Source organism: Nannobrachium achirus, assembly GCF_963921795.1.
Source record: "Nannobrachium achirus genome assembly, chromosome: 14".
In the NCBI taxonomy this organism is placed as follows: Eukaryota; Metazoa; Chordata; class Actinopteri; order Myctophiformes; family Myctophidae; genus Nannobrachium; species Nannobrachium achirus.
The window spans coordinates 3,545,657-3,617,745 of NC_137821.1; the positions used below are offsets into that span (position 1 = coordinate 3,545,657).

At 42.9% G+C, this 72,089-nt stretch overlaps 2 protein-coding genes across 3 annotated transcripts in view; both read left to right on the top strand.

The window, feature by feature from the left end:
- Positions 1 to 780: 780 nt before the first annotated feature.
- Positions 781 to 33,797, top strand: prox3 (prospero homeobox 3). Its single transcript, XM_080742303.1, is given in 14 exon segments — positions 781 to 930; positions 5,998 to 6,273; positions 9,364 to 9,727; positions 12,790 to 13,006; positions 13,945 to 14,163; positions 16,138 to 16,334; positions 16,337 to 16,376; positions 16,379 to 16,426; positions 16,429 to 16,553; positions 17,295 to 17,626; positions 17,976 to 18,472; positions 20,769 to 20,881; positions 30,201 to 30,291; positions 32,004 to 33,797. Coding segments are annotated over 13 exon segments (2,691 nt in total). The 5' UTR covers positions 781 to 930; positions 5,998 to 5,999; the 3' UTR covers positions 32,178 to 33,797.
- Positions 33,798 to 42,087: 8,290 nt separating this feature from the next.
- tmem179ba (transmembrane protein 179Ba) overlaps positions 42,088 to 72,089 on the top strand; it is a 124,042-nt gene continuing 94,040 nt past the window's right edge. For both annotated transcript variants that reach the window (XR_013962722.1, XM_080742088.1), the window contains exons 1-4: positions 42,088 to 42,200; positions 51,488 to 51,684; positions 58,198 to 58,335; positions 65,555 to 65,633. Coding sequence is in view for 1 of the 2 variants with exons in the window: in XM_080742088.1 (XP_080598214.1) it covers positions 42,090 to 42,200; positions 51,488 to 51,684; positions 58,198 to 58,335; positions 65,555 to 65,633 (525 nt within the window). In the remaining variant the exon portion in view is untranslated. The remainder of the gene's footprint in view (positions 42,201 to 51,487; positions 51,685 to 58,197; positions 58,336 to 65,554; positions 65,634 to 72,089) is intronic.

The following is a 72,089-nucleotide window of genomic DNA, read 5'->3' on the forward strand; positions in this document are numbered from 1 at the left end:
GGGCATTTGCATTTCTTTCACCAGAGTAAAAACTGCATTCATGGTCTGGAGAGGGCACTTTTTACTTTAACTTTGCCGTATCACTCTAGGCAGACTGTCATGCATGTCCTCATTGGAACAGGATGTGTGCGATCACACAGATTTGTACGGTGTGAACGATGCTTTACAGTTTGGGTCGTTTTGTTGTCGTTGGTTCAATCAAGACCAAGAGAGATACGACGGTTAATGAATGATTGACTCACTATACCTGTGCACGAACACATGCACGAACACATGCACGCACACACGCACGCACGCACGCACACACACACACACACACACACACACACACACACACACCCTCCAGTCTGTATCAAATGAAAACAATCCCCTGATGTGTGTGTGTGTGTGTGTGTGTGTGTGTGTGTGAGAGAGAGAGAGGGGGGGGGGGGGGGGGGGCATGGAAGGGACAATACCGGACCACACAAGCCCACCCCACCTGATACCTAGACCCCCACTGAGAGAGAGAGAGAGAGAGGGGGGGGGGGGGGGGGGAGGGGGGGAGAGAGAGAGAGAGAGAGAGAGAGAGAGAGAGAGAGAGAGAGAGAGAGAGGGTGGGGGGGTGGGGGGAGAGGGAGAAAGATAGGGGGATGGAAAGAGAGAGAGAGAGAAAGAGAAACATCATAGCATAATAAAATACTAGAGGAGATAGATAGGCAGAGAGAGAGAGAGAGAGAGACAGACAGACAGACAGACAGACAGACAGACAGACAGACAGCTACAGAGGAACAACAGGAAAGTGTGTGTCATCGCAGGTTCGCGACCTGCCCGCACACACGCACGCACGCACACACACACACACACACACACACACACACACACGACGGAGTGTGGGCACAGCACAGTCTCTCCTCTCCTCTCCGCTCCGCACCGCTGCCTGCTGTGATCACAGTGAGTTTTTAATATAATCATTGTATTTCTACACTAAACCGTCCTCGCAACTTCGCAAGCTTCATGCAATGTGTGTGTTTAATGTGTGTTAATTAGTGTTAATTAATGTCTGTCTGTCTGGTTGTGCTGCCTGCGACATTAAGTCCGTGCGTTGCATGGCCGCCGGCGTGCGGGTTTTATTCCGTTGGAAACTGACGAGCGCAGATCTACAAGCTATCAGCGGATGGCTTGTAGATCAGCGCTCTTGTGGTGAGGTTTTTACCGGCGCGTCACAGCGGCAGACAGTGGATTGCTGGCCACGGCGCTGTGGCCACATGTGTGACCCGAGGAAATGTGTGCCGCTATAGACTAGAGTGGCGTTTGTTGGCCGTTTCTTTTTTTTTTAGTGGAAATAATGCGTTATTCATGCGTTTGTGTTGGATATTTTTTGTATATATATTTTAGTTTTGGTGTTTTATGTTTCATTGTTGTTGTGAATCAACACATGGAGATAGGTCACCGATGTGGGTGCGACAGGTGCAGGCAACTGGCAGATATTGTTGCTTCAAGCTTCATTGAAGGCTAGAAATAATGTTTTTTTTTTGTTTTTTTTTACATTGTTATGTTACCTTTAGAGTTCACCACCAGATTAAAAGAGTCGCCAATAATAAAAACAACAACAAGTTATTTAGGTATCACTTCTACTTAAAGGAGTAGTTCACCCCCAAATGACATATTTTCTATTGATTACTCACGCCATGGAGTTGCCTAGCTGGCTCCAGCCAATAGACCCGCCCACTCTCTGAGTGGACTGCTTCTCTTGAGTTCAATAATATTTTTTTGTTTTAAGTTGCATTCCTAAGACCAAAAATGTATAGCCTAACAATAAATGTACCTTATTTGGGTCCCCATGTGGAATCAATGAGGGTAAATTTACTCCAATAAAATTGTTGTCTTAGGAATGCAACAAATACAAAACAAATATTATTGAACTCAAGTCTCCATCGTGTGAGTAATCAATAGAAAAAAGTCATTTGGGGGTGAACTACTCCTTTATTTGTTTCTCTATAATTCCTATAATAGTCCTATTATATTATATGATGTCACATGATGTGGCCTACCTTATATGGAGATGGTTTGTCAAACTGAGGTCCAGGCCAGGGAGTCAACCAGCTTAAAGGAGTAGTTCACACAAACTATGTCTTATGGGGCTGTCACCTTTATGACATTATTTATTTTTTGTGTTTTTGTCGTTGAAAACTACATTTTTGTTTGGCTTGTAGGCTTTGAAGTTGCACATGGCAGATATGACACGTAAGCTAAATATACCAGTAAGACGCCCTAAGGGCGACCTTAGGGAGAAGCGACCTCACTGTAAAGGGCGAGAAGGGAGAGGTTGCGTGTGATGTCAGAATAGGTCAGCTATATCCATATATGGAGTTTGTGAGTTTAGATGTAGAGGTAGAGGACCAAGACTGCTCCATATATGGACATATAGGTGATGATAGTCAGCTGTCTTGATTTGTAAATGAATTCTGTCTTAGCCATATGGAGCTTCCAAATGTGGGCATTGCCAAATATGGGTATTCCCAGATATACGCATATAGTATTGATGACATTGGGACAGCGAACTCCATATATGGGCATAAAAGAGACAAGGACGGAAATAATTTGCAAATGTGACTTGTGTCGCGTCAACCACACTGGTTAGACTGACACAATATATCCATATATGGGCATTCCCATATGGGCTTAATATTGATGGGCATGAAAGGGATTCTATTAGTGTGGTTGGCCTAACAGGGCATCATCTGGGAATCAGATGTAGAGGTCAGCTCCATATATGGAGATCTAGGTGATGATCCAGTTGTCTCCATGTATGGATATCCAGGGTTTGATGAGGTCAGTGTCGTGATCTTCATATATGGAGATCCAGGGCGATGATAGTCAGCAGTCTTGATTTGCAAATGAATTCTGTCTTGGCCATATATGGGCATTGCCAAATATTGATGACATCAGGGATATCCATATGACATTGAGGCGTTACCCATTGAAGGACAGGATGTGCCGGTTTTCATGGTAATCTGTGACCTACAGTCGCAACAAAGATTACTGACATGTTTGACAACTTTATAGTTAAAAAAGAACATTGATAGTGGAAATAGACGATCTGCAATACACAAATAGATTAGCCAAAAAGAGCAGGTCTAACGCAACGCATTGTGAGCTTGTAGATCGGCTGTTTTGGGGGGGGTCGTTTCCCCTCCAGAATGGAGATCTATTTTTATCTGATGGAATAACGTGTTCCTTCCACCCGCTACGTCCAACCAGGGAAATTCCCCCCCTGTCGGGTGAAAAGAAGCAACTTGGACTCCTCATGCATAAAAGGAAGCATGAGGTCAGTCTGTTGCTCTCCCCAGGTTGGCAGAGGGAGTGTAACGCCCAGGATCACATTAGATAATTGGCACCGGGTGAAAAATGGGTTACAAAATCGTGGGATAAAAATGTATAAGAAAGGGGGAAAAAAAATATCAGATACAAGCTCATAGCTATTTTTGAAAGATTTTGGAGATTTGTGCAAATCAAAGCGAACTTTTGTCACTCAAAGCTTCTGGAGGCGAACAACACATTTTGAGATGGGGCTCGGCAGCCAAATACATATTGACATTTTTTTCAGAAAACCACTCTGATTTGGGAGAAATGTTTTAGGTCTAAATGTTGTTGTTGTTTTCCAGAGAGGCTAATCTGTCCTGGTATCTGCTGGCCATCTGGGCTGCGTTAGGTTAGGCTGCACGGGGAACAGAGAACACAGCCATTTGAATAATTGATATTTAGCCTGTTTATCACCGGATTAATTCCTTTCATGTTGGAGCCATGCGGGGGACCAATGAACGCACGGCTTCATCTGTGGACTGACCTGTCTGTCTGTCTGTCTGTCTGTCTGTCTGTCTGTCTGTCTGTCTGTCTGTCTGTCTGTCTGTCTGTCTGTCTGTCTGTCTGTCTGTCTGGCTCTCTGTCTGTCTGTCTGTCTGTCTGTCTGTCTGTCTGTCTGTCTGTCTGTCTGTCTGTCTGTCTGGCTGTCTGTGTCGATCTATTGGTCTGTCTATCTGTCCATTGGTGTGTGGTTATAAGTGGTAGTGTTTCCAACTGAAGTGGATTATTGTGTTATCAGCGCTAAGTAGGACTACACACAAACGCGCGCACGCACGCACACGCACGTACGCGCACACAACACAGATCTCTCTCCCTTTCTCTCCCCAAGGACCATTGACCGGTGTAATCCCTCTCTCTCTCTCGTTCAGCCTCTCTCCCTGTGTGTGCACGTGCGTGTGCATGCATGCGTGCGTGTGCGTGTGCGTGAGAGAGAGGGTAAACAGTGTGATCAAACAGTGCTTAACAGGCTGTGTGAACTGATAACACAGAGACTAGGAAGTGGGAACAGGGGGATGAGAGGGCGAGGGAGAGGGAGAGGGAGAGAGAGAGAGAGAGAGAGAGAGAGAGAGAGAGAGAGAGGGGAAGGAAGTGAAGTGTACAGTAGGAAGTGAGATGTCAGGTGTACAAACAAACGTTCAAAGGTTATTTTTTATTATCATTGTATTAATAATGACATAGGCTCCCAGTGGCGTCAGTCCAGTAAAAGCTAGGGTATGGCAAAGATGGGAGTCCTTGGGTTTTGACCGTTTCCCCCCCCCCCCCCCCCCCCCCCCAGGGTTTCTACGGTTTCTTTGGCTGGATATGGCAGCCTGGAACGGTTGTTCAAGTGCAGTTAAACAGTTAACAATAATGCATTGTACCTGTGCAGCTGACCTGCAGAACCTGGGAATATACCATGCTGTCAAGATGGGGAGAATACAAGTGTGGAGAATATAATTATAAAACCTTTTTAAAGTGACCTTTTTGTTACATTTTGCATTTGTAGTTATGTTACTGTAATTTAACAACATAACCAGCACAGACAGACAAAGAGACATTCATGGATTTATATTTAAAAGTAACTTTTATTTTCCCACCTGGACGCAGGGTATGGCAGCTGCATACCCCTGCCATACCCAATTGACGCCCCTGTAGGCTCCATGCACTTCTTGGGATAACATACCATTCTGTGCTTATCGATTAACTTAATGTGCAACATTGTTTTCTCACTCAACAGTAAACAAACCAAAGTGTATGGTGGGTATCTGCACATTTCTAAAGTGACAATTTAAGGACTTTAAAGATGGGGTGCCATGATTTTTTCCCCCTCTAAAACATAATTATCTACTATTAGGATTATACTAGGAAGAAGATTTTTTTCCAAAAAAGTATCCACAATTTTCCCCAGGGGTTTACTGGAGACTATCAGGACCAAACTTCCGGGTTTAACAGCAGACATACAAGCTCACGTCGCGTCGCAGATGCAACCCGTTGTGAGCTTGTAAATCGGCGGCGGAAGATAGGTGCAAACGTCTGCGCAATGCACTATGGGGCGTAGGAAAATCGTGGATACAGAGTTAAAATGATGTTTTTATGTGGCCACACCCACCAGTTCATTGGTATGCGTGGTTGTCATGGTGGGTGGTGACCCAGCTGAAGTTAGCCACACCCACGCGTGTTTGGTGAATGGTAATTAGGGGAGGGGTTGATTCTATGATGTAATAAGTATCTGTGTTTTTGGACCGGCACGTTTGACCCCAAAGGGTGGCAGCCTCCAGGAAAAAAAACAAATAATACTAATACTAAGAGAATACATAATTGCTCATAACAACCACACCAGGGGGTCTAATGAAGTACTGTCAACCTCCTAGACACATGAAAACCAGAAAAAGTACAAAACTATGGCACCGCCTCTTTAACACCTCTAATGACAAATTAAACCTTGGCCAAATTGTCAAATATTAGAGGAAGAAATTGTGTAAATAGCCGATCTACATGCTCACGTGTGCTCACAGGTCTGCAATTAAAATATGATTATTTTGGGGGTTTGCGGCCTGAAAAGGTTGAGAACCACTGAGCTTTATAACTATTACGCCAAGATTGCTTTACTTTTATAACTCTCTCTCTCTCTCTCTCTCTCTCTCTCTCTCTCTCTCTCTCTCTCTCTCTCCTCAGCGATGGAGTCTCCCTCTGACATCTTGGATGACTCCGCCCCACAGATGCGTGCGTTCGGCCCCGCCCACTTCCCCGGACAGAGGAGACCCGCCCCCGGCTTCCCCCTCATCCACCACCTCCTGCAGCCTGGCGGAGGCGGTGGTGGTGGTGGAGCCCCCAGGAGGTTGGGAGGGCAACTGCATGCCAACGCGCAGCAGCAGCATCCCGCTCTGGGGGTTTCCTCGCACCGATATCTGAAAAACACCCTGGAGGAGGACAGAGACCAGAGGACTGACGGTATGGTAGATGTGGGGGGCTGACTGACTTCTATGTAAATCATACCATATAATCATACACCGTTTATCAGGGACGTGCTGGCCATTGGGAAAAGCGGGACAAATCCCGAAAGGCCGGTTCATTACCGGCCGGTCCAGGCCGGCCATTAGGAAAAGATTTAACTGTTTGGCACAAAAGTAAAAATTAAACTGTTTGCACAAAAGTAGTGAAAACAGCAGATCTACAAGTGCGAGGCGTTGTGTGCTTGTAGATCGGCTGTTTTCACTAGTTTAAATCATTTTTAAAATGATAAATACAAAACAAACGGTTTTGGACGTAAGGTTTCCACCCGACAACGACAAAATATAACTCATGTACGGTAATTGGCCCACTGGCTTGTCACTTGTCATGATCTGAAATGACAAATCTTTGAGTAGCAGCAGCGCTATAGAGAGAGATCTCTCTCTATATGGCCACACTTTATAGTGTGGCCATAAAGCCACACTAGCTGGAGCGTGGAACGTGCAGTGTGCTGCGCTGATGGGCTGTGCCTCCACCTGGGGATGATCCGTTGATTCTGAATGTGTTCACTCACTATTCAGTCAGTGCTCTGTGTCTCGTGACTAAAGAGTGACTATATGTACTGCATGCAGCTGGGGCTCCAAGACACAATTCCCCTTAAGCCCCTATCATAGTAGGCACCGCAGTGATAAGCTATCCACCGTGGTGTAGTCTTTTTAAGACATAAAACTACAACATTACGTCATTACTCGCGGTGAAGAGCTATCCACCGCGAGTCCCCGCGAGTTCAGACAGATCGGCCCATCACCCCGTTCACTGATTGGTCGATCTAGACTAGAGATGGACATCGGTATCGGCCGGTATCGAAAATCGGCCGGTATTATATAAAATCGGCCTCAATCGGTGACCGGCCGGTCCTAACGTAATTTCCGGTTTTCCGCCGATCAAAAATGACACGCATTCGCAGTACGCAACATGTGGCTCAACGCGCGCTGACCAAAACAAAGCAGCAGCGAAGCTAACGCTAACAGACTCATGAAGAAAACATGTCGCAGATTTGGACTTTTCACTGTGTGCCAGGATGATCCAAAACTCGCTCTTTGCATTGATATTACCTGTTCGCTCAAATAAATAACTCCATCTCATTACAGTACATCTGAACAAAAGCAACGATGCGAGCTGAACGGGGCTATAGTGTTCCGTCTATCTCTCTCGCTCTCTCTCCCCGTCCCTCCCTCCCTCCACACACACTCTGACTCTCACACCCACAACGAACAGCAGAGCAGTGGTGGCTGGCTGCGTGAGTTTAGTTGAAAACAGCTGATCTACAAGGCATACAAACTCACATCATGCTAAAGAATGGCCAGATTAATGCACACGCTTTATGTGCTGAAGCACAGGGGACCATGCTATTCCCGAAAAAGTGCTGAAATCTATAGCAAAGGCTGCCGAAGAAGCGCTAAAAATGTCCGTGAAGCGTCTATTTTATTTTCCGTGCGAATCGTCTATTTTACGTGCTATCAACAGTGATTTTCCAATGTTTCCTCCCTGTTGGTAGCCAGCCACACATATCCCAAATATTGCGCTACATAAATGCATGTAATCATGAGCAGCATGAGTGTCCACTGTAGCCTGCTTGTTTAGCGTCCTGTGCTAAGATAAACACTTCTCTGGGTCTGATCACCCAATGTTGCCAGGTTTTGTTTTTGAGAGAGAAACAAGCAACCAGGGGGGTTGCTTGTTGATACTAATGACAGTATAAAAACAGAAAGGATTGCCAAGCCAATTTCACCAGCATATTAATAACAATGATAATAATAATAGTTAAATAGCACCAGCTTTCATTTTTCAAGTACAAACATTGCACTAGATTGAGTTCAAGTTTTATTTTCTTAAGTTAACTCAGTGCTGCTTAAAAAATTGTTGATTGTGACATTGAAAGTCAACTATTCCAGTGTTTAACTGGGGTACTACGAGTACCCCTGGTGATACCCAGAGGTACTGCATGGGATACTGAAGAAATTACATGGTAGAATACCAGCCAACTGAGATGTGTTTTTGAATTTTGTTGATCAGTTGATGATTGGTTGTTGATTACTAGTTATTGACATGAAAACTGACTGAATCTTATTGTCAGTGTTGAAAATAAATCTGCTCAGGATGCACTGTTTGAAACTCACTCCATTTCTTATTTGTGATGTTATATTGTTGAACAGGGGTGTTATGCATATAGCCTACCATAGTTGTGGTTTTAATTGCAGTTATATAAGCAAAATGTTGTCTGGGAAAGGGAGTACTTGGATAAAAAAATCATGGAAAGGGTACTCAAGCCAAAAAATATATGGTGTATTGTATAATTATTGTTCTTTCTTAGATAGAAAATCGGTATCGGAAAAATCGGTATCGGCAGATCAGAATTTAATAAAACCGGAAATCGGAATCGGCCAAGAATTTTGCAATCGGTCCATCTCTAATCTAGACCAGTCAGTCACAGTGATAGGACTTCACCGTGACTGACTATGATGGCCTCCACTTGTTTTCTCACTTTAGGTGTATAGCTGATCACCTAACATTTGCGGTGATAGGCTCTTCACCACAGACTCTGATAGAGGCTTAAGAACCGGATCCCATCATTCATTTAAAAGAGCCGATTCTTTCGCGCACGTCCCATCGCTGCACTGCCTGACTCCGGCTCCCGAGTCCCGTTGAACACAAGTTTGCTACTTTACAACATTTGAGAAAAAAAAAAAAAAAAAATGTAATCCTCAAAATAATCAGAGGGGCCAGAAATTCTTTCAGGGAGGGGGGGGGGTGGCAGTTTTGGCCCGCGGGCCACCTATTGCCGACCCCTGCCCTATGTGATCACCTACAGTAATCAGATTTGGAGCTAGCATCTGCCAATGATCTGATCTGTCCAGTTATCAATACCCTAAGCCAGAGAATCAGACTGAGATGAAAGAATTGTGCCATGTTATCATGAACAATAGTGAGGGCCAATTATATGAAGACAGGTTGAACAGTGGTGCAGTCGTGAGTCGTCCTTTATGTGTTCTATCAAAAAAAGGTGACATTTCGTGTCCGCGTCCACAGAGCGAAACGGGTTCGGCGAAGGAGGGCCCGAGGAGGAGGGGGACGAATACCACCCCCTGGTGGACGAGTGGAGCGGCGGCGGCAGCGACGACGCCACGAGAGCCAAGAGGATGAAGATGGAGACGGAGGGAGGGGGAGGGGGAGGAGGGGGGAGGAAGGGGAGGGAGAGGGGGAGGAGGGGGAGAGAGAGGGAGGAGCTGAAGGAGCAGCTGGAGGAGGCACGTGAGAGGCTGCGCGCCCTGCGTGAGAAGGTGTGGCGCGCCTTCGGAGACAAGATGGCCGCCGAGGAGGAGGAGGAGGAGGAAGAGGAAGAGCGCCTCGGCCGAGAGAGGAGGAAGAAGAGGCGGCGCGGTGGGGAATACGGGTAGGCCTTTCAACATTACCTTGTTTAGTCCCCCCAGGAATCCGCAGAGAAAAAGTCTTGATTCCGCGGAGAACGATCCTGATTCTGCGGAATTCTGCGGAGAACATTTATTGATTCCGTGGACATTAAAAAACAACCTAAAATGACCAGTTATCAAGCTAAGAATTATATAGTTAAACAACCAAGTAAGACCCTTCATGAAATAGCTACAATTAATTGTAATTAGTGGTTTGTATAATCATTTTTGAGAATACAAATCCAATATTAAATCTATTATTTTTTAAATTGCTATTGTTTTTAATAATTACTTTCTGTTGCAAAGACTATATTGTCATCCATGCCCATTGTAGGCCTAACCACATTTTAGAGGATAGCCTACCTACTACCTAGTATGGGTGTAATATTTATTTATTCTCTTCTGCATTAGCATTGTTATTGCCAGGACCATATAGAGGCATAGACAGAAAAGTCCGCGAATGGCCGAGAAATCCGCGGGTGGTCGCGAGTTCCGCGATAAATTCCTTGATTGCGGAATCGCGGATTCCTTGGGGGACTACTTGTTGTTGTTACTCACCGTGGGCAGCATTCATGTCAAACTAGCAATAAAACACATTAAAACGGAGACCAAGGGATTGCAGATAGTACAGATAAAAAGATAATAAAATAAAAAGGTGAACTAAAGCCCCTTTTCCACTGACATGGCCCAACACCACACCACTCCGCACCGCCCACTTGTGCCAGGTTTTCCACTACAAGGACCTGGGTAGAGAGGTGTGAAAGTGGTACTAAAAAGTATCCACTCCAGAGTACGGTAGGTCTGAGCTAGGCCAAACAGGGCCATACACTTCATAATGACTGATCACTCACTGACTTTTCATTGCGACCGTAGGTCGCACTTACTACAGAAAGCTCCACCAGGTGTCCGTGCGTCAGTCAGTCCGTCCGTCACACGTCAGACGTCACACTTTTGCCCTGCTCATATCTCCGCAACCGTTGCCCCGATCCATGCCAGATTTTGCACACACACTCCTTACCTGCCAAACTACAACCTCCAAGGACCGGAGCTCCAGGGACCCCCAGCTCCCTCGGGGACCCCCAAGTGTAAAAAATGAGCACATGTGCAAAAATTACCAAATGACCACCCCAACGGGGCTGCTCACGGGGAATTCCTGGGGACCACCCACTCCTGGTGCTCCAGAACGGATGCAAAAGTGGTGACGCCCCCAGTGGAGGACCCCCTCCACTGCAGCTCACATAAAATGCCGTAACTCGGCCTAGGAGCGTCCGGGAGAGCCGGGGCCGGTACCTATTCGTCCGCCAAGGCAACGCGGAGACCCCACCCCTCATTTCTCACATGGCCCTCTTCTAGCGCCACCTTCAGGCCGATTTTTACAACACATTTTTGCCCACTACTCCTACAGTGTTGGCCCTAAAATCACGCAAATTGCTACACAATATGTCTACACTCATCCCATCAACATGAATCTGTCCCATATAGCGCCACCTTCAGGCCCATTTTTAAAAACACATTTCTGGACACTGCTCCTACAGATGTTGCCCTAAAATCACGAAAATCACTACACAGTATGTCTACACTCATGTCATCAACATGGCTCAGGCAGATTTTGGAAAAACACATTTTTGCCCTATTTGTGGAGATAAGTGACCTACGGTCGCTTATCTCCCGATTAGGGAGTCTTACTGGTTTAGACTAATACTTTTGTGTAATGGAAAATGCAGATATTTTGATGTGGTGTGGTGTGGTGTAGTGTAGTGTAGTGTGGTTCTAAAGCTGCAGTTGAAAAGGGGCTTAAGAGGAGGCTTTCCTGAATAAATGTGTTTTCAGAAGTGACAGGGAATTTGCTTTTCTAATATCCACAGGTAGGGCGTTCCGTAGCCTCTGTGCCCGTGCGGCAAAAGCCTGGTCACCTTTTGTGACCAGGTGAGTTTTGCAGGCTTCTAAGAGGGCCTCATCGGCTCATCCCAGGATCTTAAACTACGGGGTTGGGCTATATAGAGAGGCACCAGGTCCGTAATATTAAAAAGCTAATAAAAGTTTCTTATAATAAATTCTAAATCCGGTCCCCGGCCAGGATCATAGAAAGCATATTTACAGAAGGCTTTAGGGGCTGAAATTAATGGAGTTGGGCTCCTTAAACTTTAGCGATTTAATAGTTAGGACAATTTTAAGATTAGTTTTATTGGGAAAATTACATAGTATGGCGTAGAGACCACCATTATTGTTGTAGGACATGGCATCATATCTACAAGCTCACTGTGCTGAAAAGTCGTGAAAATGTGTGCAAATCTTTGAATATATGTATTTTTTTTTGTAACTCAAATCTTGGGGGGGGGGGGGTCCGTGGCGTCCGTGGCCAAATACATATCATTTTGAGGGTCCTTCAAAATTGCAGATCTACAAGCTGAGCTTGTATCTGCTTTTCAATGGATGGGTTAAGGGCTTTGCACACCGGCCCGTTGCGGTTTTTCCGTTTGCTGCATGATTAAAACGCATCCACACTGTGGCTCCGGAAAGGAGGCATAAAAGGAGACAAGGAGTTTTTTATCGCATGTGAAAAGACGCACGAATGGAACTGGGTTTGATCGGGGGAAAAAACGCGCTGCCGCAGATGTCTTCTTGTAATGTTCGTATTCGTATGTTTGTATGTTCGTATCTTCCAATGGTCAATGCCAAAAATGTATCACAATTATTTGCCTGACAATCATTGGTCTACTTAAAGGGGAAGACCACCCATTTTCAATATTGAACTATGTCATTAATATACCTTAGAGGAGTTGTGTGGAAATGGAAAAAAAAGTTCCCCCCCTTCTGTGTTGCTTACAACTGGAGGATTGATTTTGGGGTTTGTATTGCAAATCACAACTTGATGACATCACACATTGTACTTTACAATAAAAAAACCCAAATCAATCCTCCAGTTCTAGGCAACACAGAAGGGGGGGAACTTTTTTTTAAATTTCCACACAACTCCTCTAAGTTATATTAATGACATAGTTCAATATTGAAAATGGGTGGCCTTCCCCTTTAAATGTGCTGACAGCCCGAGAGACAACCAGGATGAGGAGGGGGATTTCTTGGCAGACGGGACGACGACCAGGACGACGATGATGATGGCGTATGACGATGACGACGTCGCGGAGGAGGAAGATCGTGAACGGAGTGTCGGCGTCTCTCTCTCGCTGGTGGAGGAGGGGGAGGGGCCCATGACGGCGGAGCGAGCGGTGGGGGTGTGGCTGGGAGAGCGGCACGGCCAGGAGGTAGAGGTGTATTTAACACGCACGTTTACGATCAGGCACGTGCACACATAGACATCAAAGGGGGCTTGAGCCCCTGCCCTTTTATCCGCCTGTAAAAAGTGTCCTCTCCAGACCATGAATGCAGTTTTCACCATGGGGAAAGAAATGTAAACGCCCCCTCTTTCCTTGCCATACCTGAAGGCAGCATTCAAGAGAATTGTCTTGTCCAAACAGGGACGTGCTGGCCATTGGGAAAAGCGGGACAACTCCCGAACGGCCAGTTCATTCCCGGCCGGTCCAGGCCAGCCATAAAAAATAATAACAGCTGATCTACAAGCTCACAATGAGACGCGTTGTGAGCTTGTAGTTCGGCTATTTTCATTTTACTTTTGGTACTTTAAATACATTTTGATGCCAACACTTTCATACTTTTACTCAAGTTCATTTTGAAATCCGGACATTAACTTACAGATTACATATTTCTATATTGCATTATTGATACTTTTACTTAAGTGAAATAAATAAGAGGGTCGGAAACACTCGGCTGTCGCCTCGTGTTTCCCAACGCCTCTCAGCCGGTGTATACTACCCCGCTAACCACTCCTCTCAGCCGGTGTATACTACCCCGCTAACCACTCCTCTCAGCCGGTGTATACTACCCCGCTAACCACTCCTCTCAGCCGGTGTATACTACCCCACTAACCACTCCTCTCAGCCGGTGTATACTACCCCACTAACCACTCCTCTCAGCCGGTGTATACTACCCCACTAACCACTCCTCTCAGCCGGTGTATACTACCCCGCTAACCACTCCTCTCAGCCGGTGTATACTACCCCACTAACCACTCCTCTCAGCCGGTGTATACTACCCCACTAACCACTCCTCTCAGCCGGTGTATACTACCCCGCTAACCACTCGCCTCTTGTGGCTTATTGCTTTAATTTTTTAACGGTGACAGCTCTTGGAGGAGTTGGAGGAGGAGGAAGAAGGCGGGCAGAAGTTCGCCCGGGCGTTGAAGCTGGAGCTGGGCGGTGCGGTGGCGCGCGTCATCGACCGCGTGCTGCGCCTCTACGGTGAGGGGACCGCGGCCCCCTCCCCTCCCCCAACACCGCCCCCTTCTGGAGGGGGAGGGGCCGACGAGGAAGAGATAGAGGAGGAAGAGGAGGATGAGGAGGAGGTGAGAGCCCCGCTATAGAGCTGTTAATGTGAAACATTGTTTTCTTACTCAACAGTAAACAAACCAACATACAGTATACGTGTACAGAGGGTACATGCACATTTCTAAAGTGACAATTTAACGACTTTTAAGACCCTTTTAAGACCTCTAAAATAAAATAAAATAATATAGGCCATAATTGTCAAACATTAGAGGCAGAAATTGTGAAAAATTAGCCGATCTACATGCTCACAACGCCTCGCAACGCACTGTAAAAGTTGTTCAAATCACATTTATGTTATTAAAAGTTATTGTGGCTAAGCCTGTCATCATATAATTTTAATAAAAAATAAACATAAATTACTTAATCAGCGCACAAGAGTTTGACCTATTGTCCTTTAAAGAGCTTTAAAAAGGAAAAGGATATAAAACTATTGCAAAGACACTAAATGTTGGGCGGCATAGCTCAGGGGTAGAGAAACTGGTATTAGAGCACGAAGGGTATAAATCCCGAAGGGTTCCCAGTTCGAATCCGGGCTCCCCCTGAGTTAATGTCGAAGGGTCCTTGGGCAAGACTCTGAACCCCTAATTGCCTCCGGTGAGTAGGTTGGTGCCTTGCATGGTTTCCTCCGCTACCGGTGTATGAATGTGTGTGTGAATGGGTGAATGTAATGCACAATCTATGTAAAGCGCTTTGGATTAAAAGCGCTATATAAATGCACCATTTACCATTTACCATTTATGTTCCTAAAAGTACAGTTTTGAGCATCGTTCACAAGTCAAAGGAACAGTGGCTACTGTCAACATTGGACTGTCAGAATCCAGGAGATTTATTTTTGGGGGGTGTGCGGAACTCCCCAACCGGGGTCTGGTGGTCCTCCCCCCAAAACCTCTTAACAGATATATATTTCCCTGTGTTCTGGTGAATTTTGTGCATGTTTGATACTTTTATCAGGCTTGATTTACTAGCATGGGTACAATTTCAGCCTTAAAATGCCAAATATAGGTGTACAGATCTGATGACTGAAGCAAAATAAGACTCTAATAATGACTTGTCATTTAGTGAATATCTGTATGATCTTGTATGCATTGCCCCCACCCCTAAAGTGGGGTGTCTGGGGGTCCTCCCCCAGAAAGAAATTAAATAAATAACATAGTAGATTGAACTTCAGCCTTAAAATGCCATGTAGATGTACAGATGTGATGACTGAAGCAAAGGACATCTTTAATAATGACTTCTCATCATCTGGAACAGTGTTGATTTCGTCAACTAAAATTATGACGAAAAATATTTTTTCACTGACGAAAACGAAATAAAAACGAAATAAAAAGTAAGCTGTGATGACTAAAACTAAATATTGACAATTTCATAATTTTATGTTTGGCTGCGACGCGTTGTGAGCTTGTTATTTTCAGCGCGCAACCAAGAGTAAAATCAGCAATGTCATCAAGGCCTGCCAAAATACATTTCAGTCGACTAAATCAACTGTAGATTTAGTCGCCTAAAATCTTATGATATTTAGTCGACTAAAATTAGACTAAAACGAAAACCTTTCAGGTGACTAAATTAAGACTAAAACTAAATTACATTTTATTCAAAAGACTGTGACTAAAACTAAATCAAAATTAGCTGTCAGAAACAACACAGATCTGGAACAAGACTATCATAGATGCATTCATTAGTGTAGCCGCTACACTAATGAACCTAATTTGCATACTGTATATTTTTTATTATCGTCGTTGTCGAGCAGAAACCTCGTATCTCCAAGTTTCAAATGTATACGTTCTTTCGTAAAGTAAAGCCCTGCTTCATCATACAAGGTGGTTGCACAAAAGTAGTGAAAACGTCCAATCTACAAGCACACAACGCCTCGCACCGCGAGGCGTTGTGTGCTTGTAGATCTGCTGTTTTCACTAGTTTAAATCATTTTTAAAATGATAAATGCAAAACGAACGGTTTTGTTTTCACCCGACAACAACGTTATATTTCTTTAGGTGAAGATGAGAGACGGCGAGTCGGTGGGAGGAGTCACGCCAGGAGGCGCCCGTCATCGCCGCAGGGACCCGCCCAGACCCCGAGATCGTCCAATCAGAGGAGGGGGAGGAGGAGGAGGCCCGGCCACTCCCCTGAACCCCGCCCCCGCCCTCATCCCCCCGCCGCCCCTCCCTTCCCACCTCCTCCCCCCACGGCCCCCCCCTACTCTTCATCATCATCATCCTCATCCTCCTCCGTGCTCCAAAGACTCCTCCTCCTTCCTCTCCTCTGACTCCTCCCCCTCCTTCGGGCCCCTCCCCCTGCCCCCCCTCCTCCACTACTCCATGCAGCAGCTGTTCTCTCGCTCCCTCCCCCCTCCTCACCCCCACCACCCCCACCACCTCCCCCCCTCGCACCTCTCCGGCCAAAACAAAAGGTGATTGCAGATTTTTTTTTTAAAGGTTGAACGCTGTGGGCGCTGGGGGCGTGTTCTCTCCTCCGCGTCATCAGTGCCCACACCCTAGGTGGGGTTGGCGATAGGGCCTTTCTGTGTGGAGTTGTGTGCATGTTCTCCCCTTGTCTCCTAGGGTTGATACCCTCACAAAAACATGCAGTAATCCTGGTCTCTATACTGCCTCCCCCTGGCCAGCCGGGGCGCCTGATGGAGGGGAAAGGAACTGGTTGGAATAACGTGTTCCTTCCACGCGCTACGTCCATCCCGGGGAAAATCCCCCGTCAGGTGAAAAGAAACAACTTGGACTACTCATGCATTGAAGGAAGCATGAGGTCAGTCCGTTGTCTCCCCAGGCGCGGCAGAGGGAGAGCAGAGCCCAGGATTACATAGGCAATTGGCACTGGGTGAAAAATGGGTTGCAAAATCGTGGGATAAAAATTATAAAGGTAAAAAAAAACTTGAAGTACAAAGTTATTTTCAGTCAGTTCTAACCAAAATGGCTGTTATCTCAACGTTTTCCTTGCAACATAATCACTAAAATATGCTATAAATATGAGATGCTGCAGTGAAAATTACGAATATAATGTAGGGGTGCCTCGGGTGAAAAAAATAATAATTATAGGGGTGACCTGAGCCAAAAAGGTTTGGGAACCCATGGTAAAGAAAAGCGCTTTATATAAATAAATTGACCTTACTTTTACCATCCTCCTCATCCCGCCACAGGGGCGGCGCTGTTGGCGGCGGCAGCAGCAGCAGCGTCCCAGATCCCTTCCTGGATTTCCCCGGCGGGCATCGCTCCTCCGGCCCCCACCATGCCTTCCCCCCCCTGTCCCTGCTGGGGCCGGGACCCCCGGAGCTGCCCCGGGACCACCCCCACCACCCCCACTACACCACCCACTACCATCACCAACAGCACCACCATCTGGACAGGGAGAGAGACGCAGCCATGGATGGAGGAGACATGTACCTTCCTCCTGGGGGGATATCCTTTACCATAATAATAATCTTTATTGTCCCCGAGGGGAGATGTGTCTTCACAAGTCTGTTCAACACAATAAACAACATATAACCATGTAACACAAAACATCACAGGACAGATCGTCAGGACCCCACTATTTAAAGAAAACCATCTTAGCGACGGGGGCGCTTGCTTAGCAGATTGTTTAGTGCAGCGATGGCTGAGGGGACAAAACTCGTGCTAAACCGGACCTTGTGCCACTTCAAGGTTCTGTATCTACGCCCCGATGGCAAGAGGTGGAAGTAGCGATACAGAGGAAGATCAGTGTCATTTGTTATTGAGAGTGCTAAGCCTGGCCTTATTGTTCATATCAGACAGTGTGGGGGTGGGAAGTCCGATGATCTTGGACGCGATACGGGTAATACTGTAGTGTTTGTTTCTGTTAGGCATGGGCAGTATAGTGAAGAAGGGTCTTCAACGTGTCCTCATGGAGTGTAGATTGGTGTCCTCCTCAACAGAGCCAGATGTTCTATGTGTCCTCATGGAGTGTAGAGTGGTGTCCTCCTCAACAGAGCCAGATGTTCTATGTGTCCTCATGGAGTGTAGAGTGGTGTCCTCCTCAACAGAGCCAGATGTTCTATGTGTCCTCATGGAGTGTAGATTGGTGTCCTCCTCAACAGAGCCAGATGTTCTATGTGTCCTCATGGAGTGTAGAGTGGTGTCCTCCTCAACAGAGCCAGATGTTCTATGTGTCCTCATGGAGTGTAGAGTGGTGTCCTCCTCAACGGAGCCAGATGTTCTATGTGTCCTCCTTAACCTGCTGAGATGTCTCCACAGCCAGGAGGGCCTGTCTCCATGCCACCTGAAGAAAGCCAAGCTGATGTTCTTCTACGCCCGCTACCCCTCCTCCTCCACCCTGAAGACATACTTCCCTGATGTCAAGGTTTGTAACGGTTGGCAGAGGGAGAGCAGAGCCCAGGATTACAGAAAAATGGGTTACAAAATTGTGTCCTTCTGTATATACAGTATATACATATATATATTTGTAAAATGTAAAAATAAAAATCCTCTCTCTCACACTTCTGCCAGCCAGTGTGCCAGTGATCACCCTCCCCTGTGCCAATGTTGGCACCGTAACTAATAGGGGTGTAACGATATAGTAACTGTATCGAAATATCGTTTTTAACTTAAAAGAATCGAAGTATATCGAAATGAAAACAGCTAAAATCGAATCGTATCGTTTTATTTTGTATCGTATCGAATCGGCAGTGCAAAGAATCGCTTGTATCGATACTACCTACTTGTACATTGTATTTAGCATTTTTAAGAAGACAACAAGAAAAGGAGTGGTTTAATTACTTTTTCTTTCCATATAGCTACACTGGTCTATCGATAAATGTGTGTAATCTCTGGGTTCATGTCAAGGTGCAGGTTTGTCAATATACAATGTCCATGTATTTGCTAGATAATCTTTTCACTCTTTACTTAATATATCCATAATAATACATGTCTCCCTTAAAAACATGCACTATCCACACCTTTCACACAGATTTAATTTCTTTGCTAAATAGTTACTATATCGATTTTAAATCATTGAATCGAATCACATCGTATCGCCATGAATGAACCAATATCGTCCAAGTATCATATCGTCAACCTTGTATCATGATATGTATCGAATTGCTATTAAAATGTATCGTTACACCCCTACTTTCTGAAAAAGTCGTGGAAATGTGTGCAAATCTTTGAATATATGTATTTTCAAAGCGAACGTTTGTAACTCAAATTTTGCTTCATGGGTGGTCCCTGGAACTAAATATTTTGAGATGGGGGTCCGTGGTCAGTTTGGGGGTCCTTCACATGAAAAGGTTTGAGAACCACTGACATAGTAGTCTCTCAAGAACAGACTAACTGAGCTACAGTTAAGTGAAAAGGACCTTTTCTTTGACGATGGCTGGCCAGATTGCTGACATAGAAACATAGTTTTTTTTTCTCCCAAAAATCTTAGAAGGATTCAAAAGACACTTATAGAATCGGGTCAAAATTCTAATTTTCACGATTTTTCAAAAATAGCAGATCTACAAGCTCGCGAGTGCCGCGCTGTGAGCTTGTATATCTGCTATTTTTCAATAGTTAAAGCATAAAATATTGCGTCATAATGTGTTCAGGCCTAAATGGGTTGAAGGACAACTTAGATTTTTTACAACAAGGGTTCATTGTTTGAGAGATTTTAATGGTTTTGATTTCAGTGGTTGGCGGCATGCGTACAAGTGGCTAAATATGTATTTTTAGACACAATAAGCCCATTCCCAAGATGCACCGCAATCCTTCATGGGCAGACGTGACTTATGGTGGCGGGTAATGTTACTGTAAATAGTGATAAAGAAATTGCTGGCTTGTTAATAGAAAGCAATCTTTTCTTTTCTCTAATTACAATCTAAAATATGAACCCTTGCTGTAAAAAAACGAAGTTGTCCTTGAATGTTGTCGTAGCCTAGCCTCGCAACAGCCAGACTCTCCCAGGGGAGAGTCTGGGAGTCCTCCATAGACAACGCTTTACGATGACGTAGTTACTCACTTTGACTGACAGGTCCAGTCCGTAGTCATAAGCGCATCAAAACATCGTTGGCAGAACAGCAAATACGTATTTTCCAGACAGAAATTCCAAAGGTGCAAACTGTTGTTCATTTTTAAGTTGGAAATTAGAACCTAGGTTCTTATAAAGAGACTCGATGGGAGGGACACCAGACTGAGAAAGGAAGCACATCGGTGATGACGTAGCTGGGGATGGCCGTGCGAGGCTAGTCATAGCCCCCTTAGTCAGTACATCCAACCTAGAGACATGCAGCGCACAACAGCCCTGCCATTCTGGCTCAGCCATATTGGCACGACACGTTGCCCGTCAGTCTGGCGAGTGGGAGGAGCCTCGGGTTCAATCCCAGCTCACCACAAATCACTACACTGTCACGTTATCAACCTTGACAGTTTGCTAATGTGGCCCAAAGGTCCAGCTATTTGACTATCTCTCTTTCTCTCTCTCTCTCTCTCTCTCTCTCTCTCTCTCTCTCTCTCTCTCTCTCTCCATCTCTCTCTCTCTCTCTCTCTCTCTCTCTCTCCCTCTCTCTCTCCATCTCTCTCTCTCTCTCTCTCTCTCTCTCTCCCTCTCTCTCTCTCTCCTCTCTCTCTCTCTCTCTCTCTCTCTCTCTCTCTCTCTCTCTCTCTCTCTCTCTCTCTCTCAGTTCAACAGGTGCGTTACGTCTCAGCTCATCAAGTGGTTCAGTAACTTCAGGGAGTTCTTCTACATCCAGATGGAACGCTTCGCCCGGCAGGCCGTCCGCGACGCGCTCAGCCGGTAGGTGAAACGTCAAGCTCACAACGCCCCGCGCTGCGACACGCTCAGCCGGTAGGTGAAACGTCACGCTCCCAACGCCCCGCGATGCGCTCAGCCGGTAGGTGAAACGTCAAGCTCACAACGCCCCGCGCTGCGACACGCTCAGCCGGTAGGTGAAACGTCACGCTCCCAACGCCCCGCGATGCGCTCAGCCGGTAGGTGAAACGTCAAGCTCGCGAGCGTGCTCGTTTGTGCATGCGTACGCGGGCGGTGAGAGATGGATTCATCTTGAATGTTCATCTTTGTGAAATACTGCGCAGCGTTTACTCACTGAGCGAGTGTGTTTGTGTCTCTCGCCGCGGTGCGGCCACCGCTGATCCTAGCAGCAGCGCCTAGTGTGGAGGACCCTTTATAGTGATGTCTAAAGCCAAGTACCCCCTTCCCCTAACCACAGCATTTTGCTTAGAAAATGCCCATCAAAAGTCCAGTTCCCATGCCAATATGTTCAACATAAAACAGCATAAATGGCACAAACATTGCTTTCTATTGGGTAACAGTTGTGCAATTTGGTTTAACAATTTACAGATGAGCAGGTTCACACAAAGACAATGTTTTGTCATTACCCATTACTGTCAAATACAGGGGTCTTCAACGTTTTCAGGCCGGGGACCCCCAAACTGATGGGGAGATGGAGCACCTCGTAGGGTGGTGGGGGGGGGGGGGGGGGGGGGGGGGGGGTCGGGGCGTATTTTTTATTTTAAACATGTACAAGTTACAGCGAGCAGGGTGGGCCGTACCACTACCATTTCTAAACATACTACTTATTAACTGAGAACCAATGTCAATAATATCAACAATCTGTCAATTGCATAGTAATCATGTATTCAAGCTATTCAAAATGGATAGAATCATGATTTATTTTTTTACATAAATGTGAAAAATGAAGGAAAAAAAATTAATCTTTTTTTTTTTTTTTTAAGCAATAATTTCGTGTACCCCCTGCAGTACCTCCGCGGACCCCCTAGGGGTCGCGGACCCCCTGTTGAAGACCCCTGGTCAAATACATATTCCCATATTCTCCTGTGCCCCCTCCAGTACCCCCAAGTACCCTTAAGCCTCTCCATACCTATCTGACCTCCCGGTCTCTCAGATCTGCCTCTGCCATCCAACTGACCCCCCCTGACAAACCCTCAGCCTGTGTCTCCACCATGGGGTTACCAGCTTCCAGCCGCTCTGCCCCTCACCTCTGGAACTCCCTTCTATGGGATTAGATTCATGCCAATAGTCCAAACCTTGAAAGTGGTATTTCAAGACTGTAAAATGTTTTTGAATCTCTGAAAAATGTTTTTGAATCTCTGAAAAATGTTTTTGAATCTCTGAAAAATGTTTTTGAATCTCTGAAAAATGATTTCGAAACTCTGTACAATGTCTTGGCAGAATTTCTTCAGAGATACAACACATTTTTTCAGAGATTCAAATCATTTTTCAGAGTTTCAACTTCATCAGAAACACAGTTTCAGAATATGCATTTTGGCACTTTTCTCCCTCTGTGTTTCATGTTTGAAACCTTGTTAACTCCTAAGGTTTCAAAACCTTGAGAGTTATTTTCAATCTCTGAAAATATTTTTTGCAAGACTGAAAAATGATTTTGAAACTGAAAAAATGTGTTGTATCTCTGAAGAAATTCTTCCAAGACATTGTGCAGTGTTTCGCCAACATATTTTCAGAGTTTCAACTTTTTTTTTTTTTTTTTTTTTTTCAGGTATTATTTTCTCAGATCTTATTTTTACAGATTCAAATAATATTTTTCGGTTTCAGATCATTATTATTTTTTTTTCTTACTTTTTCAGTTTCAACATGAAAAGTTTCAAGTCTCAAGTTTCAAGGTGCAGTTCTGGCAGTGTTTATGGCAACCATGCAGGGTTGCCATGTTTGCTCTTACCTTTTCAGTTTCAACTTGAAAAGTTTCAGAGTCTCAAATCTCAAAGTGCACTTCTGGCAGTGTTGGCATGGCAACCAGCTAGGGTTGCCATGTTTGCTAGAAGTGAGCTCTCTGGGCTTTCCTATCCATAAGTTTAGCTTAATCCATCACCAGTCCCTGTCCCTATGGAAGAGATCTACATGCCCATCCACATGTTCTATAGATCTATGGAGTCATCATATGTTTTACAGATCTACAGGCCCATCCCCATGTTCTATAGATCCATATTTCTAAGGTCCCATCCATGTGTTTCACAGATCTATGGGCTCATTCCTAGGCCCATCCCTATATCCTACAGATCTACAGATTTACTAATACATTCTATAGATCTATGGAGTCTTCCCTATGTTTTACAGATCTACAGGCCCAACACCATGTTCTATAGATCTATGGGGTCATCATATGTTTTACAGATACAGGCCCATCCTTATGTTCTATAGATATATTGAGTCACCCATGTGTTTTCAGATCTACAGATCCATCCCCATGTTATATAGAGCCAATCCATGTTTCTAAGGTCCCATCCATATGTTTTATAGATCTATGAGCTCATTCGAAGGCCCATCCCTATATGCTACAGATCTACAAATGTACCCATACATTCTATAGATCTATGGAGTCATCCATATGTTTTCAGATCTAAAGGCCCATCCCCATGTTCTATAGATCTATGGAGTGTAATAAGTGTAATAGTGTTGGCCCTCTTCTAGCGCCACCTTGAGGCCGATTCTTGCAAAACACATTTTTGGACACAGCTCCTACAATTTTTGCCCTAAAATCACGCCAATCGGTACACAGTATCTCTAAACTCATGTCATCAACATGGATCTGTCCCATATAGCGCCACCTTCAGGCCGATTTTTTAAAACACATTTTTGGACACTACTCCTACAGATTTTGCCCTAAAATCACACAAATCGGTACACAGTATGTCTACACTCATGTCATCAACATGGATATGTCTCATATAGCGCCACCTTCAGGCGGATTTTTTAAAACACATTTTGGACACTACTCCTACAAATTTTGCCCTAAAATCACGCAAATCGCTACACAGTATGTCTACACTCATGTCATCAACATGGATCTGTCCCATATAGCGCCACCTTCAGGCCGATTTTTTAAAACACATTTTTGGACACTGCTCCTACAGATTTAGCCCTAAAATCACGCAAATCGGTACACAGTATGTCTACACTCATCTCATCAACATGGATTTCTGTCCCATATAGCGCACCATCAGGCCGACTTTTTCAAACACATTTTTGGACACTGCTCCTACACATTTTGGCCTAAAATCACGCTGTGACCTGACGGTCGCTTATCTCCCGATTAGGGAGTCTTACTGGTAGTGTAATAGTGTAATAGGGCAATAAGTGTAATAGTGCAATAAGTGTAATAGTATAATAAGTGTAATAGTGTGACAAATGTAATAGTGTAATAAGTGTAATAGCGTAATAGTGTAATTGCGACCGTCAGGTCGCATTTACTATCAAAACCTCCACCGCCTGTTTGTCCGTCAGTGTGTCTGTCACGTCACGTCACACTGTTGCCCTGCTCATATCTCCGCAACCGTTGCCCCGATCCATTTTGCACACACACCTTGCCTGCCAAACCACAACCTCCACCAATTCTCACATGGCCCTCTTCTAGCGCCACCATGAGGCCGATTCTTGCAAAACACATTTTTGGACACTGCTCCTACAATTTTTGCCCTAAAATCACGCAAATCGCTACACAGTAAGTCTACACTCATCTCATCAACATGGATCTGTCCCATTTAGCGCCACCTTCAGGCCAATTTTTTAAAACACATTTTTGGACACTACTCCTACAGATTTTGCCCTAAAATCACGCAAATCGCTACACAGTATGTCTACACTCATGTCATCAACATGGATCTGTCCCATATAGCGCCACCATCAGGCCGATTTTTTCAAACACATTTTTGGACACTGCTCCTACACATTTTGGCCTAAAATCACGCATGCGACCTGACGGTCGCATATCTCCCGATTAGGGAGTCTTACTGATAGGTGTAAAAGTGTAATAGTATAATAGGGCAATAAGTGTAATAGTGTAATAGTGTAATAGCGCAATAAGTGTAATAGTGTAATAAGTGTAATAATGTAATAAGTGTAATAGTGTAATAAGTGTAATAGTGTAACAAATGTAAGTGTAATAAGTGTAATAGTGTAATAGTGTAATAAGTGTAATAGTGTAATAAGTGTAACAAATGTAATAGTGTAATAAGTGTAATAGTGTAATAAGGTAATAGTGTCATTAGTGTAATAGTGTAATAGTGTAATAGGGCAATAAGTGTAATAGTGTAATAAGTGTAATAGTGTAATAGCGCAATAAGTGTAATAAGTATAATAGTGTAATAAGTGTAATGATGTAATAAGTGTAATAAGTGTAACAAGTGTAATAGTGTAATAAGTGTAATGGTGTAAAAGTGTAATAATGTAATAAGTGTAATAGTGTAATAAGTGTAATAGCAGCTTTAATAATTACAAAAAACTTCAACCCTGAATAATTTATTACAAGCTCACATTGTGAAATTGTAGATCTGCTATTTTCAAATGTTTTTTCTACATTGTATTCATAGGAAAACTTGTGAAACAGGACATTTTGCATAATGAGTACTTTCTACCATTGGTACTTTAAGTGCATTTTGATACCAATCATTTTGCACTTTTACTCAAGTACATTTTAATTCTGAACTTCTACTTGTGGCAGAGTATTTCCACATTGTAGGATTGACACTTTTACATAAGTAAAGAATGTTTGTACGTTTTCCACAACTGTTCATTTAGAAAGGAACGGCTCCCTAATTTTCACCGGATCCCATTTCAAAGAGCCATTCAAAAGACTTGATTCATTCTCAAACATCCCACTTCTACTTCAAACCTTTATTGAACAGTGGAAAATAACATTCCAAAAAAATAAAACGTTTCTTAATAATGAAAAATAACTTTTAATAATAAATATCAGCGGCAAGGGACCCCCGGGGACCCCCCCTGAGGAGCAGGGGTCCATGGACCCCTCCCTGGCCGAGCCACGGCCTGTGGAGCGGAGCTCGAGCTTATTTTTCCATTTCTTTTTTACCGGGGTACACCGTGGTCCGCGTGGTAGTGGGTTGGCCGCCAGGGAGCCCCTGCGGCTGACTCACCATCGGGGGCCCTGCGGCAGCTCTCGTGGACCCCTGGCTCGGCTGGGGAGGGGTCCGCGGACCCCCCGCTTCTCAGGGTTGTACCCCCCACAGAGTGGCTATTTTCAAATGGCAGGTATGTACTTACAGTATATATATATCCGAAATAAATGTATTTAGGGTTGAAGTTATTTGTAATTATTAAAGCTGCAAGCAGCAATGAACGGGCCCTCGCAGGTCTACCCTATTAAACCTATTACACTATTACACTTATTACACTATTACACTTATTACACTTATTACACTTAATACACTATTACACTTTTACACCTATTACATTTGTTACACTATTACACTTATTACGCTATTACACTTATTACATTTATTGTGCTATTACACTATTACACTTATTACACTATTACACGTATTGCCCTATAACACTAATACACTTTTACACCTATTACACTTATTACACTATTACACTTTTACACCTATTACACTACCAGTAAGACTCCCTAATCGGGAGATAAGCGACCGATGGTCGCTTATCTCCACAAATAGGCCAAAAGTTTGTTTTACCAAAATCGTCCTGATGGTGGCGCTAGATGGGACAGATGCGTTTTCATTACATGACTGTAGAGATACTGTGCGATTTGTGTGATTTTAGGGCAAACTCTGTAGGAGCAGTGTCCAAAAATGTGTTTAAAAAAATCAGCCTGAAGGTGGCGCTAAATGGGACAGATCCATGTTGATGAGATGAGTGTAGACATACTGTGTACCGATTTGCGTGATTTTAGGGCAAAATCTGTAGGAGCAGTGTCCAAAAATGTGTTGGAAAAAATCGGTCTGATGGTGGCGCTATATGGGACAGGTTCATGTTGATGACATGAGTGTAGACATACTGTGTAACGATTTCCGATTTGCTTGATTTTAGGGCAAAAATTGTAGGAGCAGTGTCCAAAAATGTGTTTTGCAAGAATAGGCCTCATGGTGGCGCTAGAAGAGGGCCATGTGAGAAATGAGGGGTGGGGTCTCTGCGCCGCCGAGGCGGACGAATAGGTACCGGCCCCGGCTCTCCCGGTCGCTCCTAGCCCGAGTTAAGGCATTTTATGTGAGCTGCAGTGGAGGGGGTCCTCCACTGGGGGCGCCACCACTTTTGCATCCGTTCTGGAGCACCAGGAGTCGGTGGTCCCCGGGAATTCCCCGTGAGCAGCCCCGTTGGGGTGGTCATTTTTGCACATTTGGTCATTTTTTTACACCTGGGGGTCCCCCAGGGACCTGGGGGTCCCTGGAGCTCCGGGGGTCCTTGGAGGTTGTAGTTTGGCCGGCAAGGAGTTTGTGTGGAAATTTTGGCATGGATCGGGGCAACGGTGGCGGAGACATGAGTAGGGGGAAAATGTGACGTGTGACGAGTGACGTGACGGAAGGAAGGACAGACAGACGGACTGACGGCTGGTGGAGGTTTGGATAGTATGAGAGTGTAAAAGTAACTGCGACCTACGGTCGCAATTACACTTATTGCACTATTACACTCCATAGATCTATAGAACATGGGGATGGGCCTTTAGATCTGAAAACATATGGATGACTCCATAGATCTATAGAACATGGGGATGGGCCTTTAGATCTGAAAACATATGGATGACTCCATAGATCTATAGAATGTATGGGTACATTTGTAGATCTGTAGCATATAGGGATGGGCCTTGGAATGAGCCCATAGATCTGTGAAACACATGGATGGGACCTTAGAAACATGGATCTATAGAACATGGGGATGGGCCTGTAGATCTGTAAAACACATGATGACTCCATAGATCTATAGAACATGTGGATGGGCATGTAGATCTCTTCCATAGGGACAGGGACTGGTGATGGATTTAGCTAAACTTATGGATAGGAAAGCCCAGAGAACTCACTTCTAGCAAACATGGCAACCCTAGCTGGTTGCCATGCCAACACTGCCAGAAGTGCACTTTGAGATTTGAGACTCTGAAACTTTTCAAGTTGAAACTGAAAAGGTAAGAGCAAACATGGCAACCCTGCATGGTTGCCATAAACACTGCCAGAACTGCACCTTGAAACTTGAGACTTGAAACTTTTCATGTTGAAACTGAAAAAGTAAGAAGCGCAAAAAAATTATAATAATCTGAAACCGAAAAAATATTATTTGAATCTGTAAAAATAAGAGCTGAGAAAATAATACCTGAAAAAAAAAAGTTGAAACTCTGAAAATATGTTGGCGAAACACTGCACAATGTCTTGGAAGAATTTCTTCAGAGATACAACAATTCTTTTCAGTTTCAAAATCATTTTTCAGTCTTGCAAAAAATATTTTCAGAGATTGAAAATAACTCTCAAGGTTTTGAAACCTTAGGAGTTTACAAGGTTTCAAACATGAAACACAGAGGGAGAAAAGTGCCAAAATGCATATTCTGAAACTGTGTTCCTGATTAAGTTGATACTCTGAAAATGTGTTGGCGAAACTCTGAAAAGTGATTTGAATCTCTGAAAAAATGTGTTGTATCTCTGAAGAAATTCTGCCAAGACATTGTACAGAGTTTCGAAATCATTTTTCAGAGATTCAAAGTTTTTTTTCAGAGATTCAATTTTTTTTTTCAGAGATTCAAAAACATTTTACAGTCTTGAAATACTACTTTCAAGGTTTGGACTATTGGCATGAATCTAATCCCATACCCTTCCCCCCTGACATCAGAAACTGTGAATCACTCCCCACGTTTAAAACACACCTCAAAACTCACTTTTTTAGGCAGGCATATGCCTGACCTCTTTGTTGCTCTGCTGCTAATTGTTCTGTTTTTATTGTGATTTGTGATTTGTTCTAACTGCTGTTTTTATATTGTATTAACTGCTATTTTGTATTATCTGTTGTTTTTATACTGTTGTACGGCGACCTTGAGTGCCTTGAAAGGCGCCTTATAAATAAAATGTATTATTATTATTATTATTATTATTGCGACCGTAGGTCGCACTTTACTATCAAAACCACCACAAAGTGTAACTCCGTCCCTCCGTCTGTCTGTCAGTCTGTCTGTCACACCTCACACGTCACACTTTTTCCCTGCTTATATCTCCGCAACCGTTGCCCCGATCCATGCCAAATTTTGCACACACGTTCCTTGGCTGCCAAACTACAACCTCCAAGGACCCCCGGAGCTCCAGGGACCCCCAGGTCCCTGGGGGACCCCCAGATGTAAAAAATGACCAAATGCGCAAACATGACCAAATGACCACCCCAACGGGGCTGCTCACGGGGAATTCACGGGGAATTCCCGGGGACCACCGACTCCTGGTGCTCCAGAACGGATGCAAAAGTGGTGGCGCCCCCAGTGGAGGACCCCCTACACTGCAGCTCACATAAAATGCCGTAACTCCGGCTAGGAGCGACCGGGACAGCCGGGGCCGGTACCTATTCGTCCGCCTTGCCGGCGCGGAGACCCCACCCCTCATTTCTCACATGGCCCTCTTCTAGCGCCACCATGAGGCCGATTCTTGCAAAACACATTTTTGGACACTGCTCCTTCAATTTTCGCCCTAAAATCACGCAAATCGGTACACAGTATGTCTACACTCATCCCATCAACATGAATCTGTCCCATATAGCGCCACCTCCAGGCCGATTTTTAAAAACACATTTTTGGACACTGCTCCTACAGATTTTGCCCTAAAATCACGAAAATCACTACACAGTATGTCTACACTCATGTCATCAACATGGATCAGGAAGATTTTGGCAAAACACATTTTTGCCCTATTTGTGGAGATAAGTGACCTACGGTCGCTTATCTCCCGATTAGGGAGCCTTACTGGTTATTATCATAGTAGGCACTGCGGTGATAAGCTATCCACTGCGGTGTAGTCTTAAAACCTTAAATTAAGTCATTAAGACTACAACATTACGTCATTACTCGCGGTGAAGAGCTATCCACCGCGAACCCCGACACATCTCTCTGTTTTTACTATGAGACAGATCGGCCCATCACCACGTTCACTGATTGGTCGATCTAGACCAGTCAGTCACAGTGATAGGACTTCACCGCGACTGACTATGATGGCCTCCACTTGTTTTCTCACTTTAGGTGGATAGCTGACCACCTAAAATGTGCGGTGAATAGCTCTTCACCCATTTGAGAAACACTGCTCTATACTACTAACAATACTAATACTACTGTGTGGCGTCCATGCAGGGAGGGCCGAGGCAGCCTGCTGCACATGAGCAGAGACACAGAGCTGTACCGCATTCTGAACATGCACTACAACAAGAGCAACATCTACCAGGTACACTGCTGTGTGTGTGTGTGTGTGTGTGTGTGTGTGTGTGTGTGTGTGTGTGTGTGTGTGTGTGTGTGTGTGTGTGTGTGTGTGTGTGTGTGTGTGTGTGTGTGTGTGTGTGTGTGCGCGCGCGCGCGTGCGTGCGTGCGTCTTAGGGAAGATCATGTATGTCTATGGAGGATGTAAGAAGTGGGATTGATCCATGTATGGCCTCTAGGTTTAAGGGGAACACACACCGGACGCGGAGGCGGCGCGGAAGCGGCACGTCAAAACATACAGACCCATTATTTTCAATGCACTAACCCACACCGGCGGCGTCAGACGCGTGCAGCCGCGGGTCTGCCACCCCGTCTGCCGCGCCGATACGCCACTGTTCTATTTTTCCAGCGTTGCCGCGCGGTGAACATGTTCTCCTATGGTTCTCCCCACCGGGGGAAATGGATGTGCTGTGTGGCAGCGCGCCGCATCCTGTTGGGGTTACCGTGCGGCACTTCATGTGCGTCGATACCACGACGCGACGCTGCGCAGCCGCCCGCGGCCAGTGTGTGCTCCCCTTTAGAGGTCAGGTTTAGACATGTTTAGAGGTCAGCTTTAGGGGTCAGGTTTAGACATTGGGCTCTCCCCAGGTTGGCAGAGGGAGAGCAGAGCCCAGGATTACAGATTAGGTAACAATTGGCACTGGGTGAAAAAATGGATTCCAAAGCTAAAAATGTAGAGAAAAAAAGGGTGAATAATGGCAAAAAGAAAAGAAAAGAAAAATAAGGTAAAGATGCCATTCATAACATTGTTCTTCTTGTTAGTGTTCATTTCGTTGACTAGAACTATGGTGAAAAAATGTTCTTTGACAACCTTTTTTCACTGACAAAAACTAAACAAAAATTAAGCTATGATGACTAAAACTACGACTAATTATATTGACAATGTCATCAACAATTAAAAACTAGACCAACAAGTAAGTTAGTGGAGAAGAGATGCAGTAGAACTAAAATACAAGTTATTGGATGTTTGCACTCTGAAAATAGCCAATCTACAAGTTTACACTGCGTCGTGCTGTGACGTGTTGTGAGCTTGTAGATCTGCTATCTTCAGCATGTATGAAATCAGCCTTTACGACACCATCAAGCCAAGGCACAGCCAAGACATTTCTTCGTCAACAATATATCATATATCCTGTTTTTTTCAGATATCCACATAGAAAAATATCTAGGTCCACACGAGAAAGATATCTAGGTCTAACAAGCACACACACAGTAAAGTCTTCAGAGATATCCGGGTTCCATGTCTACACGGATCCAGTGAATCGGATATTTTTCAATGTCTTCACTTATTTATCCGGTTTCAAAAATATCCAGCTTCGCGGCCGAAATATCCAGCTTCATGTGGCTGCAAGACCCAACAGCACAAAAAAAATTCTAGCTTCAGAAATATCCAGCTCTGTGTAGCCATGGCCTAAATACTAAATGTAAAACTAAATGGAATTGCATTCAAAATGAAAACGAATGAAAACCAACACTGGTCCTTGCGTGGTGCCCCAGGTCCCAGACAACATGGAGGTGTCAGAACATTGTTCTGATGATGTTCATTGGTTTCCCCCAGGTCCTAGACAACATGGAGGTATCAGAACATTGTTCTGATTATATCCCTGGTTGCTCCTCAGGTTCCAGACAACATGGAGGTGTCAGAACATTGTTCTGATGATATCCCTGGTTCCTCCTCAGGTTCCAGACCGGTTCATGGAGGTGTCAGAACTGGCCCTGAGGGAGTTCTACTCGGCCATCCAGACGGGGCGGGACAGTGACCCCTGCTGGAAGAAAGGGATTTACAAGATCATCTGCAAGCTGGACAGTCCCGTACCGGACGCCTTCAGACTGCCTGGGTGCCCCATGGGGTGACGCGCACGCACAGACACACACACAGGATGTCCACGCACTCACACGCACATTATGTGCACGCACACACACACACACACTCACACTAGGGCATTCACCAAATATTCGAATATCAAAGTCACTATTCGACGTTGTTCACCGAAGTCGAATATTCGCTTATTTTTATTTAGACGATCTACAAGCGCCCAACTCGCTGTGATGCGTTGTTGGCTTACATACTTCCTATTTATTATATTATACGTATTTTTATTATTTTATAAGTACGTTTTAAATCAAGCCTAAAACAACAATTGAACCATAAAACATTTAATTTTTTTGTCGTATAAAGACAAGACAAATTGTTCTCTCAATGTTCTATTCAGATCTACTCACAACTATAGTCACACATGCACACGCACGCACGCACGCACGCACGCACGCACGCACGCACGCACGCACGCACACACACACACACACACACACACACACACACACACACACACACACACACACAGAGAACCTTGTGACAGCACTTAACCGAAGGCAGAGAGAGAGAGAGAGAGAGAGAGAGAGGAGGAGAACTCCTAAATGAACAGAACAGGAATTCCCCTTGAAGAAAAAGATGAAGAAATCATCATTCTTAGTTATCTGTTCTTCTTCTTCGAGCACAGTGGTTCTCAACCTGTGGGTCGGGACCCCCAGGGGGGTCCCCACATTTTTTTGGGTGGTCCCCAGATGATTAACTTAATGTGCAACGTTGTTTTCTCACTCAACAGTAAACAAACCAACACAAAGTTTAAGTGTATAGAGGGTATCTGCACATTTCTAAAGTGACAATTTAAGGACGTTTTAATACCTCTAAAATCACAAATTAAACGTTGGCCAAATTGTCAAATATTAGAGGCAGAAATTGTGAAAATAGCCGATCTACAAGCTCACAACGGACCCCACGTTGAGAACCAATGCTTTAGGATCTAAGGCAGGGGTCTTCAATGTGTTTCAGCCTAAGGACAGTAATATATTGTTGGATTCATGTTAATGTTGCATTTGTCAGACATTTAACCGCTTAAAGAACAACTTTTTTTACAAGGGTAATTAGAGAAAAGAAAAGATGAGTGTCAAATGTATAATGGTGTGTAAGAGAAAGATAATCTAGAATGTGCCACAGGCAAAACAAGCTCTTTCCACGGACATACCTGTCTGTGTACAGACCTGTTGATGACCTCTGTGTACAGACCTGTTGATGACCTCTGCTAATGGCCAGGTATCTGAGGTCAATATAAGCATGAGAAAATGCTGTTATTTTAGCCCAGACTTGTCCTACATTTAGGCCTAGAATTATTGAATGCTTTAACTATTGAAAAATACAGATCTACAAGCTCATCGTGCGGGGCACGAGTGCCGTGCCGCAAGCTTGTAGATTTTTGAAAAATCTTGACTTTTCAATATATCTTTTTAAAAGCGAACATTTGTAACTGAAATATTTGCTTTTCGGGGGGCCACTTCAACAACATATTTTGAGATTGGGGGTCCGCGGCCAAATACATGTAATTTTGGGCGTCCTTGACGTGAAAGAGTTTGAGAACCACTGATTTAGAAGACATTAATAGAATCGGGTCAAACATATTCAAAGACTTGCATAAATGTTCACGATTTTTCAAAAATAGCAGATATACAAGCTCACAACGCGGCACTCGGTGCCGCGCTGTGCGCTTGTATATCTGCTATTTTTTAATAGTTAAAGCATAAAATAAAGGTTAAAGTGGATCAAATCTAAAGGCCTAAATGGGTTAATTTAATCCTGAAAGTGCATAAAAAGCGTACGCGTCAATCAAACAGTGTGCAGTGACAACCACTTCTAAGTGATGTTTATTTCTGTATTCTGACAGTAATCATCAGAGTGTGTTCAGTAACAGGGCTCAGCTATATTAGACATGTCAGATGCTATATAATAGCCATGAGTCTGAATATATAGAGCATTAGCCTTTTCTTTTAAATACTCTTTTATTTGTTTTAACCAAAACACGTCACTTACACTTAATATATTTGTGATTAGTGATTTGTACTGCCACCTATAGGCATGTTTTTTAATATTTCTGTGATTATATATATATATACCTTATTTATGTAACGCCCGGGATTTGAACCCGCGTCTCCCACGTGAAAGTCCAACATCTTAACCATTGATCCAAAGGGATATCCCTATCCAGGGACCACCCCAGAAGCAAAATTTGAGTTACAAACGTTCGCTTTGAAAATACATATATTCAAAGATTTGCACACATTTTCACGACATTTTTCAAAAATAGCAGATCTACAAGCTCGCGACGCGGCACCGTATATCTGCTATTTTTCCACTGGTTAAAGCATTCAATAATTCTAGGCCTAAATCAGGATTGTAAATCAAACAACAAACAATAATTGACCATTCAGTGCAGAACACATGAATGATTAACCATGCCTGCAGCACACCTGAACCCTTTGATTTATTGAAACATAAAAGTGTTTCCCTTTTTTTACAGGGAAGTTTTGATGTACTGTTTGTGTACAGTACAGTACAGTACAGTACAGTACAGTACAGTACAGTACAGTACAGTACAGTACAGTACAGTACAGTACAATCTAATTCCTAGCTCAATATTACATTACTATACCGCCTTTGTATTGTACATGGTAAAGTATTTGACATGTTAATCGTCCCGTGATGTTCCAAGGGACAAGACGATTCCGTTTACAAATGTTGAGAATCTTGTTTCGTTGTTTTCTATGATAATTCTATATATGATTGTTATTTCTTCAAGTAACTTGCTTTTATTGTTATTATTATATTGTTGTTATTTTGTATTTCTTGAATTTGAACAAGCTTGCACAGACAGTGAATGAATCAACATCAACTTTCAAAAGCACAACAAGTACATAGCCCTCTAGACCAAGGGTCTTCAACAGGGGGTCCAGGAACCCTAGGGGGTCCTCAGAGTTACTACAGGGGGTCATCCAAAACTTTGAGTGATAGAAACTTTTTTTTTCAACTTTTTTATATTAACCACTTGAACCCTAGCGTCCATATTCTGTGGACTTGAGCCAAAAATAGTAGATCTTGTAGATCGGCTATTTTCGGCAAAGAGCTTTGGTGTAGAGGGGAAAAAGAGCAATCCAATCCAATCCACTTTATTTATATAGCACATTTTTAAAAACAGAGTTTACAAAGTGCTGTACAGAGAATCACGGCTAAATACACTAAAGGCTAAGATACAGAAAAGCAACAAAAACATACAATGCAGTAAAAAGAGCAGACTAAAGGTGGTTGCACACTGCTGCGTTTTTCGGGCCGAATATCGGAGTGAATTTCGGAGCACGCAAATAAAAAATCAACCTCACGTTATGTCAGTCACGTTTGCACACTGCTGCCCGTTTCGCGCACCACTCGGTCCCTTGCTCTCTCTATCTCTCTCTCTCTCCTTGCCCTGAAAAACGCATTTCGCAACGAAAAACGCAGCAGTGTGCAACCACCTTAAGTACAGAGTGAACGATCAAGTTTATTAAGTATTGACGGTTCAAGTGGTTAAATATCTGAAAACACAAATTGACATGAATCCAAAATACACTGATGATTGTGTTGTCAAACAATGAAACTATATGGAATCTATGAACAGGTTGTGGGGGTCCCTGCTTCATCTCTCTCTCAACTAAGGGGTCCTTGGCCTGAAAACGTTGAAGACCCCTGCCCTAGACTGTGTAACCTCCATTTTTGTAGTCTGTTTTTTGGGGGGGCCGCACAAAGACTGTGGATTTAGTTTAGCTCCTACAGAATCATAAGTCTGACAATCATCACTTTGTGACAAACAAACACTTTGTGTCTATAAAAAAATAATTGTGCAGAACGGTTACAGTGAACATCATAACGTTATTATCGAACGTATTGTTTTGTTTAATCATATTTAATCAGGGACGTGCTGGCCATTGGGAAAAGCGGGACAACTCCCGAACGGCCGGTTCATTCCGGGCCGGTCTAGGCCGGCCATTAGGAAAAAATTCAAAATAAAATGTCTGCCTTCGTTCCATTTTGGGGGCTGGGCGGCCAACAAAGTAAACTGTCGGGCAGAAACCTTGTATCTCCAAGTTTCAAATGTGTACATTTTTCGCAAAGCAAAGCCCTGCTTCATCATACAAGGCCGTCGCACAAAAGTAGTGAAAACAGCAGATCTACAAGCACACAACGCCTCGCGGTGCGAGGCGTTGTGTGCTTGTAGATCGGCTGTTTTCACTAGTTTAAATAATTTTTTAAATGATAGATACAAAACAAACAGTTTTGGACATACAAGGTTTCCACCCGACAATGACGAAATATAACTCATATACAGTAATTGGCCCACTGGCTTGTCACTTGTCATGATCTGAAATGGCAAATCTTTGGTAGCAGCAGCGCTATAGAGAGAGATCTCTCTCTGTGAGGGCCTCTCCAACTCTTTTTCCCAGGCTGAATCAGGGGCCCAGCACGTCCCTGTATTTAATGATAACCTTTTGGTCTCCTCTTGGAGGTACATTCCAGTTGTTGAAACCGTCTGTGAAACCGGGTCCAATATGTAGGACTTTTTTTATTGTGATGTATTCTGAAAATACTATATTATATTATATTGTTGTATACCTTTTTACTGCTTTGTTTGTTCTCTCTATGGCGTTGTTGCGACCGTCAGGCCGCAGTTACTATCAAAACCTCCACCAGCTGTCCGTCAGTCACACGTCACACGTCACACTTTTGCCCTGCTCATATCTCCGCCACCGTTCCCCCGATCCATGCCAAATTTTGCACACACACTCCTTTGCCTGCCCACAAACCACAACCTCCACCCATCAATTCTCACATGGCCCTCTTCTAGCGCCACCATGAGGCCGATTCTTGCAAAACACATTTTTGGACACTGCTCCTACAAACTTTGACCTAAAATCACGCAAATCGGTACACACTTGCTCTACACTCATCTCATCAACATGGATCTGTCCCATTTAGTGCCACCTTCAGGCTGTTTTTTGGACACTACCACAGATTTTGCCCTAATATCACGCAAATCGCTACACAGTATGTCTACACTCATCTCATCTACATGGATCTGTCCCATATAGCGCCACCATCAGGCCGACTTTTTCAAACACATTTTTGGACACTGCTCCTAAAACTTTTGCCCTAAAATCACGCTGCGACCTGACGGTAGCTTATCTCCCGATTAGGGAGTCTTACTGGTTATAATTGAGTTTATTTTTATGTTTTATTGTACATACAGTATTATGTATGATTGTTCTTCTGAGCTGTGCCTCATCATTGCTACCTTATGGTGAACTTTTGATGTCATTTGATCTGTGGATTAAAAAAAACTATAATAATGAATTCATTATTAAAAAAAAGAAGATTATGTTAATGGTTTGTGATGCGTGGAAAAAAAGCCTTCTTACAAAAGCATACGCTGTGTGTGTGTGTGTGTGTGTGTGTGTGTGTGCGTGTGTGTGTGCGTGTGCATGCGTGCTCGCGCGTGTGTGTGTGTGTGTGCTCGTGTGTGTATGTCACATGACGTATATATCTCTGTGATAAACAGTCCTTTGTCGATCTTGCGATCAGTGCGAAAATCACTGATGTACGCTTGTTTCAGAGGAAGACACACACGCACACGCACACACACACACACACACACACACACACACACACACACACACACACACACACACACACACACACACACACAGTGTGTATCTTTGCAGGTCATCAGACCTCCTGACCGTAGATAATGTGTGTGTGACCTTTGACCTGACCTGAGCATCCTTTATCTTCACAGCTCCTCATCTGCATCGTTCACACTCTGTCAACTGTCCCCCTACGTCAGGCTTCCCCAATTAGTTTTCCCCCAGGGCCGAAGTATGTCTAGTTTACCAAGCCGAGGGCCACAGCATTGAATCATGTCTAGTTTACCAAGCCGAGGGCCACAGCATTGCAGGGGGCGACGGCGACAGTTCAGATATCGTTGTTGTCGGGTGATAATCTTGTATGTCCAAAACCATTCGTTTTGCATTCATTTTAAAAATGATTTAAACTAGTGAAAACAGCCGATCTACAAGCCGATCTACACTTAGATCTGCTGTTTTCACTACTTTTGTGCGACGGCCTTGTATGATTTGCGAAAGAACGTACACATTTGGAGATACAAGATTTCCACCCGACAACGACAATATACTAGTGTTGTTGCTGCTCTTATACCACCATTATTACTGGGGTTGGTGGGGGCCAGACAGTAGCCCCCCGCGGGCCGCAAATGGCCCGTGGGCCGCCTATTGGGGAACCCTGCCCTACATCCTCTACACCAGGGCTTTTCAAAGTGGGTGAGGGGGCACCCTGGGGTGAGGGGCACCCTGGGGTGAGGGGGCACCCTGGGGTGAGGGGCACCCTGGGGTGAGGGGGCACCCTGGGGTGAGGGGGCACCCTGGGGTGAGGGGCACCCTGGGGTGAGGGGCACCCTGGGGTGAGGGGGCACCCTGGGGTGAGGGGCACCCTGGGGTGAGGGGCACCCTGGGGTGAGGGGCACCCTGGGGTGGGGGGCACCCTGGGGTGAGGGGGCACCCTGGGGTGAGGGGGCACCCTGGGGTGCCGTGATGCCCGTCCAGGGGTGTCCCGCGAGATCATTTGATAATAAGAAACTATATATATAAATATTTAGTATCACTTTAAACTTGAAGCACAAAGTTATTTTCAGTCAGTTCTAACCAACATGCCTATGCCTATTATCTCAACGTTTTCCTCGCAACATAATCACTGAAATATCGTCACTGTCGGGCAGAAACCTCGTATCTCCAAGTTTCAGATGTGTACGTCTTTTGGTAAAGACTGTCGCATAAAACGAGTGAAAACAGCCGATCTACAAGCACACAGATCGGCTGTTTTCACTAGTTTAGTACATTTTATAGATGATAAATACAAAATGAACGGTTCTGGACATACAAGGTTTCCTATGGGAATCCTCAAAAATCACACCCAATGTGAAGTGAGCGGTGGTCGTGCTTGCATAACGTCTTCAATTGGTGATGTAATACAGGCTACACAGACACACACACACACATTGCTATGGCAAAACGCTGAGGAAAAAGACTAGGATATAGGTCTAGGATGTAATTGGTGATGTAATATGGCTACACACAAACATATATTGCTATGGCAAAACGCTGAGGAAAAGTGGCTACAGACACACGCACAGCCACTCTATGGAGCGGTTTACCACCGCTCAAAAAAACATGTACGGGACAGACAAAGCTGCTCCTTGGAAGCGGCTTTCACCGCTTAAAAAAAAAAAAAAAAAAAAAAGAACTCATAAAGTGACATAATAAAGAAGCTGTTTTGTTTTCAAATCCTGCACGGCACCTGGTGGGTCCGCGGGCCTCAGTTTGAACAACACCACCACTGGGTCTGTCTGGAGCGCTGGGTTGGTTCCCAAACCTTTAGCTTTGTGACCTGAAAGAGAAATAAGACGTTATAGTCCACGGGCCATACGAGACGTCGGTATCAGAAAGGTGGCAAAGGTTATCATGCATTTTTGAAAAGCTCTATATCTGTAGATTATATTGTGGTATGATCACCCTTTCTGAGACACAGCTAAATTGGTGTTATCAGCCGCTAGAGTTGGTGTCCTTTAATTAACTTTACATTACAGGAAAAAAAAGCTAAAATGTATGTGCTTTAAGTAACATATGAGGGGTCAAACTAGGGATTTGTCATGATTCTAAATCCATTGCAAGCATCTGTTTTGCATAAAAAACATTCCTTGGTCTAAAACGGCCCCCGCAAAAGTGTGAAAAGTGATGACTCATCACTTTTCGTCACTAAACCATATTCTTGTAGGGCCGTTTTGTAGCCCAAGGAATGTTTTTTTGTGCAAAACAGATGCTTGCAATGGATTTAGAATCATGAAAAATCCCTAGTTTGACCCCTCATATGTTACTTAAAGCAGATTAATTTTTAGCTTTTCTTTTCCTGTAGGCCTAATATAAAGTTAATGGGACACCAACTCTAGCGGCTGATAACACCAATTTAGCTGTGTCTCAGAAAGGGTTATCATACCAAAATATAATCTACAGATATAGAGCTTTTCAAAAATGCATGATAACCTTTGCCACCTTTCCGATACCGACATCTTGTATGGCCCATGGACTATTAGCCCCAGGACCCAACCTATTGTGAAAACAGCACATCTACAAGCTCACAACGTGGCGCGACACGACGTGTTGTGAGCATGTAGATCTGTTATTTTCACTACTTATAAGTTGGTTTATCTCAGGGGTCTTCAACAGGGGGTCCGGGACTCCTAAGGGGTCCTCAGAGTTACTACAGGGGGTCCTCCAAATCTTTGAGTGATAGAAACTTTGTTTCTCCTTTTTTTATATTAACCACTTGAACCCTAGGGTCATATATTCTGAGAACTTTAGCCAAAAATAGCAGATCTATAAGCTCACAACACCTTGCGCTGCGAGGCGTTGTGAGCTCAGCTATTTTTGGCAAAGAGCTTTGGTGTAGAGGGGAAAAAGAGCAGACTAAGTATAGAGTGAAAGGTCAAGTTTATTAAGTATTGACTGTTCAAGTGGTTAAATATCTGAAAACACAAATTGACATGAATCCAAAATACACTGATGATTGTGCTGTCAAACAATGAAACTATATGGAATCTATGAACAGGTTGTGGGGGTCCCTGCTTCGTGTCTCTCAGCTAAGGGGTCCTTGGCCTGAAAACATTGAAGACCCCATGTTTATCTAATTCATGGAATATCTTATATTTCCTTTTATTTATGCATTTCTTTCATTTATTTATTTAAATTAGCTTTTAATTCATGAACATTTTTGAACAAAACGTGGAATTGTATTTGTGTAATATTTAGAAATTATAGCAATAATCAAAAAGAAGAAGGGACCCAACAGCGGATCTGCAAGCTCACAATGTGGCGTGAAGCTTGCAGATCTGCTATTTCCACTAGCCTACCTCTTAAAAGTTAGTTTCTCTCATTTATGGAATATCTTCGCTTTTCTTTTATTTATTCCTAAATGTATTTTAAACATTTCTTTAAATTAGCTTTTAATTCATGAAAAATTGTGAACATGTAACGGAGGTGATCCGAACCTCCCCACCCGGCTTCGAACCCGGGTCTCGCGTGAAAGTCCAATATCTTAACCATCGCTCCAAAGGGATATCTCTATGGAACAAGAGCAGATACTAGGCTTTTGAGGCTTCAGGCTGGGGCTGCGACTCTCTCCGCCACACTCACCCCCCTTTGACCTCCTCCTACGGGGAAGCCCGGATCCGGTTCACGGCACCAATGCGGAGGTGATCCGAACCTTACCTCCCCACTCGGCTTCGAACCCGGGTCTCCTGCGCGAAAGTCCAATAGGCCTATCTTAACCATTACTCCAAAGGGATATCCCTATGGAACAAGGGCAGATACTAGACTTTTGAGGCTTCAAGGCAGGGGCTGCGACTCTATCCGTCACAAACAAAGCGTGGAATTAGTTTATATATATATATATATATATATATATATATATATATATATATATATATATTTAGAAATTATAGCAATAATAAAATAACATAAAAGGATACCATACAATTAAAGGGATATATAGTCGTGACCCACAAAAGAAATGCGTCAGTGACCCAGACATGGGTGCCGACCCACTGTTTGGTAAACCAGTGGTCCTGTCTGGACGAGGAGACCGAGGCATGACGCGCGCTCCCGTGGCGCATGATGGCACATCGCATCATGGCATGCACGGCTCCGCGTGTGTGTGTGTGTGTGTGCGTCGCGCGCGCGCGCGCTGTGTGTGTGTGAGTGTGTGTGTGTGTGTGTGTGTGTGTGTGTGTGTGTGTGTGTGTGTGTGTGTGTGTGTGTGTGTGTGCTCGCTGCTTAACGATGCTGGCTGTGATGGCAGCGGTGCCTTGGCTGCTGGTTCTGGAACTGGCCCTGTACGCAGCATGCTTCGTCTGTGGCATCGTTACAGCCGCGTCCCTCACCATCACACAGGTACAAAGATTTAATATCATATATCATCTATGCTCTTTATATCAACTGTATGTGAGCACGGGTTATTGTTGAGATCTGATCAGGAGCTGCCATGGCAAAGTTGTAGAGCAGTTGCTTCTCAAAGGACTAGACTGTGGGTTAATTCCCTTTTGGGGGTCTAAATTGACCCATACAAGTCTGTAACTCTGACAGTGTAACTACACTTGTCAGAGTCAAGGAAAGACAATTGGAATGTAAAAATGTTTGAGAACCACCGTTGTAGAAGGTGATCTCTCTCAAAGGAAAATATAGCCAACAGACAAACACGATCCAAAACCTAAAAACATTGAATGACTTCCCAGGCGCTTTTAATCTAAGTTATACAGAGTTATAGTTTTCTTACAACAGGGATTATTGTTGTTCGTTGTGTCCGCATGTTTTGTCTGTGCGTTTTTCCGGGGAGGCAACAACAGTAGCCTACAAGCAGACACCCAAAAAAAAGAAGACTTTTCTGTCCGTTAAGACTTCATAAACCGGGCGGTTAATCATAAAGAATAGGTTTTCTTTACATGTGAAGAGCGGTTTTATATAAAGTGTGTGATTATATCTAGAAAGTGTGTGGTTTGGTTTGGTTTGGTTCAGTGCGTCGATAAGCTCTTCCGGGGAATTAACCAGACCCCGTGGTTGTCGTGTTTATAGTTTTCACAACAATAACCGTTTTGTTTAGGGGATATCATGTTCTATATGTTCATATACAGCTCATATATGAAGCCAAGCGTCCTATAGTGTGGTTGTGTTTCCAGGCTGCAGACAGTTATAGATCATGTGAGTTTGTTTGGGGTCATTTAACGCACGCAGCAAGCAGTGTTTGTTAAAGTGATTTATTACTACTGGACTGGAGAGACGCGCTGATGTCGCTTCAGGCCGCTTGGATTTATATTTATGACCCTAACTAACTAACTTTCTTTGGTCTCATTTCTGACGGTGTCGCTCGCCGAAAGGATCCGACCTGTGAGCTTGCAGATCTCAGATTTTTTGTGTCGATCGGCGAGCGACACCAAACTATAGAAGCCTTGTTGTTTCAGTTGTTTGACACATGATGATGCAGAGAGTGGAGTCATATAATATCATCCACACCGACCACACGCATTTTATTTCCTCAAAATAACTGCTTGCTAGAAGCATTATAGTTTTACACGAAAATACAGCGGCGTCAGTTCAGAAAAGGCTAAGGTATGGCAACATGACTGGTGTCTTGCGTGCGCGGAAACCAGTCATGTTGCCATACCTTAGCAACAGTCACGATTACAGTACATTTTATCATTTTCCCCCTGTAGCCAAAGAAGGTATGGCAGCTGCTATAGGTTGCCATACCCTATTGACGCCTCTGCTAAAATAGAAAGCAAAAGTTGCCAAATAAGTCGAGTCATATGACTTGAGCTGAGGCGCGCCACGGCGCACCAGGATCACCAAATATGGTCTCCTCTCACTCCCTGCCTGTGCATGGCTACTGTCTCAAAACAATGGAATCTACTAGGGGTGTAACGATAATTTTTACTATGCAGATAATCGGTATCGAATCGTTCTGCAGTGCAAATAATTGATTGTATGGAAACTAAGTATTTGTGCCTTTTATTTAGCGATTTTAAGAAGGAAAATGAAAAAGAAGGGTCTAATTACTTTTCCATTCCATATAGCTACTCTTGGTCTATCGATAAACGTGTGTAATCTCTGTGTTCATGTCAAGGTGCAGGTTTTCCATATGTTCAATGTCCATGTATTTGTTAGAGAATCACAGTGTTTACTTATTTATATCCATAATAATAGATTTTTCCCTTAAAAACATGCACTATCCACACCTTTCACACATATGTAATTTCTTTGCTAAATAGTTACTATATCGATTTTAAATCATTGAATCAAATCGTATCGTATCACCATGAATGAACCAATATCGTCCATGCATCGTATCGTAAACCATGTATCGTGATACACATCGTATCGCTGTTAAAATGTATCGTTACACCCGTAGAATCTACCCGATCGGAAAGTGCACGTGTTCGTGCGCGTGTTAGTGTGTGTGGTGTGATAATACATAATGTGGAACTGTGATAGATAGTGCTGCCTTTTTATCATGTGACCCTGAGAGCTGTGTGTGTGTGTGTGTGTGTGTGTGTGTGTGTGTGTGTGTGTGTGTGTGTGTGTGTGTGTGTGTGTGTGTGTGTGTGTGTGTGTGTGTGTGTGTGTGTGTGTGTGTGTGTGTGTGTGTGTGTGTGTGTGTGTGTGTGTGTGTGTGTGTGTGTGTGTGTGTGCCCAATTCTATTATACACACACCGCCCCCCCCTTTATTGGAGTCAGATGACACACACACACACACACACACACACACACACACACACACACACACACACACACACACACACACACACACACACACACACACACACACACACACAGAGAGAGAGAGAGAGTGCTATCTGACTTTTCCTCAATTTCAGTGGTGCACAAAGTTATATTATACTCAAGTAAATGGAATAGGGTTATACTCAAGTATTTTAAAGTATACACATTAGGTCTCCACAGCAGAGTAGAGCCTGCATTGGTTCTAAACCAGCCCATACCCCATACAGCAGGGGTCTTCAACAGGGGGTCCGGGACCCCTAGGGGGTCTACAGAGTTACTCCAAGGGGTCCTCCAAAATGCTCAGTAATATAAACCTTTTTTTCTCCTTTTTTATATTAACCACTTGAACCTTAGTGTCCATATTCTGAGAACTTTAGCCAAAAATAGCCGATCTACAAGCTCACAGCGCCTCGCGCTGCGAGCTTGTAGATCTGCTATTTTCGGCAAAGAGCTTTAGTGTAGTGGGGAAACAGAGCAGTCTAACTCTAAGAGTGTACAAATGGAACCAAATGGACCCTTACAGCTCTGTAACTCTAAGAGTGTACAAATGGACCCTTACAGGTCTGTAACTCTGAGAGTGTACAAATGGGACCAAATGGACCCTTACAGCTCTGTAACTCTGAGAGTGTACAAATGGAACCAAATGGACCCTTACAGCTCTGTAACTCTGAGAGTGTACAAATGAAACCAAATGGACCCTTACAGCTCTGTAACTAATGGACTCTTTCGGGTCCATTTGGCAAATAACTAAGCATTAAGCAAATAAAACATTTGAGAACAACTAGGACTGGTTGGACTCATAATGCACCATAGTGTGATAGTAAATCAGTATCATACCTGTATATTGTGAACAAAACCTGTAAACTTGACATTCAGTGATTGGGTCTTATGATCAAAATCAGAACATTATAATGGTGTATAAAACCAGGGTTCCCACGGTCATGAAATATTTTGAAATTAGAAAAATATATTTCCAGTACTGGAAAAGTTTTGGAATTGATCAAGGGTCCTGGAAGGTCCTGGAAAAATAGCTATACATTGTCTTTGGTTATTGATTTTGTTAATACCTCTGAAATAACAAATTAAACATTGGCCAAATTGTCAAATATTAGAGGCAGAAATTGTGAAAATAGCCAATCTACACGCTCACAACGCCTCGCAACGCGGGGCGTTGTGAGCATGTAGATCTGCTATTTTCACAATAGAACCGTGTTATACAAAATTCCTCAACTCTTAGTGCTCGTCGGGGTGCCGGGGGTCCCCAGTTAACTCATTAAAAGCCAACCCCGCGATGTCGCGGGAAAAGTAATAGAGTATCTATAGTGCCATCCACGCGATGTCGCGGGAAAAGTAATATATTACTGTAACGGCGAGTAAAAATACCTAGTACAATGGCCGACGCTCCGGAGACGAAATCCGCGCTGATTTGTCATCATCACGGCTCCACGAGCACACAATAGTCATCCCATAACATTGAGGTGGACGGCCGATCTCATCTTTAATGTCCATTATCTCAAAACTACACTTTAGAAGCTAGGATGGAGGCAGATGCTCGCTTATTTTACACAGTTATAAAAGCTCCCGGTCGGCCATTACACAACTCCACGTGGACACGCATCGGTTCCGGCGCACGATCCGATGACGTCAGACCGGAAGTACTTCCGGTCTAGACTTCTGGCCTTCAAAATAAGACAGCGGCCGTTAATGGGGCCGGGAGGGGGCACTCTGGACCCCCTAATCCGTTAATGTCCTGGGCTCAGAATGAGTTAAAATATGATTATTTCGGGGGTCACAGCCTGAAAAGGTTGAGAACCACTGGCATACACTACCTGTCTTTGGGCATTGCACATAGGAGTAAGCGACCTGTTATTGAGCTGAATTATTGTTATATAGTCCTGGAAATTGGGTTAAATATTCTGGAAAAGTTTTGGAAATTAATTGGTAAAAATGTGTGGGAACCCTGTAAAACATAAGTCTAGAATTTGCTACAGACAAGGGCAGGTTTCCTCTCCCAGTCTCGGCAGAGTCGTTCCAGAGCGGTGGAGTGAACGGTCCTGTCTTTCCCTAATGCAGTGTTGTTTTTGACAGCACATGTTGATTTAGTTTTAGTCATAGTCTTTTGAATAAAATGTCATTTAGTTTTAGTCATACGTTTGTCACCTGAAAGGTTTTAGTTTTAGTCATAGTCTTTTGAATACAATGTCATTTAGTTTTAGTCATACGTTTGTCACCTGAAAGGTTTTAGTTTTAGTCATAGTCTTTTGAATAAAATGTCATTTAGTTTTAGTCATACGTTTGTCACCTGAAAGGTTTTAGTTTTAGTCATAGTCTTTTGAATACAATGTCATTTAGTTTTAGTCATACGTTTGTCACCTGAAAGGTTTTAGTTTTAGTCATAGTCTTTTGAATACAATGTCATTTAGTTTTAGTCATACGTTTGTCACCTGAAAGGTTTTAGTTTTAGTCATAGTCTTTTGAATAAAATGTCATTTAGTTTTAGTCATACGTTTGTCACCTGAAAGGTTTTAGTTTTAGTCATAGTCTTTTGAATAAAATGTCATTTAGTTTTAGTCATACGTTTGTCACCTGAAAGGTTTTAGTTTTAGTCATAGTCTTTTGAATATAATGTCATTTAGTTTTAGTCATACGTTTGTCACCTGAAAGGTTTTAGTTTTAGTCATAGTCTTTTGAATAAAATGTCATTTAGTTTTAGTCATACGTTTGTCACCTGAAAGGTTTTAGTTTTAGTCATAGTCTTTTGAATAAAATGTCATTTAGTTTTAGTCATACGTTTGTCACCTGAAAGGTTTTAGTTTTAGTCATAGTCTTTTGAATACAATGTCATTTAGTTTTAGTCATACGTTTGTCACCTGAAAGGTTTTAGTTTTAGTCATAGTCTTTTGAATACAATGTCATTTAGCTGAAAGGTTTTAGTTTTAGTCATAGTCTTTTGAATAAAATGTCATTTAGTTTTAGTCATACGTTTGTCACCTGAAAGGTTTTAGTTTTAGTCATAGTCTTTTGAATAAAATGTCATTTAGTTTTAGTCATACGTTTGTCACCTGAAAGGTTTTAGTTTTAGTCATAGTCTTTTGAATACAATGTCATTTAGTTTTAGTCATACGTTTGTCACCTGAAAGGTTTTAGTTTTAGTCATAGTCTTTTGAATAAAATGTCATTTAGTTTTAGTCATACGTTTGTCACCTGAAAGGTTTTAGTTTTAGTCATAGTCTTTTGAATAAAATGTCATTTAGTTTTAGTCATACGTTTGTCACCTGAAAGGTTTTAGTTTTAGTCATAGTCTTTTGAATACAATGTCATTTAGCTGAAAGGTTTTAGTTTTAGTCATAGTCTTTTGAATAAAATGTCATTTAGTTTTAGTCATACGTTTGTCACCTGAAAGGTTTTAGTTTTAGTCATAGTCTTTTGAATAAAATGTCATTTAGTTTTAGTCATACGTTTGTCACCTGAAAGGTTTTAGTTTTAGTCATAGTCTTTTGAATACAATGTCATTTAGTTTTAGTCATACGTTTGTCACCTGAAAGGTTTTAGTTTTAGTCATAGTCTTTTGAATAAAATGTCATTTAGTTTTAGTCATACGTTTGTCACCTGAAAGGTTTTAGTTTTAGTCATAGTCTTTTGAATAAAATGTCATTTAGTTTTAGTCATACGTTTGTCACCTGAAAGGTTTTAGTTTTAGTCATAGTCTTTTGAATAAAATGTCATTTAGTTTTAGTCATACGTTTGTCACCTGAAAGGTTTTAGTTTTAGTCATAGTCTTTTGAATATAATGTCATTTACCTGAAAGGTTTTAGTTTTGTCTAATTTTCTAATAAATATCATAAGATTTTAGGTGACTAAATCTACAGTTGATTTAGTCAACTGAAATGTATTTTGGCAGGCCTTGATGGCATCGTAATGACTGATTTTACACTTGGTTGTGTGCTGAAAATAGCAGATCTACAAGCTCACAACGCGCTGCAGCGCGACGCGTTGTGAGCTTGTAGATCTGCTATTTTCAGCACGCAACACCTGAGAGCAGCCAAACATAAAATTACTCTCTTCAGCACTCGTCCCTCCCTAACGTTTTAGTCTAGTTTTTATTTTGTTGACGAAATTGTCATTATATTTTGTCTTAGTTTTAGTCATCACAGCTTAGTTTATATTTAGTTTTCGTCTGTGAAAAAAAACGCAGTCGGAAAACATTTTTCGTCATAGTTTTAGTCGACGAAATCAACACTGCCCTAATAGGACTGACCGTGGGGAGCTACTGGGATGTAAGTCGGGACTTGATCAACCCATGGCTGGGTCACCTGAGTGAGATGTATGATATTGTGAGACCTGAAACCCCCATGAGCTTGGGCTACATCACTGAGGATACCCCCAGGTGGGTTATTTGGAATCGCACATGAGTTCTGGGCAAACCCCGCCCAAGGAAGCTTTTGATTGGCTGAACTGGAGCTAGGGAGCGCTCCTTTTTGTTCGCTTGGACCGCGTGGAGGTGCGACCACCTAACCCTAACTCTAACCCTAACCTTAACCTCAGTGAAACTATGCCTAACCCTAACCCTAACCTCACTGAAACTAACGCTGGTGAGTAACTAACCTGCCGACGGACGTGAAAACAAACTGCTCCACCCAGAACTCATGTGCGATTCCAAATCAGGCGTCCCGCGTGCATCCATGCCGTGTTTTATTTTGTTATAGTCTGTGTACAGATAAAATGTATCGATGAGCCCTGCTGTGTGATCCGGTTTAGAAGAAAGAAATAAACAGTGGTTCAGGTTGGCGCCACATTGTTTATGTTCCCCTCATAATGTGAATCTAGTTTATTCTCACTATAATCACGCTATGAGTTAGAATACAAGATGAACACACCAAACCATTATTATACCAAAAGAAACCAAACAGTAGAGCTAGATAGGGGTCTTCAATGTTTTCAGGCCAAGGACCCTTAGTTGAGAGAGAGATGAAGCAGGGACCCCTTAGCTGAGAGAGAGATGAAGCGGCCAGGGACCCCCACTACGTAATGTATAACATTTTGTTGCAGATTAAAATTGTTCCTAGATTTCTTAGACAGCTTATTTGACAGCACTGTCATCAGTGTAGGACTGTAGGTTGTTGGATTAATGTGTATTTTTATACATTGAACCACTTGAACCGTCAATACTTAGTCCGCTCTTCTTTTCCCTCCACACCAAAGCTCTTTGCCAAGAATAGCAGATCTACAAGCACTCGCACTGCGGGGCGTTGTAAGCTTGTAGATCGGCTATGCTTGGCTATAATGTTCCACACAGAATAGGAATGCTAGGGTTCAAGTGGTTAATGTAGAAACAAATGCACTTTCACTGTTGTCTATATATCAGCCAAGGCAGACAGACAGACATACAGACAAAGAATCACTTCCTTTTATGGTCTAAAACTGCCAGTGAACGTATGAATCAAAACAGCCCTCTCTTCTCCTCTCTGTCAACAATAAAACAATGTAAACCATGAAGGGAATGAAGTCTATCTACCGTAGGGGAGACCGGGGCTATTTGTCACGCGGGTTGGTTGTCACAGTGTTTATTACAGCCAAACTAGCGCTGTTTCACCATTATTGATATCAGTCATGTAACATACAGTAACATCAGTGATCAGACAATCACAAGTATTTGAGCTTAGCCAGACTGATCGTGCAAAGGTGGAGGCTGGGGTGGAGCGGAGGAGGCAGCAAGCAGCAAATGATTCCGAAGCTTCCGAAACCAAGCATTGGTAGAGAAAGCAAGCCCTATTTAAAGGAGCCTTCCCTACTGATTGAGAGCTTTTAATTGCGACCGTCAGGTCGCATTTACTACCAAAACCTCCACCGGCTGTCCGTCCGTGAGTCAGTGAGTGAGTGAGTCAGTCAGTCACACGTCACACCTTTGCCCTGCTCATATCTCCACAACCGTTGCCCCCATCCATGCCAAATTTTGCACACACTCTCCTTACCTGGCAAACTACAACCTCCAAGGACCCCCGCAGCTCCCGGGACCCCCAGGTCCCTGGGGGACCCCCAGGTGTAAAAAATGTCCGTCCGTGAGTGACGCGTCACATGTCACACTTTTGCCCTGCTCATATCTCCACAACCGTTGCCCCCATCCATGCCACATTTTGCACACACACTCCTTACCTGCCAAACTACTACCTCCAAGGACCCCCGGAGCTCCAGGGACCCCCAGCTCCCTGGGGGACCCCCAAGTGTCAAAAATGACCAAATGTGCAAAAATGACCAAATGACCACACCAACGGGGCTGCTCACGGGGAATTCCCGGGGACCACCCACTCCTGGTGCTCCAGAACGGATGCAAAAGTGGTGACGCCCCCAGTGGAGGACCCCCTCCACTGCAGCTCACATAAAATGCCGTAACTCGGGCTAGGAGCGTCCGGGAGAGCCGGGGCCGGTACCTATTTGTCCGCCAAGGCTACGCGGACACCCCACCCCTCATTTGTCACATGGCCCTCTTCTAGCGCCACCATGTGGCCGATTCTTGCAAAACACATTTGTGGACACTGCTCCTACAATTTTTGCCCTACAATCACGCAAATCGGTACACAGTATGTCTACACTGATTTCATCACCTTGGATCTGTCCCATATTGCGCCACCTTCAGGCCGATTAGGAAGCAATGGCAGTTACAGCCCTCTTTGTGTATACATGTGACCTGACGGTCGCTTATCTCCCGATTAGGGAGTCTTACTGGTGAGGTATGAGAACAGAGCTGACTGACATCTGACTACAGCTGAGCAGCGACTTGACTCCCACCATGTCCTGCATAAACTAACGCTGACGCTTCGTTAACGTCTCTCTCTGTCTCAGGGTAACCTGGGTGGTCTCTGCATGCTCTACGGTACCAGTAACACCTCTCTCTCTCTGTGTCTCAGGGTAACCTGGGTGGTCTGTGCATGCTCTACGGTACGGTGGTCTACAACGTGACGGCGGGGACCATCGGGGCTCAGACCTCCAGCTCGGTGTCGGTGTGCTACTTCGTGTCGTCCATCTCGGTGTCGGTGGCCGTGGTCTGCTTCTCCCTGTCTCTCTACTGGCTCTACACCTGCTGCATCGATGGAGAGCTGCGCAGGTGAGTCTGCTTCTCGCTGTCTCTACTGGCTCTACACCTGCTGCATGGTGAGTCTGCTTCTCCCTGTCTCTCTACTGGCTCTACACCTGCTGCATCCATGGAGAGCTGCACAGGCGAGTCTGCTTCTCTCTGTCTCTCTACTGGCTCTACACCTGCTGCATGGTGAGTCTGCTTCTCTCTGTCTCTCTACTGGCTCTACACCTGCTGCATGGTGAGTCTGCTTCTCTCTGTCTCTCTACTGGCTCTACACCTGCTGCATGGTGAGTCTGCTTCTCTCTGTCTCTCTACTGGCTCTACACCTGCTGCATCCATGGAGAGCTGCACAGGTGAGTCTGCTTCTCTCTGTCTCTCTACTGGCTCTACACCTGCTGCATGGTGAGTCTGCTTCTCTCTGTCTCTCTACTGGCTCTACACCTGCTGCATGGTGAGTCTGCTTCTCTCTGTCTCTCTACTGGCTCTACACCTGCTGCATGGTGAGTCTGCTTCTCTCTGTCTCTCTACTGGCTCTACACCTGCTGCATGGTGAGTCTGCTTCTCCCTGTCTCTCTACTGGCTCTACACCTGCTGCATCGACGGAGAGCTGCGCAGGTGAGTCTGCTTCTCCCTGTCCCTCTACTGGCTCTACACCTGCTGCATCCATGCTTCTCCCTGTCTCTCTACTGGCTCTACACCTGCTGCATCCATGCTTCTCCCTGTCTCTCTACTGGCTCTACACCTGCTGCATCGATGGCAGGTGAGTCTGCTTCTCCCTGTCTCTACTGGCTCTACACCTGCTGCATCGATGGCGAGCTGCGCAGGTGAGCGCTCACTGTCATCTATTCGTTCATTTAGACGGGACAATGCAGATTAATGAACACTGGTCCTGTGCCCGGGGGGGCGATATGGAAAAACGTATAGCTTAAAGGAGTAGTTCACCCCCAAAATGACTTTTTTTCTATTGAATACTCATGCCATAGAGACTTGAGTTCAATAATATTTTTTTTATTTTTCGTATTTCTAAGACAAAAATGTGATTATACTGAATTTACCCCCGGAATCAATGGGGGTTCGTTTATTGTAATGAAATTTTTGTCTTAGGAATGCAACAAAAACCAAAAAATATTATTGAACTCTAGTCTCCATGGCAAGAGTATTCAATAGAAAAAAAGTCATTTTGGGGGTGAACTACTCCTTTAAGTTAAGATAACCTATAAGTTACTAGTAAGACACCTGAGGGTGACTTGCGACCTCAGGGTGACATGCGACCTCGCCCATCCTTTGTGAGAGTATCAACCCTAGGAGACACAGGGAGAACATGCAAACTCCACACAGAAAGGCCCTATCGCTAACCCCACCTAGGGTGTGGGCGCTGATGACGCAGAGGGAGGAAAACGTCGCCCATATATGTCCTTAATATTGATGAGATAATATCCTTAATAATGTCCTTAATATTGACAATATAGGAATCTCCATATATGGGCATAAAACCTACGTAAGTAATGCCAAGCAGGGTCTTGGTGAGTTAAGGCCTTGGTTTGATGCCTGTGGATCTCCATATATGGGCATAAGGGGGTACCCTAACATTCTCATTTTCGGCCTGGGATTTATGACATCAGAAATCACCATGTATGGGCATAAAAGGTTGTTTCTTTTTCTGGGAATGACCATATGGACTTTTTTATTTTATTTTATCCTTTATTAATAATAATATGTATCCATCGCCAACCCCACCTAGTGTGTGGGCGATAGGGCCTTTCTGTGTGGAGTTTGCCTAAACATGGAGATGTGTTACAGAATGACTCATATACAGTATGGGCATAAAAAGTATGTCATGTGACATCACTTCCTGTGCATGTGCAGACAGTCAGACAGACAGCCATTGACTCCGGCCTAACAATGGCTACTGTCTATGACGGTAGTCCCATATGACATGATGGACTGGACTATCTCCATATATAGTGTTCTCCACATCTCCACATCTCGCTGACATCACACTGACATCACTTAGTTAGGTTAGGTTATGTTACGGAAGGACACTCAAGCGACAAGGTTTTTCAGGGTAAATGCGTAAGCGACAAGGTTTTTCAGGGTAAATGCGACCTTCGGTCGCAATAACCTATACGTTTTATGCCCATATATGGAGTTCCCTGATGTCATCACTATTAAGCCAATATCTAACAGGACTTCATGCCCATTATGGAGGCCACATACCACACTAACAGAATCCATATTAGGGGTGGGCGATATGGAAAAATACAATATCCCAATTATTTTCCCAAGCTGTATCACGATACACGTTTTTATCACAATTCTTTTTCACGTTGGTTTTTATGGTTATTTTTCAAGTTACTTAACAAAATGCACAGTTCTCTGAGGGCTTGAATGTAGGAGTCTCAGAAGTAATGTTGGAGAACCCATACTGGTGCCCGTTGGGCAGAACACTCACCATCCATGTCCAGTTGTGCAACACCCAGTCTGTGATGCAGGCATTGTTCTGCATTACAAGCCATTGTGAACAATGGAGCGTTGGTCCCAAAATATGACTTCTGTTCAACCAATTACTTTTGACCAAATCGACAAATGGGCAGACGACAACATCAACATCCCCAAAAGGATTAAATAGAAGGGTACATCCTTACAATATTCATGGTAGTTAGGTTACACTGTTACTCTGTACAAAGACTTAGCTACAGTATCTGTGCAGACTAGTGCTTGTTCTATCGTGATTTTGCATATTAATCAGGAACTATCTAACAACAAATATTTAATTTTATCAAGACAGATCCTGTATGGGGGGACCCGGGCACAAAATACTTTCAGATGGGGGTCCCTGGACAAATACATAGGCTACATACTATCTGGTCCTTGACATGAAAATGTTTTAGAACAGCAGAAAACAAGCAATGAGCAAACACTACACTTTAGAGCAGGGGTTTTCAAAGTGGGTGACGGGGCACCCTGGGGTGCCGTGAGGCCAGTCCAGGAGTGCCGCGAGATAATTTGATAACATTTGGAATTCATCAATATCACTTCACTATGCTTAGTAAAACAGACTTGATTTGCACTGTCCTTGAGTTCTTTTTCCATCTACGACAACTCTCTTCACCAAAAATAGCAGATCTACAAGCTCACGACGCGCCATGTTGTGACGCGTCGTGAGCTTGTAGATCTGCTATTTTTGGTGAACCTTCCCCCCAGAATAGGCATGCTGGGGTTCAAAGTGGTTAAACGTCAAGTATAAAGTTATAAAGTCAGTCAGTTCTGATGGAAACGGATATTTCTCCAATAGGATGTAAGATTCTAAACATTAACAGTGTAATTGTTAAAAGGTCATTTACAGAGGTGCCCTGAGATAAAAAAGTTTGAAAACCCCTGCTTTAGAGACAAGCCTGCTAAACTACCAATATTTACCAGCGACCTGCATATGCTGTAAGCCAGTGTTTCTCAATCTTCTTTGGCTTGAGTACCCCCTTTCCCTGATTTCTGAATCCAAATACCCCCTTTAAAAAAACCATAAATAGTGGTAGGCCTATATGATGCTATGATAAGCCCCCCATGTCAAGAATATAAAAATCACAAATAAGAAATGGAGTGAAAGAGTTTCAAACGGTGCCTCCTGCCTCCTCCACCGAGCAGATGTATTTTCAACACTGTGGCCAAAACATTTCAGTCCAGTTTTCATGTCAATAACTATAAAACTTTCAAGCACATCCCAGGTGCCTGGTACTATGTAATTTGGGGTAGCAACTATAAGGCTCACACCAATGTCTCCATGTGTCATCATTAAACATAAATGTTTTTTCCCCTCCTAATTCAATGTTTTTAATTCTTCAACTATGAATAATATCATGTCTTTTTTTTTTGGGGGGGGGGGGGGCATTTTCTTGAGTACCCCCTGCAGTACCTCCGCGTACCCCTAGGGGTATACGTACCCCCATTTGAGAAACACTGCTGTAAGCCATGCCTGCTTATAATAAGCAGGCATGGCAACACCGGTGTTTTCACCTGCAGATGTGCTCACTTTAACCCTTTGTGTAGCGGTGTTCACGGTTCACTAAACCCACACAATGATTAACATGGACGGACGGCCAATCCCTGTACACCTTCCCCCCACAAAACATGTTCGTCCCTGGGTGGATTCGAACCACCAACCTTTCGGTTAACAGCCGAACGCGCTAACCGGTTGCGCCACAGAGACTGTGGACATATGGTTGTACATTGGTGATCTATGTTGCAATGCAGTATACACACACTGTATATGATAAACTAAGAACTATGTCTCTCTCTCTCTCTCTCTCCCTCTCCCTGTGTGTGTCTCCCTCTCTGCTTTGAAGTTTGTTTGTGCGGGAGACGAAGGCATTAATGTAGTTTAACCCATCAAAGGCCCATTCCCACTGGGGGCGATAAAAATATGATGAACGATAAAGACAACGACAGCCCTAAACGATATCGTTTGGACTTTCTGCGCTATCACGCCATGACGTCAGGTATAATTATCGTTATCTTTATCTTTATCTCGCCCAGTGGGAATGGACCTTAAAGCTGGGAAAGCATCTTTGTCGTCATAGATTTTGCTTCAGTTTGTAAATGCATCAAAGATGTGATTATAATTGGGCAGGGGAAATATATAGGTATCAACGTGCGAGGTATACATATCGACGAAGATGGCTTGAAATGAGGTATTGGTGTATGTGTCAAATTAATTAACAGACACACTATGTACACACTCTATGTGCTGTTTGTTTGGTAAAAGAAGACACAGAACACATGTTTGTTTCATGTCGGTGTCTGGGTAACTTTTGGAACCATGTTTCTGCTCTTATGTCTCAGCTTAACTCATTCGTAGTTTACGGCCGTAAAGCCCGTTAATTTCTCTATGTCTTTCACTGCCGGCTTCTCCGAGTCGTACCTGTTAACGTGGGCGCTCGTCCAGTTCCCATCGTGCGTGATCGGACACTGCTTGTGTGTTCGCGTATTCCATCAGCTTCTCAAATCCGTTGAAACTTTTTCAATTGATCAATAACTTCTCCATCTGTAAGCCGCGGAGTGCAGACAGTAAGCTGGGCCAAAATAGAGGACGGACTTCCGCTTCCGGTTCAGGGACTCCAATGTTAAAGTTGTCCGCTCAATAATGTGTCCGTGTAGAAACCGATCACGGAGCATTAGTTCCGGCCTATTTTAGTTGCGTTTCGATAAAAAAATGTTTTTTAATACATTTTTATTACATTTACGGGTTCTACGGGCATGGCAGAGAAGGGGTACAAAGGGGTATTTTGATGGCAGAGTTTGTGTTAATGTCACATTTAGAGTAGAATTGTCAAACATTATTTTGGGTCTCAGTAAAATGCCTAGAGACAGATATTGTATCAATGTGATTTTAACAACAGCTAAACTCTCCATCTTTAAAACGTAGATAAGGTACAAGGATGATCACCAAAGGTCCTGTACAGCAGATAGGCTGTCTGTCTTTCATTCTGAATTGAAGGCAAGAATCAAAATGATCTCTTGGTGGACGAGGCCAGAGGTAATGAAGCCTGGGCAGATCTACTGTGGTTGTTGGATTAAACCCACATGGAAGATTGTGTTTTTTTTTCTTCCTTTTATCCTGCTTTCTCCTTTGTACAGTATGTATATTTCCCATCTCCTTGTATATATTATCTGTTTTTTTATGTATCCTTTTTATATGGTGTTTTGTAATCTTAAATAAACGTTAAACAAAAAACAAACGAAAAAACACGCACTATGCATGCACATGCAAAAAAGCAGTCCATCTGTAACCAGGTGTGGTTATTTCAATAAAACCATTGTTCGAAAATGGAAATAAGCCATTTAATATCTTTATTCAGTGGACCTAAAGCAGAAAAACATTAAAATGTATATAATGCAATTGTTTTCACTAATATCCTGAGTAATATCGATATTGAGGTATTCAACAATGTTATCGAATATCGAAGGTTTTCCTAATATCGCCCAGCCTTGATTATAATCCACTTGGCCTGGATGAGAGGTCATCAGGTGGTCCCCGACCTTCTCGGAGTGTTTCCATCCTCGGCCACAACACTCTCCAGTTGGAGGGTCAGCAGTGATTGGTCAAATCACTGCCCCATCTCCTCCATGCTTCCAGCTATGGTCCTCTCCCCTCTGCCAGAGCCAGCAGGAGGCTCTCTCTGCCTTGTGTGTCCTTGGGGCATTGCAGGCAAGCCTCCAGAACCTTGTGTGTCCTTGGGGCATTGCAGGCAAGCCTCCAGAACCTTGTGTGTCCTTGGGGCATTGCAGGCAAGCCTCCAGAACCACGGTATGTGGAACGCTGAAGCAGCCTTCGCCTGGTGGTCAAACCGTGCAGTTAAAACGCTAACGTGTGCGGATGCTGCTCGGTGCACTGCTTCATAGAGGAATGACCTCCGTGACCCCAGGGGGTGAACCGGTTACGCTCTCACCTCTGACCTCTGTGTATGACCTTTGACCCTGTGGTAATCATCTCCACTGAGGGAGCCTGTGGGGATGACGTTGACCTTTTGACCTCTGACCCCGCAGGGAGCCCGTGTTGATGACCCTGACCCTGGCGGTGTGTGGAGTGTTCCTGTTCTTCCTGCTCATCACAGGATGCATGCTGAAGATAGGACGAGACTCTCTGTGTGAGTCTGTCACTCACACCGTCCCCAACATCACCAGGTAGCTACCTGTCTGTCTGTCTGTCTGTCTGTCTGTCTGTCTGTCTGTCTGTCTGTCTGTCTGTCTGTCACTCACACCGTAGAATCTGGAACTACAGCTCCTGAACGGCGAGTAATGGAAGCTGGCATTTTGTTCACGAAAACGTATTTTAAAATGTCATTACTGATAAGCAGCAAGCTAAATAGGCTCAGATGATTTTTTATTTATATTAGGATAAATGTGGCCGATGTTAAAAACAGAAGTGGGGAGGAGGCTTCACTTCCGCCTTAACCCGATACCCATCGTTCTTCTAACGTTACCCCGACGGGATGACAGGAGCATTTCCAAATCACGGAGTCAGCAGTCTGGCAACGCGAGACTAGAGCAGCATCTGTTACTACTTTTTTTTCCCCTCCTTTTTTTTATATGAACCGCTTGAACCCTAATGTCCATATTTGGAGAACTTAAAGGGGAAGAGCACCCATTTTCAATATTGAACTGTGTCATTAATATACCTTAGAGGAGTTGTGTGGAAATAGAAAAAAAGTTCCCCCCCTTCTGTGTTGCCTAGACCTGGAGGAATGATTTTGGGGTTTGTATTGTAAAGTACAACTTGATGACATCACACATTGTGTCAATATTGAAAATGGGTGGTCTTCCCCTTTAAGCCAAAATTAGCCGATCTACAAGCTCACAAGTGAGCTTCCTTGCGCTCGCGGGCCCTCGATACACGTCAGTGCACCCGCAGTGCATTGTGGGACTTGTAGTAATATGGTGATACGTGCAATACACCCCGCTGGGCCAAAGATAATTCATCCCCTGGCCTGATTTGGCCCCCGAGCCTTGGGTTTGACATACGTGGACTGTTATGTAATGATCGTGGCAGGCCTAACCCTAATCACTTCAAATTCCACATGTTTATTGTCCTTTATCCTCTGTGAGTTCTCTCCCCCGATTGGACACAATCGAGAGGCGATCTACAAGCTCAGCGACCAGTGGCGTCAGTTCAGCAAAAGCCTAGGGTATGGCAAAGATGGGAGTCCTCACGGGCGTGCGCGAAAAAAATCGGGGTTTGTCCATTTTTCCCCCCCCAGATTTCTACAGTTTCTTGGGCTGGATATGGCAGCCTGGAACGGTTGTTCAAGTGCAGCTGAACTTGGCATGTTACTGCTACTGTCGCCGAATTAGTTACACTAGAAAGGCTTCGCGCCCTGTGGGCGCTCAGGCAGGACTGCTCTATATTTGATCAACATAAGGGTTTAGGTTTTAATTCAGATTAAAATGTTTTCAATACCTTATTGTCAATATCTATCATGAACAAAAAGGCACACTTGGTCGGACACCAATAACTCAGGAAACAGGAACAATTGTGTTAGGTGTCCAGTGTAGTCTGGGCTGACAGTCAATACTTTTGTACTTTTACTGACGTAGCCTATATGTTGAATTGAGGACTTTTGAGTGGTGTGGGGGTGGGGGGGGGCTGTAGGCAAATTTGCGAGGTTGTTGTATCTAGACTGATTGATTGATTGAAGAGTTTAGCACTGTTTGCAATAGAAGACGCAGTTACAATACACAACATTGGCACACACACACAGTCCCATTCCGCGACCCACCGGTGGGTCGAGACCCACTGACACAGTACTTGGGAAACAATGCTTAAAACATCATACTCACGCAGTTTTATAGACGCTGTCTGTATCTGTGCTCTCTCTATCTCCGAGGCATTAACGCACACTCACTCATTCACTCACTCACTCACACACACACGCGACGCAAGCGAAAGGCGGTTGTCCGTGGTGTAACCTACTTATTATAACTCTATGGGTGTAACATGTTGAAAAAGTAAAATATCCGTGCCGTGTGGCAAGCGACGTCGCAAATGCATCATCCCAATGAGCAAACCTCCTTTGTTACAGAGGTTGAGTAGGTATCGGCGTTATGTCGCTGTACTGTCTGGGTATATAGGTGAAGTGAATGAATAGGCTATCAGCCTCTCACCAAATCTGTCATGTGTGCGCACTATAGCCCATGCAGGGACTCATGGGTTACGCGAGGCTACAGCAAGAGTGGACACTGTCTATTGACAAACTACTATTGGTCCCGTTTGCCTATATTCCAGCTCACTGTCTCCCTCCCTCCCTCTCCCTCTCCCTCTCTTTCGGAGGAAGGGGGGGGGGGCAGTCTCGCTGCGTCGCTGCTTGAGGCTTGAAGCAAACTGTAACCTGATACTTTCGTGACGAAAATTGCGTAGGAGAACTTCCGGGAAAGATATGCTCAGTAAACTTACACATTACTTTTCTACAAAGTGTACATCGTGCAAATACCATAGCTTCAGGAGAAGCAGCTAAGAACATTCGGGTAAAAATGCGCAATTTTTGTGCAAAAGGTAGAGTCTTTAGATGCAATGTAAATGTGATTCTATCGCGGGTTTGCCTAAAAATAATCGCTGTGGGTTATGGTTGCTCTGATTTTCGCTAGACACAGGCTTTATCAAATATGAGTGAGTGACTATCATAAACCATACAGAGCCTCCTCCCCGACAATATCGCAGAGGCAGTTTTCTTTATTTATTTTTGGACCACAATGCTTATATGAGACCATTTTAAGGATTTTAATGTTATTCTCCATAGAGAAATGACTTCCATGAACGTCATGACTTCACTGCTCTATACAAGTGTGGAGAATATAATCATAATACCTTGTTAAAGTGACCATTTTGTTACATTTTGCATTTGTAGTTATTTTACTGTAATTTAACGACATAATAACCAGCACAGACAGACGAAGAGACATTCATGGATTTATATGTAAAAGTAACTTTTATTTCCCCCCCTGGACCCAGGGTATGGCAGCTGCATACCCCTGCCATACCCAATTGACGCCCCTCTCAACAACACGTTGTGATATCATATGACTCGTGGCTCTGCTCGCACTGTACTGCAGCTCTTCTGTCCAGGCTATTTTTGAGTGTTTGCCCAGCGCAGGGACGTCGGGGTTCATTTGGTTAAAAGGGAGGGAGAGAGAGAGAGAGAGAGAGAGAGAGAGAGAGAGAGAGAGAGAGAGAGAGAGAGAGAGAGAGAGAGAGAGAGAGAGAGAGAGAGAGAGAGAGAGAGAGAGAGAGAGAGAGAGAGAGAGAGAGAGAGAGAGAGAGAGAGAGAGAGAGAGAGAGAGAGACAGAGACAGAGACAGAGACAGAGACAGAGAGAGAGAGGTACAGGGCAGTATCCCTGCATGGCTGCTGTTGCTAAGCAACAGAGAGCACTTGGCCAGCGCACAATGACACAAACGCACAATGACACAAACACACAATGACACAATGACACAAACACACAATGACACAAACACACAATGACACAATGACACAAACACACAATGACACAAACACACAATGGCACAATGACACAAACGCACAATGACACAAACACACAATGACACAATGACACAAACACACAATGACACAAACACACAATGACACAATGACACAAACACACAATGACACAAACACACAATGGCACAATGACACAAACGCACAATGACACAAACACACAATGACACAATGACACAAACACACAATGACACAAACACACAATGACACAAACACAGCAGTGGGAATGAAAGTGACTCCTGGATGTAGAAACAACTGTCTGTGACATTCACACTAATACAATGTACAATATGACTGAAGCTACTGTCTGTGACATTCACACTATAATACAATGTAACAATATGACTGACATTCACTATAATACAATGTAACAATATGACTGACATTCACACTATCACACTATAATACAATGTAACAATATGACTGACATTCACTATAATACAAGGTAACAATATGACTGACATTCACTATAATACAATGTAACAATATGACTGACATTCACTATAATACAATGTAACAATTTGACTGACATTTACACTATAATACAATGTAACAATATGACTGACATTCACACTATAATACATTGTATCAATATGACTGACATTCACACTATAATACAATGTAACAATATGACTGACATTCACTATAATACAATGTAACAATATGACTGACATTCACACTATAATACAATGTAACAATATGACTGACAATCACTATAATACAATGTAACAATATGACTGACATTCACACTATAATACAATGTAACAATATGACTGACATTCACACTATAATACAATGTAACAATATGACTGACATTCACACTATAATACAATGTAACAATATGACTGACATTCACTATAATACAATGTAACCATATGACTGACATTCACACTATAATACATTGTATCAATATGACTGACATTCACACTATAATACATTGTATCAATATGACTGACATTCACACTATAATACAATGTAACAATATGACTGACATTCACACTATAATACAATGTAACAATATGACTGACATTCACTATAATACAATGTAACAATATGACTGACATTCACACTATAATACATTGTATCAATATGACTGACATTCACACTATAATACATTGTATCAATATGACTGACATTCACACTATAATACAATGTATCAATATGACTGACATTCACACTATAATACAATGTAACAATATGACTGACATTCACACTATAATACATTGTATCAATATGACTGACATTCACTATAATACAATGTAACAATATGACTGACATTCACACTATAATACAATGTAACAATATGACTGACATTCACACTATAATACAATGTAACAATATGACTGACATTCACTATAATACAATGTAACAATATGACTGACATTCACACTATAATACAATGTATCAATATGACTGACATTCACACTATAATACATTGTATCAATATGACTGACATTCACACTATAATACAATGTATCAATATGACTGACATTCACACTATAATACAATGTAACAATATGACTGACATTCACACTATAATACATTGTATCAATATGACTGACATTCACTATAATACAATGTAACAATATGACTGACATTCACACTATAATACAATGTAACAATATGACTGACATTCACACTATAATACATTGTATCAATATGACTGACATTCACACTATAATACAATGTAACAATATGACTGAAGCTACTGTCTGTGACATTGACATGAACTAGGTATTGTTATTTTTGGGGGACCTTGACATGACAAAGTTTGAGAACCACTAATATGTCAACAAAGGTGTTTTTGTTTGTTTGTTTGTTTGTTTTTTCTTCATAAATCTGTTAGGATTTAGAAGACAATTTTGTACAATCGGCCTATCCACCTGTTTTCCGCGAGAATTTACTGTAGCATTATCTGTAAGACACTTCTGGTTAACAGCAGACATACAAGCTCACGTCGCGTCGGAAGCTGCCACATACCTTCTGCGCAATGCACCATGGGATGTTTAGAAAGTTGTGGATATCAGTGGTTCTCAAACTTTGTGAACCAAAGTGCTAAATGCAGAAAATGGCCATTCCCACCGGGCAAGATAAATACAAGATATAAAATATCTTTCTCCGTTGAAGTGGATGGGAGTAACGATATTTTATCTTTTTATCTATCTTGTCTCCACCAGCTGAAGGCATGGGGAGACTGTTTTCGCCCCTGTCCATCCATCCGTGTGCGTGTGTGTGCGTCCGTCCGTCTGTTACCAGCTAATCTCCGGCGCCGTTGGCCCGTTCGCTGCCAAACTGTGCACACACACTCCCTGGATGCCAATTCAGAACCTCTGCCCCACATGTTTCACATGGGCCTGTTCTAGCGCCACCAGGAGGCCGCTTTTTAGCAAAACTAACTTTTGGCCTGTACTCTTACAAATTCTATCCGAAAATTATGCAAATCGGTAGACAGTATCTCTACAGTCACGTGATCGACATGGATCTGTCCCATTTTCCATATTCTGATTGGCAAACATTGGCTTCCAAAGTTTGCAGGATTGGTCCATTTTGAACAATATGACTTAAATCATCAGCTTGTGATTTTGGTAAAACTGTGCATGCACATCCCCACTAGGTCAAGGAACAAATGCATTTCACATTGGCCTGCCTAGCACCACCAGCAGGTTGACTTTTGCCCCACTCATTATATGAACATTGCCGTGAAAGGCCGACGAGGACATGGCACCCTTCTCATATTGGCCTATTATAGCGCCACCAGGAGGCCACAATAACATACCTGACCTGGTGGCGACCTGTGCTCTGAAGAGCACTGCTTCTAGTTCTTTATCTTCATCTTCATCTTGCCTGGTGGGGATGACCCTTTAACACGGTGTTGTGCTTATCTGAAGACTCATCTCTTCAGACTCCACCTCTGACCTCAGCCCTTGACCTAGACATAACCGTGCTTGTTGGTTCTCACGTCGTCCTTGAACCCCCCCCCCCCTCCCTCACTAATAGAAAAAAAAATCATTTGGAGACCCATTTGGGGGTCCTGACCCACAGGTTGAGAACCACTGATTTAATGTACAGAATGTTATTTAGATAACATGTTGTTTGGACGGACGCTAGCTTAATTTTTTGAATATGGAGGCATGGGGGTGGGGGTTGTTACATGTGGTATGGGGGGGGGGGGGAGATATGGCAATAAGGCTTTCAGGTCAGAAGAGGCCAAAAGCCTGGAGGGTCATTATTTTTGAAGCGGTGAAAGCCGCTTCCTATGAGTGGCTTTGTGTGTCCCATGTCCATATATGGTCATTTCAGTCCAGAATAAACAGTTTTTTTCAAAAACAAAATGTCTGTCACCTCATGTCCATATATGGTCATTTCAGTCCAGAATGAACAGGTGTTATCTGTCCCGCACGTCCAGAATATCAGTCCAGAATGAATAGGTTTTTTCAAAAACAAAATGTGTGTCCCATGTCCAATTGTCCATATATCGTCATTTCAGTCCAGAATGAACAGGTTTTATCTGTCCCGTACATCCAGAAGTGTCCGTCCCGGTCTGATGATTGGATACTTTGTGGATTGGTCAAGCTTCACATGACAATTCAGCCCTCCAGATAAAATCATTCATTCATTCATTCAGAATATAAAGAATGTACAGATCACAGAGTTCATAACGCTAGAACACATAGAATAACAGTTCACCGCTTCACTTCGAACCGAGGTTTGATTTTTCTAGTTTTAACTCGCTGGCTGAAATCCCTCTGCCTCTCTGTTTCTCTCCCCTCTCCTCTCCCCCCATTCACTTATCTCCTTCTTCCTCTCTCCCTCCCTCTCCCTCCCCCTCCCCCCCCCCCCCCCCCTCCCCTCCAGATGTGAGGATGCTCAGAGCAGAGCGTGGGTCAGTCCACTGAATGGTCTCCAGTTCTACAACAGTCTCCACAAGGCAGAGGTCAGTGAGCCTCCTCACATGTCAGTCACATGTCTTAACCCGCCTGCATGCTCACTGAAACCATTCATAACGCTGTTTCCCAAGCACTGGGTCGGGAGCCATTTGGGGGTCGCGGACACATGTTTATGGTTCCTTTGGTTTTTGTGTGTTTCCTCCAGTTTGTTTTTAAATTATTATTTCAAAACATTTTCAAAAACAATCAAATATATATATAAGTACAGTACTCAATTCAATTCAATTCAATGGAGATTTATTGGCATTAAGAAAACCTATGTTTACATTGCCAAAGCAAGTTTCAAAACATAATAAAAACAGTTGAAGATGGGGAACATAATATACAGTTGGTGTAAACAGAACATATACAATTAGAGGGGGTACAGCATTGTGTAAACAGAACATATATACAATTAGAGGGGGTACAGCATTGTGTAAACAGAACATATACAATTAGAGGGGGTACAGCATTGTGTAAACAGAACAATTAGAGGGGGTACAGCATTGTGTAAACAGAACATATACAATTAGAGGGGGTACAGCATTGTGTAAACAGAACAATTAGAGGGGGTACAGCATTGTGTAAACAGAACATATACAATTAGAGGGGGTACAGCATTGTGTAAACAGAACATATACAATTAGAGGGGGTACAGCATTGTGTAAACAGAACATATATACAGTTGGAGGTACAGCATTGTGTAAACAGAGCTATGTCACATTGTGTTATGTATATAGGCAGGGTATGAAGCTTTTTGGGATAAATATTATCAGCATTTCTTTTTTCTCAATACAATTTCAATAGCATACAAATGAAGGAAAATAAAAAAGCCTCAGATTTAAAACATGTTTAAATGTATCAGCTCTGTTTCATACTGTATGTGCAGTAGGTCTAGATGTTTCATACTGTATGTGTAGTAGGTCTAGATGTTTCATACTGTATGTGTAGTAGGTCTAGATGTTTCATACTGTATGTGTAGTAGGTCTAGATGTCAATCCATGGTTTGTAGTCCTTAGGGTGGTTGTGTTCCATTCTCTAGCCTTTTTATTGCTTTTATCACAACAGTTCACACATCTTGTTGCTGTGTTCGCACATTGTTGTATTTCTCCCAGTAGGTATGGGAGTTTTTTGTCGTTGGTCATGTTCACAAACTCACCTTGGGTGTGTGTAATCAAGTAATAATAATAATAATAATAATAATAATAATGATTGATTGATTGATTGAAGACTTTATTAGAAGTTTGCATAGGAAAAGGTACAGTTTCATGATGGTACAGTTCACTGGTACAAGGTCTACTAAAAGGAGATCCTAGAAAAGACTACGCTTATTTCCACAGGAAACCGTTTAAGTATCTCATATAACATTGAATGACAGACGAATAGATAATATTAATACAAATAATAATAATAATACATCGGATTTATATAGCGCTTTTCTAGGTACCCAAAGTCGCTTTACAGAACAAAAATACAAATGAAAAACTTTATTCAGAAAACAGTAAAACGTTAAAAGGCTAAAAGGAACACAGGACAAATATGAAATAGCTGAGAGGGAGAGAAGGGTTAGGAAGGGAAGGGAGTGGGAGTGGGTTCCAAAGGGTGGGGGCTGCAACTGAGAAAGCTCAGTAAAGTACATTTACTCAGTTACTGTCCACCACTAGCTCTTAACCCCTGCATTCTCTCTGAACCCCATTAATAACACGCTGACACCAGCCCGAGGCCCTCTGCTATATGACTAAATGACGCTGTCCAGTCGTGTATGGACAGGTCGACCGCACGGCCAGCCGTCCAGGTGTCGCCAACATGTCCGTAACATACTAGGGGTGTAACCATACTTTTAATATTGATACAATACGCATCACGATACATGGTTGACAATACGATACATGGACGATATTGGTTCATTCATGGCGATACGATACGATTCAATGATTTAAAAACGATATAGGTCTAGTAACTATTTAGCAAAGACATTAAATCTGTGTGAAACGTTATTATTATTATTATTAACTAATTAACACAAAATCCTTTTTAACCCTCTATGCTTTGTAACCTGAGTTGCATTGAGTTATTTTTCCATACACCAACAACCAAATATAGCAGATCTGCAAGCTCACAACACGTCTTGTTTTGAGCTTGTAGATCAGCTCTTTTTGGTGAATGTTCAATGAATTCAGAATGTGCTTGAGTAAAAGTATGATGATATTGGCATCAAAATGTACTTAAAGTACCAAAAGTAAAAGTACAAAATGTTTGAAAATAGCAGATCGTTGTGAGCTTGTAGATCGGCTATGTTCAAATATCCTAGGTATAAAATGGGGCTAAAGTGGATTAATGTATGTTTTATAATATAATCATGTATATCTGTAACTAGTAACTAAAGTTTTCAAATATTTGTAGTGGAGTAAAAGTACGATATTTGATTTGATTTGATTTGATTTGATTTTATTCAGCACATTTTAAAATACAAAAAATATTTCTCAGAAATAGCAAACAATTAAAGTGCTAGGAGGAGGCAAGAAGCCCAAAGGGCTTATACGAGGCCTCTACCTATACTACAAACATATGAAATAACATGTATTGCAAAATACATGTTATTTGTTATACACATACTTACATATGCATACAACATATAATACATACATATAAAGATACATACATATACATACAAAATAATTAAAACCTGATAGAAAAAGAAAGAAAAAAAACTATATCTAAAAATCCATAACAAGATTATTGGTTAACCAGTACAACCCTCAATTTATTCTTATATAAATTCAATGATGAGAGTTGTATACCCTTGGAGTACTTGTCCCACAGGGTAGTACCTCTGTATTTTAGGGAAAATTGACCTTGACTAGTGTGGTAAAAAGGGGGGTGAAGGTCTGTTGCCTGTCTGGTGTTATAATTGTGAATTTGAGAATTTGTTTGAAAGTAATTACTAAAAGCTTTTGGAATGGAGTTGGGGGTATATTTGATCTTATAAATAAAATTGCATATTTGATAGGTGTTGATCTGGAAGATAGTGAAAAGTTTTAACTTATTAAAAAGTGGAGTAGAGTGGTCAAGTCGTTTTGAATGAGTGGCGGTTCTGACAAATCTTTTCTGAAGTAGATAAATATTATGGAGATATGAATCATATGTACTTGCCCAGACAATATTGCAGTATGTTAAGTGAGGATAAATCAAGCTATAATATAAAGTAAGTAGACATTTTTGATTTATCAAACTACTAATCTTCCTGATGACACCGAGTGATCTAGCCACTTTATTACTAACAAGATTGATGTGTTCTTTCCAGTTGATTTTATCGTCAACTAGAACTCCTAAGAATTTGACAGAGGTAACTTGTGTTATCTCAGTATCATTTATAATAATTTTACAATCATCTTTACAATACTTTTTGTTGCCAGCAAAAAGAATAAAATTAGTTTTTTTCACATTTAGGGATAGCTTATTTGCTTGGAACCATTTGGAAATGTGCTCCATGCCTTTGTTGGCCTCTGAAATCAGGGAATGGAAGTCAGAGTGTGTAATGATCAGATTAGTGTCATCAGCAAAAATTATAGGAAATAACTTGGAGCATACAGAAGGTAAATCATTAATATAGATAAGAAATAATAAAGGACCCAAAATCGAACCCTGGGGGACTCCAGACAATACTGTTTCCCTACCTGATACTATACCATTTACTGAAACATATTGTTCACGATCAAGAACATAACTCTGAAGCCATTTAAAAGTGTTCCTGTGAAAACCATAGTGATTCAATTTTCTTAAAAGTATATCAAAATTAACTGTATCAAATGCCTTGGACAGATCCAGAAATATACCCAAAGCAAACTCATTATTATCCCTGGCTGTATATATTTGATCAACAAGCTGTAATAATGCCATGTATGAGGAATGTTTCTTTCTGAAACCGTACTGATGTTCACAAAGTATTTTTTGATTTTCCAGATGTAAAAAAATGCGTTTATAGACAAGTTTTTCCAAGACCTTTGAAAAACAGGGCAAAATTGATATAGGGCGATAGTTTGTAAAGCAACTAGGGTCTCCAGACTTAAAAAGAGGAATTATTTTAGCAACTTTCATACCGGAAGGAACTATACCATGCTCCATGGATTTAGCACAGATGTATGTTAGTGGTGTTAAAATAAAAGGGCTAATCTCTTTGGCCAAAGAAGCACTGATTTCATCATGCCCTGCTGCAGAATCTTTAAGGTCAACTATAATTTCTAGTACCTCAGAGGCACTAGGTGGCGTAAACTGCTCAACAGCAGGAAAACAACCAGACAGGTGATCAAGTGGACTTTGCTCAATGTCCTTAATTTGGCTTGACAGTGAAGCACCCACCTTGACAAAAAAATCATTGAAACCACTTGAGATATCATACGGATCCTTCAAAACCTTACTTTCACTCACAAAATGTGAAGGGAATGTAGAGGTAGCCTTCTTTCTATTAAGAAGTTGGTTGATGATATTCCAGGTTGAACGGATATTGTTAGCAGATTCTTGGAATTTTTGTGTAAAGTAATTTTTCTTAGTTATACGGAGTAAATGTGTAAATTTATTTTTATATGTTTTATATTTGACAGAGTTTATTTGTGATGGATTAGATAAATATTTCTTATATAACTTGTTTTTTTTAATTGATGATTTCTTTAATCCTTTGGTAAACCAGGGTTTACTGTACTCTTTATCCATCTCTTTTTTACGTTTTACCAGGGGGAAGCTCTCACAAAATACAGTTTTGAGAGTCTCCATGAAAATGTTGTAAGCTATTTCCACATTAGGCTCCTTAAGTACATTTTCCCAAGTAACATCACCAATCAAGGCTTTGAAGCGTTCCGTATTTCTTTTGTTAAAGACTCTACATTTATATTCACCAGATGGCTGCTTGTGTGCCTTTGTACAAGTAAACTGAAATATTGGAAAATGGTCTGAGGTGTCGTTATAAAAGATACCACTCTGAATCACATGATCCAAGGAGTTCGTAAAAATGTTATCAATTAAAGTAGCCGAAATAGGTGTTACTCTAGTAGGCCTATAGATTAAAGGATAAAAACTATTGGAATACATAGTATGAAGAAAATGAGCTGTTCGAGTGTGCTTCTCATTCATTAATAAATTCAGATTAAAATCACCATGCAGATAACATAATTTACCCTCCTTGGAGATCAGATCTAAAGTGACAGATAAAGCATCAGAGAAGTTATCAGCGTCAGTATCAGGGGGACGATAAATACAACCAATAATCACATTTTTACCACCAAAATAGAAACAAGATGGGAGTTCCACAAAAACAGACTCTACATTAGCATGTTCCAGATGGCCTGCAAGGTCTTCTCTGATGTTGAAATGGATATTTGTCTGTAAAAAGATGGACACACCACCTCCTACTCTATTTTCTCTATGAGAGTGAACACCATTATAGTTTTTTAATGTATAGAGGGATTCTAGTGCTTTGGTCAGCCAAGTTTCAGTAAGCGCAATAACAGGGAAGTTGTATTTCAAGGTGGACAAAAAAGTATTCAATTTCTCATGGTTTTTTGGGAGACTATGTATATTGGTATGAAAAGAAGAAAAATAATTTTCGTTTGCGGGGAAGGCACTACATAACGCATTAAATTGGCTCTCATTGTAATATACACATCTTTTAGACCCATTTAGGGCTTGATTTAGAAAATTGGAGTCAGCATCAAAGCCTCCATTATAGCGCAAGTGATTTTCTTCAATAGTGTCAAAGGGGTTAAAAACAAGGTGCTCGAAATTACCCTGAGATCTATCCCCTAACATCAAATTAACAGATTCAATGTTAATATGACAATCTTGTGAAGACATAAAGAAATAAATAATTTAATACTTGAATTGTCACCAAGTGTTTAACCTCTCCTTGTCCAGATTTGTACAACTGCTTACTCAAACTTTTTCAGATCATCCAACTTCCTCACTACCACAACCTTAGCTTGCTCTGGGGACTGGCCATTCAATTTAATAAACACTTTACAATTTGCAGTCCAGGTTCCCTGGATCCTTCCTTTCTTTTTAAGGAATCTTGCTTTCCTAGCAATCTCACCATTCTTCTTTGTCAAGTGCTCATTCAGGTATACATTGGTTCCTTTTAGATTTTTCCCCTGTTTTAACAGCTCCATCTTGTGTTTCCTGCTGAAGAACCTCAGGATCACAGATGGATTTTCCATTTGTTTGGCTTGTCTCGATTGCCCCTCCACATCGCTTTGCTTCCTGCGAGGCAGGGGATGACAAGCTTCAATGTTATCCTTGTCAATTTTAATGTTCTTAGATTTGAGAAAAGCCACCACCTCCTCTTCTGCTGTGACCTTCTCCTCCTCACTAGGCTCCATGTCATGACCCGTGGCCTGGGCAGCTGCCTTGGCATAGGTCTTTGGTTTAATATTCAGTCCTGAGACAATAATATCATTAAGTCTCGAGTACTGTTC